The 72,089-nt window shown below is 44.7% G+C and overlaps 2 long non-coding RNA genes across 2 annotated transcripts; one reads left to right on the top strand and one right to left on the bottom strand.

Moving 5' to 3' along the window:
- Positions 1–22,820: 22,820 nt before the first annotated feature.
- Positions 22,821–24,390, top strand: LOC143484018 (uncharacterized). Its single transcript, XR_013122523.1, has 3 exons — positions 22,821–22,919; positions 23,003–24,111; positions 24,251–24,390. It is a non-coding gene; the product is annotated as an uncharacterized LOC143484018 (long non-coding RNA).
- An 11,965-nt stretch (positions 24,391–36,355) lies between these two features.
- Positions 36,356–57,651, bottom strand: LOC143484026 (uncharacterized). The gene is made up of 3 exons (XR_013122526.1): positions 57,591–57,651; positions 57,357–57,419; positions 36,356–36,813 (listed from the first exon to the last, which is right to left on the bottom strand). It is a non-coding gene; the product is annotated as an uncharacterized LOC143484026 (long non-coding RNA).
- Between the last annotated feature and the right edge of the window lie 14,438 nt (positions 57,652–72,089).

The raw sequence follows: 72,089 nt of genomic DNA, 5'->3' as shown, positions 1-72,089 counted from the left end.
CATTTTAGTACTTAAGTACAGTAATGAAGTAGTTCTACTTCGTTACTATACAACTCTGATAATTGTACATTGTTGTATATAACTCGTTTATTGTAATTGTTGTAAATAATATTATTGTAAATGTGGCCTGGGTGAGTAGGGAACTCGATGCTCTTTTGTTTGCAGTTTTTGTTTTTAGTTGGTTATTTTGAGCACGGTCGGTTCCGGTCGGTTCCTGAAGAAATATCCCTCCACTACTCCACTCCATCTTTGTTGTCACGGTGAGGCGGCCCCCTACTGGTCGCCTCCATCCATAGCAGCTGTTGTTGTTGTTTTGTGATGTTGTGTGCGTTCCTCAGGTGGGCGGAGCCCGTGATCTGTCTCACCTGAGTGTCGTTTGTTTGCCTATATATGCCTTGTCTTTGTACCAGTTGACCGCTGGTCATTATATCCTTAATTTGGAGGTTTTTGGTTTGCACACTTTCTATTAAACCATCCTTTTCCCCTGAGACTTGGCGTGATCGCTTCCATTTTAGTTGCTCACCCTGCCTGTCACAGTTGTGCTATTTCCCTTCGTTACTACAGAGAAAGAGAGAGAGAGAGAGAAAGACAGAACGAGGAAGAGAGTGAGCGAGCCACTCTTTCCCTCTGCCATCATAACGTCATCCCAGGGGTTGACGTCACCTTGTGCCTGGCCAAGGTTCCCCTAGGCCTGTGGCCGGCATCACATACACATTTACCCATGGCACATTTGCCCCTGCTGTGTGTGCTGCTGTGGGTTTTGCTACTGTCACAATCCTCTGTGCTCACTAGTGCCTCTTGCACTCATTTAAAAGTTGTTATTATTCACTGGCTGTAGTTTAGGTAACAAGGTAATAAAAATGTCAAAGTGACGTCTTAACAAACTAGACAAAGGTGAAAACTGGAAGAGAAGTGAAGGATCCTTAACTTTACTAAGGAAGGTAAAGGCCCTTATAGGCAGGGAATAATATGTCCAGCAATGGAAACAGGAAACATTTTTTTCTCAGAACAAGAAACATGAAGAGACATGACCGAACGATATACTTGAAAAAAAACACGGGTAGAACGCAAACAAAACAACCAGGAAACAGAAACAGAAACACAGAGTGACTGGGCAGCAAAAACGTACTCACAGAACACAGAAGTACTCACAGAACTGGGAACACAGAATAAGGATCACACTGGAATCAATGCAAGAACACAATCACCAGACAAGCAGGGAACAACACAGACCTCGAGCAGGGAACCGAAGTGACAGCTAGAGAGGGGGGCGTGGCCCTACGTGACAGTTCGATAATTCTGAGGTCAATAATTCAAATTGATTTATTTGAATTTCAAAAAACCTTTACCTTTGGCTGAGAGACATTTCTAATAGTCATGAAATTATACCAATCTGCTTTATAAATGCATCACCCGCTTAATAATTTGAATGATTTGAATAAATAATTGGAATAATTGACGTTTCAGCTTATGCAAAATGACCCAGTCTTTCTGTATGTATGAAAGACCTTCATCCTTTCACCCCAGTGGAGATCACGGCAGCATCTTCAACAGAGCCCACATACAACCATGATCTACTTATCTCTGATACTGATAATGAGAGCAGTAATCTGTAAGTCTCATGTAATGTCCTTGAAATAGAATTTTATTAATTTAATTATTTACATTTACATATTTTTGCTGTAAAGGTCAACTTATTTACATTTGTTTAAACAAGCAATTAAAATTGTATTGTATTTTTTTCTAGGTGTGAAATGTGATCTTGACCTAACTCAGCCAAGTTCATTGGTTATAAATCCAGGAGGATCTCTGACTATCAACTGTAAAGTATCAGGTTATTCAGTTACTGATGATAACTATGCGACAGGCTGGATACGGCAGCCTGCAGGGAAAACTCTGGAGTGGATCAATCACATTTGGGGGGGTGGGGACATTAGGCAAAAAGATTCTCTGAAAAGCAAGTTCAGTATTTCTAAAGATGCCTCCAGCAGCACAGTGACTCTACAGGGACAGAATCTGCAGCCTGAAGACACAGCTGTGTATTATTGTGTAAGGAGACCACACAGTACTAGATAAATGCATAATACCTTGACAAAAACACCCCACCCCCCACCACACACACACTTTTGTGAAGAAACAAGTTGAATAAATGTATCATAAGATCACTACAAAAGAGCCAACACCTTACAGGAAAAATGTCCTTAGATTTTTGTGACAGTATCTTAAATGTTGTGGTGTCACTGCATTCTTTATGCCGACCTTAAGACAAACTTTGCTTTGTTTTTTAAGGTACGTCTGTCACCTCTGCACATGCTCTGAATTTGAGGGATCGGTTATTTTTACCTTTTGTAACCACATCAAGCACAATATCAAACTCAATATAACCGTGTGTGTGTGTGTGTGTATGTGTGTGTGTGTGTGTGTGTGTATGTATGTATAAATGAATAAACTCATTTTGCTTCAACTTTTCAGAAACAGCTATGAATCCAATGATCACTTTGGTGAGTAGATGTATTTATGCATTTCATTTACATCCTCTGTAATATTTATTTGCCAGTATTCAAACATACATATAATGAACCTTGATGTTGCGGGTTGCAGGATCCAGACACTGACACAAGGGAGGTTCACCATCTCCAGAGATAAATCATACTCTCAATCACTACAAGGAAGGTTCACCATCTCCAGAGATAAATCATACTCTCAATCAGTACAAGGGAGCTTCACCATCTCCAGAGATAAATCATACTCTCAATCAGTACAAGGGAGGTTCACCATCTCCAGTGATAAATCATACTCTCAATCACCACAAGGGAGGTTCACCATCTCCAGAGATAAATCATACTCTCAATCAGTACAAGGGAGGTTCACCATCTCCAGAGATAAATCATACTCTCAATCAGTACAAGGGAGGTTCACCATCTCCAGTGATAAATCATACTCTCAATCAGTACAAAGGAGGTTCACCATCTCCAGTGATAAATCATACTCTCAATCACCACAAGGGAGGTTCACCATCTCCAGAGATAAATCATACTCTCAATCAGTACAAGGGAGGTTCACCATCTCCAGTGATAAATCATATTCAAAATCAGTACAAGGGAGGTTCACCATCTCCAGAGATAAATCATACTCTCAATTACTACAAGGGAGGTTCACCATCTCCAGAGATAACAGCAAGATGCAGGTGTATCTACACATGACCAGTCTGAAAACAGAAGACACTGCTGTGTATCACTGTGCTCGAACACCACAATGAAACAGAACACTGCAGATTAAGACAAAAACAGACCATATTGACATATTCCCACTTCACCAATTCATCAGACAAATCAAAGAACTTGAAATGAGAAATAAAATTTAGAATCAAGTAGAGAGAGAGCACTGAAAAGGTACAGAAAAAAATATTTAGACTCTTTTGTGGAGTGGCTTCATGTGCACATTTGCATAATTTGGGTTTTTAAAAAGAGGACAGTAGGAAGGTGAGAAACTTCAAGGAACACTCTGAAAATCTTCAGTTTTCACCAATCACCACTGTGGTTGACCTCACATTTAACAGTGATTCATGAGCTTAGTGGAAGGTAGTTGGAAATGCAGAAGACGGTAGAGATAGTTGTATACATCAGACAACCCCTCATCAATGTCAAATTGGACATTACCAGTGAATAAAACAATGGCATTTTATCCATTATGTACAGTACTAGCATATAATTTATTATAAATTCAATAATCTCATCATGAATTTGATTTACATTGGTATATTTCAGTGTTGTTGTAAGTAGGCTATCTATTGCTATATGTAGGTGCAGCTTCTTCTTCTTTTAACTTCTTGCATTGGAGTCAATGACGCGAGACTTCATTGAAGATTTTCAAAATTTACTAAATGAAACATTTCTCATATGACAAAGTACAAATTGTCTTGCGCTATATAGCTTAGCTCCGTGTGGTAACGGTCAAAGACTGTTGTGCTGTCACTCTAACGGCTACTGCAGCTTCATGCCTAAAAATGACGTTGTGCGTAAAATTAACGTTATTACTGTAGGCAAGACAATATTTAACAGACAACAATCAGTCTTATATTCAAACACTCAAACATTACAAATAAATAAATTATAAGAAACTATATTCTCTACATAATGGCTCCAACACTATATTCAGACATATTTTTTTACTTTGAGGATTAGGGTAATACAATGATTACCCTAGTTCCTCAGTGATTTTATCCTTGACTGAATATCCCTTTGGTCAGCTAGGGAAAGCTTATTATGCATTCATTTGTGTGTGTGTGTGTGTGTGTGTGTGTGTGTGTGTGTGTGTGTGTGTGTGTGTGTGTGTGTGTGTGACAGCAAAGTACTAAATCCAGTAGGCACTCCCTCTGTGCAGTAAGACTTCTTGTCCCATGCACATTCCTCATAAACATAGAGACTAAAACTATGATGGAATTTCTTTACAAACTTTTGTCTGCAAAACTGAGCGTGTTACAATAGTACAGTATGTGAGTTTAACATGAACGTTCTTACTCTGCATATGGAACAGTCTTTTTTACCTGTAGGGGGCAGTCTATGCAAACAAAACTACACATTTTCCTCAATAGATGGGGTCTCCATGGGAAACAATTTGTCATTCAAAGTAAATAAATATACTGTATAAATATACTATAACTGTTAACCAATGCTGTAAACATCAGATATCATATCACATCTTGTCATAATTAACTTCACAATTACAATTAACTTTAGAAACCCTGGCATGTGATTGAAAGTTCAGTGGTTCAAACTCCACTACCAGAAGTAACCATAGCTGCAATGTCATGGAGAAAGACGCCCAACTGCTCCCTGGGCACCACTACAGGTGTGTGACCACTGTACTGGCTATGTGTGTGTGCACTCTGGATGGGATAAATGCAGAAATGTAAAACTAGATCAGGTCTTGTCTGAGGGATTCTATGATTTCTCTTAAATAGCCTGGATCAGACAGACAATATTTAATCATCTTCACATGAACACACTATCAGCTACTCACAGTTACTCAGGCTGCTGTGACTTTCTGTCACATTATTCAGATCATCCTCAAAAATGAGCACTTTTAAATGTTGCTATTATGATCTACTCATCAGCTCATGACAAATACTCATATAAATGATAACAAATAGTTTGATTCCAACTACTGATTTATATTTACAAGGTTTTCATAACCGGCAGAGTTTTTGTCAGATCTCGTCTGAATCCAGCATCTCCCTGAATCCAGCATCTACCTACCTTAAGGTCTTAAGGTCTAGTGCTGATATTAAGAACATACCCAGTAGATACTCATTTCTTGACAAATGACTAATGATGAGTAGATTTTTTGCATCTGAAAAAAACAAAAGAAAAGACTTTTGGACTCTTTGGTGTGAAACACTGGTGGAGCCTTCCAGTAATGTGTTGTTCCTAAATTTGTTCTGTTCTTAAAAACAGTTCAGTAGTGTTCTGCTCTTAAAGCCTGTCCAGTAAAGTTCTGTTCTTAAAGCCTGTTTAGTAAAGTTCTGTTCTTAAGGTTTCTTCAGTAGTGTTTGATTCTTATGTGTTCTTACATATTCCCCAGAGGGGATATTTATAGCTTCTATGGGTGGGCTATGCAAAAAAAAAATGCTTCACCAATTTATAGCTACATTCACTTCAGTAGTTTACTGGTAAGTAAAAATTTATTCATGACAGGAGCTGTGATTTCAGTTCTTCAGAAATGGGTCTATTCAGATTACTGGAATGCATTGCTGTGTCAGTTTTCTTTCACTGTAAGTTTGACTCAATTGTCTCTTTATAAAATGTTCACATCTACTTGACATCTAATTTTTATGCTTGCTCTTATATTTCAGATTCTCTGAGTCAAACTCTGACAGAGTCTGAGCCAGTGGTTATCAAACCTGACAATGCTCATACACTGACCTGTACAGCCTCTGGGTTTAACTTTGGTATCTACTGGATGGCTTGGATCAGACAGGCACCTGGAAAAGGACTGGAATTTGTTTCAACTATTGAGTATGACAGTGATAACAAGTTTTACTCTAGTGCAGTTTATGGCCGGTTCACCACCTCAAGAGACAACAGCAAGAACCAGGTGTATCTGCACATGAGCAAACTGAAGACAGAAGACACTGCTGTGTATTACTGTGCTCGTGACGCACAGTGAAGCAAGAGATTGCAATGCTCAGCAAAAACCTGATCTTCACAAATAATCATTTAGTTAAAGCTGCTCTGAAAATGCCTTTACAGCACTATTACTTTATTTAAATGCTTTTAAAAATGCTGCGTTGCTTTGTGTTACTCACTCAAGTGTTAATATGTTTTAAAAATTCATTAGACATTTTATCACTGGTCAGCTAAACACTGTGTAATATGGGTGAACATATCAAAAACAGACATTTATAATTTTTTATATATTAAGGAACTGCCTTCAGGGTAGATGGAGGGCATATGCAAGTGAACATCCAAAAAACTTGGATGATTCTGAATCTAGAAGTTATGCAAGAGTTGTAACAGGCCAGCAAGGCTGTCTGGGTGGTCAAGGGTGAATATCCCCTAACAGACTGTGCTCCTGATGGACACTAAGTGTCATAGTGGGGAGGTCGGGCCACCACCAGAGGGCGTGTGCATCCACACACACACATGGCACACGTCCCCGAGCACCAAACCCAATCACTGCAGTATTGACACCTGTAGCCTGTCATGTTTGCCACCTTTTAAGCCCACAGGTCGTGCAGTCCAGTGCTGCACATTGTATGGAGACTATTCCTCAGGTCACTGGACTTGTTCCCTCCCTGTCGTCTTACTGTCGTCAGATACAAGGACTGGGTCTCGTATTAGAGTACTGATGCAGCCTATCCTGCTTCTGTTTCTCCTTTTGTTGAATATGGATAATAAAGAGTATGATATGCAGCCTTCGCCTCCTGCCGCCTCACTACCCCCGTCACACTGTTACGGTGACAGTCCCGGACCCTTCCCTGTGGGCGTGCCATTACGTTGTCTGCGTGTCGTTATGTCCATGTATGTATTTCCGTGGGTGTGGGTCGTTTGTGAGCGTGTTCGTTGTCGCACCTGTGCCTTGTCTCGAGATCACGAGGGTCTGTGTTAATCACCTATTTAATGTGCGTTCGCCGTCACGCCTCTTCCCCTGCACATCGCCACGAAGAGCAGGTGGAGATGCAGCAGGACCCCATATGTGCGCGCCTGCTGCATCAGGCTCAGGCGGCCGATAATGAAGCGGAGTGCTTTCGGCTGGCCGCAGAGAGAATGTGGAGCGAGAGGCGCAGCGCTTCGCTCCTGGCATACCCTGAGGAGGAGAGGAGAGAAGACTCCTTCTTTCAGGCTGCGTGGAGAGAGGGTCTCCGCGCAATGAGAAGGGAGTCCTCCCCCCTGGCAAGCTGTGAGGATGGCGATGAGGATCCGCTGGTGGTGTATGCGGGAATGGTGGCGGCAACCCCTCCCGAGCTCGAATCAGGGAGTGAGGATTCGGGAGAGGAAGAGACGGGCGACAGAGCTAGCTGTGTGCCGTCGGTGTACTCCGCCTCCACCGTGTACTACGGCGAGGAAGACATCAGCCCCCCGCCGTCTGAGTGTTCAGCGCCCACCGAGCACTCCTGTGAAGAGGAGGAGGAAGAAGTCAGTCCCCCCCCCCCCCCCCGTCCGTATACTCGGTCGGGAAGGAGGAGGAGGATGTCAGTCCTTCTCTATCCGTTTACTCGGCTCATACCGAGTATTACTGCGAGGGATATGAGAACGTCAGCCCCTCTCCCTCCGTTCACCTGCTCCCCTCCAAGCACAATGGCGAGAGCGACGAAGAGGATAGCGACGCTCAGTGCTCGGAGGGCACCGTGCAGTCCGCGCGGGAAGACCCTCGGGGCCCTTCAGAGGTGAGCGATATGGACTGCTCCCGCTGCCCGACCCCGGAGGAGCCCATGTCGCTTGGTCAGAGCGTTTCCAAGAATGAGGAGGAGATGGAGACGGTGAGGGGCGAGGCGACAGCATCCCCGGGAGCGCAGAGGGACCCTGGTATAGCCAGCGGTCTGAGGAGGGGGTTCAGCGTGCCCTTGGAGACGCCGCGGACCCCAGCCAGCGCGCGGCAGAAAGCCAGGACTCCGGTGGCGCCCAGAAGGAAGGCTGAAGCTCCCAGAGGGAAGCCACCGAGAGCACGGTTAGCGGGAGTCCCGAGCAGCACAACGCGCATGCGGAGGGACATCCCGAAGACCGGGGGAACTCCGCCGCCTGGACCGCCCGCTGCGTCTGCTACCCCAGGACAGACCGTGCCTCCGCTTGCGCTTTGGCAAGCAGCCGGAGCGATCCCATGGCTGCCAGTACCTGTCTGTTTGTCTGTCCCTTTGTTCTTCCCTTTTCCCTCTTGTGCCTTTCGTGTTTAATGTTCCCGTTTGCGTGTTTGTTGCTGTGCCATTGTTTAATGTATTTTCCCCTGTCTTCCCAGGGAAGGTGTTCTAGGGCTGTTCGTGGTGGTTCCCACCGTCGGGGGAGACGGCTCTCGGAGGCTCGTGATCCCGGCGGCTCCAGACCTGCCCGTTGGTGTAGGTTCGGGGCTTTCCAGCTGCGCGGGACGCTCCGGGAGTAGCGAGCCCCTGGCGGGGGGTTCTGTTACGGTAACTGTCCCGCACCCTTTCCTATGGGCGTGCTGCTACGTTGTCTGCGTGTCGTTATGTCCATGTATGTACTTCCATGGGTGTGTGTTGTTCGTGAGCATGTTCGTAGTCTCACCTGTGCCTTGTCTCGAGATCACGAGGGTCTGTGTTAATCACCTATTTAATGTGCGTTCGCGCAGTGTCTTGTGCTCATCTTTGTCTAAAGTTTTGTGCCTGTGTGAGAGTCTGTTAATTGTACTCGCCCTCCGCACGGAGCTTACCGTATTGTTTCTGTTTATTAAACGTTCTATGTTGCACCGTTTTTCACTCGTCGTTCCTCCTCCCTCAAGTGTAACAAAGAGGGTAACCTAGTCACTTTTTAAGGTGGATGAAAATGGTTTGGAGCAAGTATGGAATTCCCTACTCTTTTATTTTGTCACTGTTCAAAGTATTTTTGCTATATGGCAGGTCAGCCTGGGTAAATGTCCTCAGTGTTCAGCTCAAGGTCAGGTTTTTTTTTTTTTTTTTTTTTTTTTTTTTTGTAATTTTTGTGTTAACGGGCCGCCCAATGGAGGATGGGTTCCCTTTTGAGTCTTTGTCCTCCCAAGGTTTCTTCCTATTCCCCACCATCTAGGGAGTTTTTCCTTGCCACTGTCGCCTTGGCTTGCTCATTAGGGATTTGGACCCATATTGTCATGGGCTGGATTCCAATCAGTTTAAACACTCTCAAAAAAAACTCCAGGACACGGATAATTCTTTCCATGAAGTTTAGTGAGAATCTTGTGAAACTGTAACAATTACAACGAGACGTTTCAATCAGCATACACGTCAACATAGCATATGGATGAGCAGCATAGCATGACTACGTAACTAGTTATGCATAAAGATGCTAGCGAACACAGGGTATAACGTCTGCATACAAGCAATATATAGGTTGTACTCACAGACAATGCCTTAGCAAGGAGGGAGAGAAAGTTTGAGCTATGGCTGCAGGCAGGATGAACACACAACTGACCATGACAGGTGCATAACAAACGCTACTTCTTACTACCCAGAATACATCTCTGCTTTATCGTCATAGTAACGAAACAACTTAGTTACAAAATCAAACAACTTATCGCTGGGGCATAACACTCCCCGCCTGGGCACTCTAAGGCCCACACTAATGAGAAGATTCAGTCTGTGGGGAAAGAAGCAGAACTACTTCTGTAATAGGGCGTAAGAACGTTCTCTTAGTTCCATCCTTGATCACTTCCACGTCGATTTTCCGAACCAGCTTGTCCTCTCCTGGAAAGGTTCTCCTGACAATACCCATAGGCCACTGGTTTCTCTTCGCTTCAGCATCCTTCAAAAGCACTACATCCCCTTCTTGGAGACTCGGCCGTTTCTTTTGCCACTTATGTCTGAGCTGCAGCGTCTTAAGGTATTCCCGCCTCCACCTATACCAAAAGGAGTCTGCTAAACCTTGAACTCGCTTCCACTCCTCCCGAAAGAGAGCTGCGTCCTCCATGCTGGCCAGTGGTGGAGGGGGTGAAGTGCCTGTCTTGAGGGTTAGAAGCATCGCTGGGGTGAGAATTAGTGGCGACTCCGGATCTGATGACACTGGGACGAGAGGTCTCGCATTCATGATCGCTGCTACCTCTGCCATGAGGGTAGCCAAGACCTCGTGCGTCAAGGGAAACCTCTTCTGTTCGAGCAGCATGCAGTCCAGTATGCGACGGGCGATGCCAATCATTCGTTCCTAAGCCCCACCCATATGGGACGCGTGGGGTGGGTTGAAAACCCAGGTGAAATTTTGAGTCTCCAAGAATTTCTCCATGCTGTGGAAGTCTGGACTCTGTCTGTCCATGCTCAACTCTCGAGAAGCACCAACAAAGTTGGTTCCGCAGTCCGAGCGTATCTGCCTTGCAGGCCCCCTGATTGCAAAGAACCTCCTCAAAGCATTGATGAAGCTGCTGGAACTCATTGCTTCGATCAGTTCAATGTGAACTGCTCTTGAGCACATGCACGAGAACATCACGGCCCAGCGTTTGGAGTTGGCGGTTCCTCCTCTCGTGCGGCGTGCAACGATGTCCCACGGTCCAAAGACGTCCACACCTACGTAGGTGAAAGGGGGTGCAACTTGTAGGCATTCCGCTGGCAGAGTTGCCATCTGCTGGCATTCGGTCTTTCCTCTCAACTTCCTACAAGTGACGCATTTGTAGAGCATACTGCTGATGCGGCGTTTAGCACCTACCAGCCAGAACCCTGCCGCTCGGATGGCACCTTCGGTCATATGCCTCCCTTGGTGTTTCACCGCTTCATGATAATGCAACACAAGCAGGGTTGCAAGATGATGCTGGCCAGGTATGATAATAGGATGACACTCGCTCATGCCCAGTCTCGCTTGCTCGATCCAGCCTCCTACCCTGAGAAGTTGGTCTTGATCCAATGTGGGGTGCAGCTTCCACAGACTGCTGGAAGGTTGGATATTGGTTCCTGAACCAATGCAGGTCAGTTCTTCCGCATAGTACTCACTTTGGACACTCTTCACGATACACGCCTTGGCTCTCAGCAGCTCTTCTTCTGAAGGACGACAAATGTGCCACCCTCGGCATCCATCCTGGGCTGAACGAGCAAAGGAACGTGCCACATGAACGAGACGTGCTATGGCCATAAGAAGAGCTCCGAAGTCGGAAAAGCGTTCAAACCGCTGTGGGCGTATCACATTTCTAACGACGTGTGTGAAGCTTGTGAGCACTTGGGGTCGCACTTCTGAGTCAAGGTCAGGCTCAACCATCTCGTATGTCTCCTGAGAATCAGACAAGCATGAAGCTGCGCTATGAAGAAAGATTGGTCCCTTGAGCCAAGCTGTGCTGCTCAGTAAGGCCGGCGTTGTCGTTCTTGACCCGATGTCAGCTGGGTTGAGGTGCGTTGGGACGTACCTCCACTGACCAAAACAAGGAGATTGGCGGATACGCTGGACTCTGTTGTGCACGTAGACATAGAATCTCCTAGATTGGTTGTAAATGTAGCCTAGCACGACTTTGCTATCTGTGTAGTAGATGATGCTGTCGAACGTGATATCCATCTCCGCGACTATCATCTCAACAATCTCGACCGCAAGCACAGCGGCACAGAGCTCGAGTCTTGGAACGGTCGCTCCAGCTGGAGGAGCTAACTTCGCCTTCCTGAAGACGAATCCGATTCCACTCTGTCCTTGGTGACTCGTTATCCTGATGTAGGCCACAGCTGCTATTGCTTTTGTTGATGCGTCTGCAAAAACACAAAGTTCTCTACTCAACGCACCCGTAGTAGGTCTGCAGACCTTCTAAGTCCCGAAGCGACTGTTTCCATTCAGTCCACTCTACCTCTTTGTCTCTGGGGAGCGGCGCATCCCAGTCTCCTCCTTGCATGGTGAGTTCTCTAAGCATCAACCTCCCGTTGACTGTGATAGGTGCAAGGAACCCCAGAGGGTCATAAAGACTATTCACAGTCGAAAGCACTCCCCTGCGAGTGAACGGCTTCTGATCGTCCTCAATTCGGAACATAAAGGTGTCTGCGAGCATGTTCCAAAGCAATCCGAGACTGCGTTGGATGGGTGTGTCATCTGCAAAGAGACTGAGACTGTCTACTTCCTTAGAGCAATCTTCATGCGGAAATGCTTTGATGACTGCTGGTCTGTTCGATGCGATCTTATGCAGCCTGAGGTTGGATGCTGCGAGCATCTTCTGAGCCCGTCGAAGAACACTGATCGCTTCTTCTTCTCTGGCAAAAGATTTTAAGGCGTCGTCCACATAGAATTCACGTTCAACAAACCTTCTTGCGTCACTTCCATAATCGGCTTCCGCTTCCCTAGCTGCCCTCCTCAACCCGTACACTGCAACGGCAGGCGAGGGGCTATTGCCAAAGAGGTGAACTCGCATCCTGTAGTCCACGATGTCAGCGTTAGGGTTGTTATCCTTAAACCACAGGAAACGAAGAAAGTCTCGGTGGTCTTCCCGGACAATGAAGCAATGGAACATGTGTTCAATGTCAGCAGTGACCGCTACCTGTTCCTTCCTGAACCTCATGAGAACGCCCAGCAGGCTATTGTTGAGGTCGGGCCCTGTGAGCAGGACATTGTTGAGCGACACTCCTTCACTTGACGCGCTGCTGTCGAAGACCACACGGATCTTATCCGGCTTCCGCGGATGGTACACGCCAAACAAAGGCAGGTACCAGCACTCTTGTCCCGGCCTCAGTGGTGGAGCAACTTCTGCGTGTGCTTTCTTGAGCATCTTTTCCATAAACTTCAAGAAATCCACTTTCATTTGCGGCCGCTTCTCCAGTGAGCGCTGAAGTGAGATGAGGCGGTCAAGAGCCTGCTGTCTATTGTTAGGCAGCTGCCGTCTCGGAGTCCGGAAAGGTAGAGGCGCAACCCAACTATTTGAGCTGTCCTGATAGCATTCGGTCTCCATCAGCTCAAGGAACTCTAAATCCTCTCTGGACGGAGCAAGTCTATGATCGTCAGATGTTTGAGCAAAGACGGTCTGCCCCAGGCGGCCTCCAACTGATGAGCTTAAGCTACGCGCAAAGGTAGCCATTGAGTCACGCTGCTGAGAATGTCCCAGATGAAACTTCTCTTTCACACTGACCTTGTTACCGCATGGCTGAAGGTAACTTGTACGTCCATTCTCCAGGATAGCTGTCTTCCAACTCCTTACCTCCATCGATCTGTGCGCACCTCTAAGGCACACGTCACCGACAACAACCCAACCTAGGTCAAGCCTCTGGGCGAATGGTGCATCCCCTGGGCCACTTATCTGCTCGCGGACCTTATGCACCCGCAAGATGTCTCTGCCCAGCAACAAGAGTATCTTGGCCTCTGGGTCCAAAGGTGGTATCTTCTTGGCGATACGTTTAAGATGAGGATGATGATAGGCGGCGTCTGGCGTAGGAATTTCTGTACGGACATTGGGAATTTGGTTGCACTCGAGGAGCGTAGGCAGTGGAATACTCACTCCCTCACTCACTGATTCTACAGTGAAGCCTCGAGCTCTTCTCCCTTCCATCTCAGTCAGGCCTGCACACGTCGTGAGCGTGTACGAGAAAGAGCATGCAGATATCTGGAAGGTGTCAAAGAACTCTGACCGTACGAGTGATCGGTTACTCTGCTCATCCAGTATAGCGTACATTCTCTTGGCCTTCTCTTTGCATCCATTCGGGAACACGCTAACCAAACAAATCTTGGCACATGTTCTAGCACTCAAGCCTTCTCCACATACCTGCGTGCACGAAGACTTGACTTCTTGACTCTCTGCTTCATCTTGCTCCCCGCCGTCCGCTGTATAGGGGGTAGAAGACTTAGGCTTCTGAGTGAAGGGCTTAGGGTGCAGTGCTGAAGCATGAGTGATGCTCCCACACTCTGTGCATTCTACCTCCGCCTCACAATTCTTGGCGAGATGTTCTGTGGATGAGCAACAGCGAAAGCAGATGTAGTGATCTCTCAAGAGCTGTTTGCGTTCCTCAATGCTTTTCTCTCGGAAGCCCCTGCATTTCTTCAGAGGGTGCGGCTTCCTATGCAGAGGACAGAGTTTGTTTGGATCAATTCGCTCTCTGAGCTCAGACTTGGCTGTCGCTGAAACTTGCGTTTTCTGTGTGTACACAGACGTCTTTGTAGGCCTCTCCCAGTTGCCCTTCTTCTCAGTCGAAGCCTGCACGAAGAAGCTAAAACTTGGATCTGTGCGAGCCTTTGCTACCATGGAGATGAAATCCACTAGCGCAGAAAACGGTGGGAAACTGACCATGTTTTCACGCTTGTATTTCGTCCCGTAGTACAGCCATTTTTCCTGGAGGTTGTATGGGAGTTTCTCTATAATAGGCCTAATTCCCCTTGAAGTGTCCAAATAAAGCAAACCTGCTAAATATCCATCCTGCTTGGCGGCTTGTAGCTCCGCTAAAAGGTCGGCCAAATCCCTAAGCTTCTGGGGATCTTTCGCCGTGACCTTCGGAAAGCTTTCTAATTTGCTGAAGAGAGCCTGTTCAACGGCTTCAGGCGAACCGTACATCTCGTCAAGGCGCTCCCATGCCATACGCAGGCCAATTGGCGGACTCCCGATGTTAACCGTCCTAATCCTCCTTACCTGTTCTGCTGATTCCTTTCCTAGGTACTTTATCAGAAGGTCGAGCTCTTCTGCAGCGTGCAGCTCTAACTCACTGATAGCGTTTTGGAATGACCCCTTCCAGGCCCAGTAGTTCACGGGCTGGTCATCGTATTTGGTGAGACCTGAAGTCACCAGCTGGTTGCGGGCTAGATACCTAATGAAGTCTGCTGTAGTCGTAGAACGGTCGTGGCTAGCTCCGTATTGCGTCCTCTGGAATAGTGGATCAAACGGAATCGAAGGCTCTTTTTTGAAACGGCGTTGTGGAGAAGCTCCACAAAGCTGCGGTGCTGGAGCGGAGTAGAGAAACGGTTGGGGAGGTGCTCCGCTTGCATGCGAACCTTGACGCACCTGGTGTGCAGTAACAGCTTCAGAGGCGGCGGCTTGGTTCCCCATGAACACCCGCGTCGCCGAAGGCATAGCGTTGGCCATACCCGAGCAAGCAGAATGAGAAGAGGGTGAAACGGCATCGTATTCTGCTGCGGCGAATGCATCCTCCCTACGCGAGCTGGCTTGGTCGGCTACGAATGCGGCGGTGCGTTGGTCTTTAACAGCTTGATAGGGCACACTTTTAATCTCGCTTCGTACTTCAAACCCCATATCTTGCAAACCGGCTGCCAAAGTGTTCGCTTCTGCTATAGCAGCATCTTTCTCTTTCTCCTCGTTCAATGCTTCTAGGTTAGCTTGTATGCGTGCTTGCTCTACCTTAAGCTGGATTTCCCTTTCTGCATGTGCTGCTCTAGCTTGCGCCGCCTCGGCTTTAGCCTGTGCCATTGCCACAGCCATGCTCACCGTTGTTCTAGACGACTTAGTGGATGAGCGGCTGCTCGTTGAGCGTGCTGACTCAGACCGATCATCTCTAGCTTGTTTACTACTGTCGCTGCGTTGTGACATCCCGATGGTTGCGCTAATCGTTATCGAGAGGAGCGGGCTAACGTGAAGCTGTCTGGAAGCTGAAGGTTAGTCGCGTATTTCTGATACTAATTAGCTCCACGCTATGGCTATCCTCGCGTCCCTCGTAGCTGTATTGCTGTCTTTTCACTGTCATGGGCTGGATTCCAATCAGTTTAAACACTCTCAAAAAAAACTCCAGGACACGGATAATTCTTTCCATGAAGTTTAGTGAGAATCTTGTGAAACTGTAACAATTACAACGAGACGTTTCAATCAGCATACACGTCAACATAGCATATGGATGAGCAGCATAGCATGACTACGTAACTAGTTATGCATAAAGATGCTAGCGAACACAGGGTATAACTAGTCTGCATACAAGCAATATATAGGTTGTACTCACAGACAATGCCTTAGCAAGGAGGGAGAGAAAGTTTGAGCTATGGCTGCAGGCAGGATGAACACACAACTGACCATGACAGGTGCATAACAAACGCTACTTCTTACTACCCAGAATACATCTCTGCTTTATCGTCATATCGTAACGAAACAACTTAGTTACAAAATCAAACAACTTATCGCTGGGGCATAACACATATGATTGTTAAAACTTGTAAATCCTGTAAAGCGCTTTGTGACAACATATGTTGTGAAAAGCGCTATACAAATATATTTGATTTGATTTGATTTGATTCACTTCTGTTTATTCGAGATTTTGCTTGGTCTGCCACTTCAAGCCTTGACTTGAACTGTACCTGTCTTCTTCCATTTTCTCACAATGTTTCTCACACTGGAGACTGAAAGCTGAAATCTCTGACATAGCTTTCTGTATCCTTCCCCTAAACCATGACGGTGAACAATCTTTGTTTTCAGGTCATTTGAAAGTTGTTTTGAATCTCCCATGCTGTGACTCCTCAAGTAACATAATACAGGAAGATGATAAATCCTGCAGCTAACATCCAGAGTCATGCAACAGGCTTGGCTAGGATGTATTAACCAACCAACGACTATGATCTAATAATACTTACCCAATACTACTAAGAAGACAAGATAGATTTCACACACCCTATGCCCACACTAGTTGCTTGAACAGAACACAGCAGCAGCTACAATCTGATACTGGCTCGACAAGGATCCAGAAGCACAGCGCACTATGTTCATGGTCCATTGCCTCAACTGCCAAGTACTCAGACCACCAAACAAACCTGGACTGACCTTCAAAACAAAGTGACATGGACACACACAATACCTTGCAAGCTTTTCCTTGGGGTCATCAGGAAGGCACCTCCCTTCATTGGTGTTTCGATGAATTGAGCCCCCAACACCTCCAGAAGACTCATCAGTGGAGTCTGGCATCCCAGACCCACCCCCCTCCAAGCTCACAATGTAGCCCATCACAAAATTTACCCACAACCCTGCTACCCGACGGCTATCGGAAAAGCCAAGCGACAATCCTACCCATATCCCAACATCACACACACCAAACAATTTATCTCTTCAAGTACTATCCTTACCCCACCTAACCTCAGCCCTTCTTAGCCACACCCACTGACTAGATCTCTCAGCTACTGCTGACAACTCCTTTACCACTGCTCTCATCACACAGCCTCTAAATCTAAACTCAGCCAGTAGTGTTGTGGCAGACTTCGCCACAAAACCCCTAGCCCCTACCTCTACAGGTCTAATATGTGCCTGCCAGCCCGCTCTCTTACCTCAGCCACCAAATCTGCATACTTCAACCTTTTCCTTTCATATGCTGCATCAACTTCGTCTTCAAATGGAACAGTTAGCTCTATGAAATACACTATCCGCTTACTTTCAGAATACAACACAACATCTGGCCTCAAGTTTGTGACTACAATACACTCTGGAACCTGCAATTTACAGCCTACATCAACCAACTGTTTCCAATCTCTTGCATCAGCCCACTTACTGAACTGCACTGAAACACAGCACTGAAACAGCACTAACTAAAGTACTGAATGATCTCTTAATATCCTCTGATAAAGGACACATTTCGTTTCTCATACTGCTAGACCTCAGTGCTGCTTTTGACACCATTGATCATAATATTCTACTTAATAGACTGGAGACACTCATTGGCATAAGAGGTCAAGCACTCTCCTGGTTCAGGTCCTACCTGACAGATCGTTACCAATTTGTGCTAGTAAATAACGAATGCTCTGAGCATTCTAAAGTAAAGTATGGTGTCCCACAAGGATCTGTACTGGGCCCCATATTATTCTCATTATATGTGCTACCACTGGGCACTATCATTCGTAGGCATGGTATTAGCTTCCATTGCTACGCAGATGATACTCAGTTGTATATATCTTCTAATCCAGATGATACCACCACAACTCTCAAGATTGAGAACTGCGTCCAGGATATTAAAAACTGGATGGCGTCTAATTTTCTTAAACTAAATTCTGACAAGACTGAGGTACTGATTCTTGGGCCTAAAGCTGTTAGAAGCAATTGGGCTGATATTCCCCTTACCCTAGATGGTTTTTCAGTAACACCAAAATCTACTGCAAAAAGTTTAGGTGTCACTATTGATTCTGATCTTTCATTTGACACACATGTATGCAATGTCACTAAGGCTGCCTTTTTCCATTTACGTAATATTGCCAAGCTGAGACACTTACTTTCTTTAGCTGATGCAGAGAAGCTAGTTCATGCTTTTGTCTCGTCGAGATTGGACTACTGTAATAGTCTTCTAATTGGATGCTCTAAACAGTCCATAAAGAAGCTACAACTTGTACAAAATGCCGCAGCTAGAGTCCTAACCAAGGCTAGGAAATTCGATCATATTAGTCCCACTCTCGCTGCACTACACTGGCTGCCGATTAAACATCGCATTGAATTTAAAGTTCTCCTGTTAACCTATAAGGCGTTAAATGGTCTTGCCCCACAATATCTGAGTGAACTCATTGATTACTACAACCCATCTCGCCCTTTGCGCTCCCAAAATGCTGGATTTCTCGTAGTTCCAAAAATTAGTAAAACTACAGCCGGAGGCAGAGCTTTCTCTTTTAAAGCCCCTCAATTATGGAATAGCCTTCCAGCTCCAATCCGAGACTCTGACACAGTTCCAATCTTTAAATCTAGACTTAAGACTCACCTGTTTAGTCAAGCCTTCAGCTAAAATTCCCCTTGTAAGGTGTAGGGGCTTGGGGGCCCCCAGACGTTGAGATTTCTGGTGATCTGAGATGTTGATGCTGTCATCCAGCTGTGTCTTGGCATCACTCTATTTGTGACTATGACTTGACTGGAAAGCAATGTCTCAGTGAGCCCTCATGCCTGTGGTCACCTCTGAACCTCTCCCTTTAGTTATGCTGCTATAGATTAGTCTGCCGGAGCCACATGCTGATCACTGGCACGTGAGCTACGTACATTTAAATCAACGGTGGTTTAAATTCATGTCCACTCAGTCTGTATTATCTATCTTCTTGCATGGCTCTACCCAAGACGATTGGATACAGGCACCTGCAGGCACCTGGGGGATGGTCTGGCTGCCGGTGGATGTGCTGATACCGGGGTTCACCTGGGGAGTAACACTGCAGTCGGAGCCTACAATACCAGCATCACTGCTCCGACACGGAATGAAAGCCTGGCATTCATCAACAGACATTTACAGTGACAATATCAAAACCCAGAACTTTCAATTCTACCTTTTACCTAGTCTGATTGTGTGAATTATGTGTGACTTGTGTATTTGTGTGTTAACGGGCCGCCCAATGGAGGATGGGTTCCCTTTTGAGTCTTGGTTCTCCCGAGGTTTCTTCCTATTCCTCACCATCATAGGGAGTTTTTCCTCGCCACTGTCGCCTTTGGCTTGCTCATTAGGGTTCTGGACCCATAGTATTGTTAACCTTGTAAACCCTGTAAAGCTGCTTTGCGACAACTTGAGTTGTTAAAAGCGCTATACAAATAAACTTTGATTGATTGATTGATTGATTGACTTACCACCAACTTTTGAAGACTGTGCTGGCTCCTTGCTACGCTGCTCCTTACACACAAACCTAATTACTCTATTGGAACTTGCAACTGGCATGCCATTAACTTCCAACCGCTTCTTCTCAAGTGCAAGGGACGTTCGTATAACGTCCCTGTGACAAACTCACATTGCATGCCGACAGGATGTGCTTCAATGTACCACTTCCTGCACATAGCTTACAAGTTGGATCCTCACCTAACCACTGCCCAAGGATTCTTCAGAGAAGATGCAGAGGAGAAAAACAAACAATTTCCACCCTTAATTACCCTTTCTCATAATTGGAGTCACCTGTGTATGGAGGTCAAGGGTCACTGAACTTACCAAATCAAATTTGAGTTCCAATAAGTCATTTTAAAGCTTTTGAAATCATTAAAATGACAACAGTGCCCAAATTTATGCACCTGCCTATTTTTGTTTAGACAATTATTGCACACTTTCTGTAAATCATAAAAACTTCATTTCACTTCTCAAATATCACTGTGTTTGTCCCCTATATGATATATTTAACTGAATTTTTTTTATCCAAACATTCAATGATTTATAAAGGTGAATCAGGAAAATTAACAAGGGTGCCCAAACTTTCGCATCCCACTGTATTTCCTGTGTGTAGTAAGTGTAACACTGAACAAAAAAAGGCCTAAGTCATTATGATGAATGGAGAAGTGTTTTCCATTCATCATAGTGTTTTACATTGAGCACATCAATGTTCAACTGGTTCTTTTAAATGTCTATTCATATGATGGTTTGTGTGTGTCATCTGAGAACAAAATACCATTTTGAGAAGAGATAACATTGTTCTGAATGTAAAGTTTCATTTTGAAAGAGAACTGAGGGGTTTTGCCCATTGTGTGTGTTTTTTTTTTTATTTGTGTGTAGAGTTCTGAGAGTATGAGGCATGCTTTCAGACAATGTGTGTAAACAATCGAGAAAAACTGTAATAAGCAGACTGAACCAGGAAGGCGTAACAACGACAGGGAAAAGGTCAAAAATGTAGAATTTTCAAAACCAGCAAAGGTCAAAAATGTAGAATTTCCAAAACCAAAAATGCGAGAGCAAGAAAGCAGGAAGTAGACCACATAGATTCTCTGAAAAGCAAGTTCACTATATCATTAAGTTCAGAAAACTATTATTTGAGTGAATTATTTCAGTATTATTTCAATAGGTTCAGTAAAGATGACAACAGCATCACAGTGACTGTACAGGCAGATAATCTTCATACTGAAGATGCATCAGTGTACTGTACCTGTTACAAAGACACAGCCATGACACACTGGACTGTCTGTACAACACTTCAGACACAAGATTCTTAGACTTTATACAGATTCTAGGATCCTTTTGAAAATGTTACCTTGTGTTCCTTGTGGTGGAATGAACTTCCCTTGTGTGTCCGAACATCGGAGTCACTTGCTGTCTTCAGACGCCGACTGAAGACCCACCTCTTTCAAGTGCACTTTGCATAATTATGCTTTGTCTATTGTACTTTATCATCTCTTTCCTCAGGTATTGTGCATAATTGGGTTATAGGAATTGTTTACTGTCTTTTTCCTCAGGGGATGTGTATATTCAAGTATAATTGTTAGGTATCATTTGACTTTAGTCTAGTGGTTTTTCCAGCTTTAGAGTACCTTGTGTTCAGGACTATCTATTCTACCTTGGAGATTCCAAGCAACTACATAGCACTTTTGTAAGTCGCTCTGGATAAGAGCGTCTGCTAAATGCCATAAATGTAAATGTAAATGTGTAAAACAAATCAAAATAAGCTAAACCTTTAGTACACATTTGACATATTTGCACCCACACCCACACAAACTCTAGAGGGCAGTCCAGGCAGGCATAACTTCTCAGTAAGGATTACTGTATGTAACATGCATATTTGTGTCACGGAACAGCTCCGGACCCCTTCTTTTGGGTGTGTGTTTATGTCATCTGCATCTGATTATGTCTATGTTTGTATTTCAGTGGGTGTGGGTCGTTTGTGAGCGTGTTCATTGGTCTCACCTGTGGCTCGTCTCATGATCACGGGGGATTGTCTAGTCCATCTATTTAATGTGCGTTCACGCAATGTCCCATACTCGTCTTTGTCTAAAGCTCGTGCCTCTTTGTGTTTGAATGTAAAGAGTGCTGTGCACTATCCACGCTGGACTCTACTGTTTTGTTTATTAAACGTATAAGTTTCACCGCTACGTGCCTTGTCATGTCTGCCTCCTCCCACCGTAACAATTTGTAATGTTACACATGATTGTCCAGCATATATTGAATAGCTTTCTACTTTCATTGTTATTGGATTTTATTATTTTTCTTATAGGTGAGCATAGAAAGAGATTATTTAACGAATATATATACCGATAATTTACTTTTTTTCTTTCTCTTTCTGTTTTCATATTTTTGCAGGTGTGAGGGTTCAGACACTAACTGAGCACCTTTGCTGTCCTTAAACCTGAGCCTCACACGCTGACATTTATGCAGCCTCCTGGATCAGGACTGGAGTGGATATCCCACATTTATGACAGCAGTAGCATCAAATTTTATTCAACCCTTAAAGGAAGGTTCACAAACTCTAGAGACAAGAGCATATAATATCCACATGACTAGTCTGATGAGTGAAGACACATACTTAGAGTGTCTTAGAGACACAATAACAAAATCATGTTCTGTGTTATAAGAAATGTTCAAACATTCTACATTATTTCTGAGTTTGGCTGCAGTATTATCTTGAAAACATGTGGAGGGTCTAAATGAGATTCCCTGCTAGGTGATCACTAAGCAACTGCGTGGAGCTCCCAATCTGGACTCACTGAAGTCACAAGTTTCAGTTGCAGAACAAAGTGTTCAGGCAGAGCACTTTCAACCGTCCAATCAGATGCTGAGGAATGATGGTACTGAATATCTGCAGAGACCTGTCTGTTTCATGGTAGAAAAACAAATTATTGAATATGTTGCAGTGTTCCCACAGTGGTGAAAATATCAATAACAAATTCAATAACACATTAATTCAAGAGATTCATTAATATTTACCTTCATCCAAGGTTCTCCCTTGTTTTGACCTCTAAATGACATTGTAGATATAAATCCTCAACACACCTGCAGTTGTAATGTGCAGTGCAATGCAAATTTACATATATAATGAGTAATTTGTATTCTTGACCTGTGTCAGGGTTAAGCACACACCCCCTCATTAGGACACAGATATAAATGGCTTTACCTACTGAACCACTGGTATGTCTGATTTCTCTCGCTGAAGACATTGAGATTGTAGTGATGAATATGCTGCAGTATGGAATTCTTCTTGCTTTTGCTTCATGTGAGAAACCTCTAATCATAACATTTTAACAAGCACTTTTAATATTACATTTCTTTTGACATCTGTAATTTTCTGTTTTTCAGGTGTTTATGGTCAGTCGTTGACCTCCTCTGACTCTGTGGTGGGGAGACCAGGAGAGTCCACCACTCTGTCCTGTACTGTGTCGGGATTCTCAATGAGCAGCTACTGGATGCACTGGATCCGTCAGAAACCAGGAAAAGCACTGGAATGGATTGGGCTCATTGATGGTGGCACAGGCACTATATTTGCCCAGTCTCTCCAGGGCCAGTTCTCCATCACTAAAGACACCAGTAAAAACATGCTGTACCTGCAGGTGAAGAGTCTGAAAACTGAAGACACGGCTGTTTATTACTGTGCACGAGAGTCACTGTGACACAACAAGCCAATGAACTGTTCAAAAACCACTAAACCATGAACTAGTGGAGTTACTGAGGCAACTGTTTGACATTTAGTTTGTCAGAGTCAAAAGTGTATTATCTGTAGTCAAGAATCCTGAAAAGCCTAGTAGTATGCAGTATATTCTTTAAAAATATATTTTACCATATTTTGTGGCGACTTAAAAGTTCTCATAAACTGAGCTGTATAGCAGTTAACTTATATGTTGGCTAGCCTGAGTCAGGCAGGCATCTAATAACAGAATTGGTGTGTGTGTGTGACAGATGTTTACAACAACACCAAGAAAATTCCACTGTATACATTCCAAGAGACAAGCGTAAAACGTAGGAAACTTGATGCTGTATGTCATGTCACTCAAGATAATGCAGTGTATTAATGTGTAAAGCAATCAAATGTGATGGGTTATGGTAAAAAGATGTTCACAGATGTAAAATCCTGCCACACTACTCACTGAAGCATATTCACTGCATGTCCCCAGCGTCAGATCAGCTCACTCACATTCATTTTTGTTATGAAAAAGAGAAACATCACACACATATTCAGCCATATTTTGCCACGATGTGAATACACTGGCCTCATACTTGCATGTCAAAAAGCACAACAGGAAGTTTCTACATGGAATATGTAAATTCAGGCTCCTCCATCTTTACATGGTCATACATTGTATAAAGCTGTACCAGCATATATAGCACAGGACTTACTCTTTAGCTTTAGACTAAAATGGGGCAAATGGGGCTTGTGAGCATTCTTTGTTTCGTCATGTGGGCCATACAAAGTAATTACTAATGACAATACTATTCAGAAAATTAGAATATGCAGATTATTTAGTATAACCAAGTCAGTTTTACTGGGACTTGTCCTTCTGTGTTTTTCCTTATTTGTTATGCTGTCTGTTGTATCGTTTGTATTAATAGGTCTTAATTGTCAAGAAATCAGCATGGAGCAGTCTCCATCTCAGGTCAAGAGACCTGGACAGGGTGTGAAGATATCCTGCCAGATATCTGGATATGACATGACTGAATACTTCATGCACTGGATACGGCAGAAACCAGGGAGAGCACTGGAGTGGATTGGATTTGTCAACTCTGGCAGTACTGATGAGCCCACGTATGCCGACTCCATGAGAGGACAGTTCATTTTGTCTGAAGACGTCTCCACAAGCACGCAGTTCTTAGAGGCCAAGAGTCTGACAGCAGAGGACACTGCTGTTTATTACTGTGCTCGACAGACACAGTGACTGTAGTTGGTGAAGCAGCTGTACTAAAACCAAAGTGAAAGTCATATTCACACAGTGAAGCTACAGCTGAAAATGTGACTGTGGTGTAGCACCATTCTCCACTGATCATGTACAGCAGGGCAGCTTCAGACATCAGCATGTCCTCTCTACAAATGAGAAAATCTTTCACTGTCACAAAATGTCATGAGGAACATCATGTGCACCGTCATGAGAGTGAGCATCTTGATCTGAGCATTCATTTGTCTGAATCCTTGTACCTTGAATAGCCCAAGTTAAAATCAACCTGGATTAACTGGTTAAACCATTTTAATAGGACTGTTAATTGGACTGTGACTGTCAGTCTGCTCTGTTTACATCATCACAGCCTGTGTCAAATAGCAGTGACATCGAGCCATACCTGTGCATGTAAATGGAGGTATTGCACTGTTACAGCCCTGCGTGGTTTGTGTTGTTATTTATATTGTTGTTGCTGTTTCTGTTTTTTCCGTCTGCTCCGCTATCGTCTTTTTTATTCCGCCACTCATTCTCATCACTACTACTTCACCACGCCTTGCCCCCAGATTCCTCATCGATTGGTGGACTGGTCGTGATGTGCACCCCAACGTGGGATAAAAACCGCATAGACCAGGCAGTATAGGAAAGATGTGGGGGATTAGAGAGAAAGAAAGAGAGAGAGAGAGAGCGATAGATAGCGTGTTTGTGTGATGTGGTGATATTGTGGGTGTTCTGTAAATTTGATTGAATTCATGTGTACCGATTTGTTATGGTTTGTGATTGAATGATTCTGGTTTGCCCCATTTTTGGATTGGTTGCTTGGATAATTGTCAGACATGTATAAAGTATTAGACAGAGGTGGGACCAAGTCAGTGTTTTGCAAGTCTCAAGTAAGGCCAAGTCTTTATCCTCAAGTCCCGAGTCAAGTCTCAAGCAAAGACAGTCAACTCAAGTCAAGTCTCGAGTCAAGACAAGCAACCGTCAAGTCAAGTCCCAAGTCTGAAACTTGGAATTTCAAGTCCTTTCGAGTCTTTTTTTTTTTTTACAGGCACCAACGCTTTACGAATGCTACACTGATGCGTTTCTTTACTCGTTTTGTTGGTGTCCGCCAGCCAAAAGATGACAGATCATTTACATTTTATCTTCTCTTAATTACATAAATGTACTTAAACAAGAATGTTTCGTTACATCATTTCACACGAAAATAGCAAGCTTCATCGTAAGCGAGATGCTGTCATTACGAATGGTTATTCTAAACATTTGGATAAAATGTTTAAATATAGACTAATAAAAGGTTAGGGTTATTTTTTCATTGTTTTCTGTTATTGTGGGGTCACGGTGTAGGCTACTATTGTTACCTGGAGATTCAGTGGGGTCACATATTCTAATGGCTGCCGTCAGAATTGGTGACCCCAGTTAAAAAGGCTCACCTGTACATCCCATTCATGATTTCTTTGTTGGCTGCAATGGTGAGGGGATGGTAATTATTTATGTATGTAAATTAATTACATTTATGTATGATAAATGTAAATATAAACATCTGTCATATTTTGGCTCGTGGACACCAACAAAACGAGTAAAGAAAGTGCATCAGCGTAGTTTACGTAGCATTCGTAAAGCGTTTGTGCCTCTGAACAGAAACTGTGAAATAGCTCCCCCTGTGGTCACAAAACTCGACGGTCACAGAATCTGGTGTAACGCCGGTCTGCGTCAGAAGGACGGAAATGAAATTAATGGGGTGCACTTTATAAATATTAATATGCGTTTTAAAATTTAGATTTGGGGTAAAAAAAAATCAAGTCTTTGCAAGTAAACAGGTTCAAGTCCAATTCAAGTCCCAAGTTATTGGTGTAAAAGTCCAAGTCAAGTCTAAGTCTCTGAATATTTTTTCAAGTAAAGTCAAAAGTCTTAATATTAATGACTCGAATCTGACTCGAGTCCAAGTCATGTGACTCGAGTCCCCACCTCTGGTGTGAGCTATACTTCAAGTACCATTCTCACCTGTCCGAATCGAAGAGGGTTGCGTACGTGATCACACGTTTGACCGGCAAAGCGTTGGAATGGGCAGCGGCGCTCCTGAACAGCGAATCACCACTCCTTTCCACCTACGCCGGTTTCATCGCCGAACTCAAGGAGGTTTTCCACCACCCAAGACAGGGAAGGGCGTGTGGACAGAGCCTCCTCAGGATGCGGCAGGGCGGGTGGCCGGTATCAGAATACGCGCTAGAGTTCCGGACCCTGGTTGCCAGCACCGGATGGGGCGATGCTGCTCTAGTGGACGTGTTTGTGGCCAGCCTTAAGCCGGAGTTGCGGGCCGAGCTGGCGTGCCGCCAGGAGGGCCAGTCCTTTAATCAGCTGGTTGGGCTGGCGGTGACCTACGACCGCTTGCTGCAGGAGAAGCGTCCGGTGTCCGGTTTCATGCCCAGCACACCCCCAGCACCCGCGCCTAAGGAACGAGAAGCCCCTGAGCCGATGCAGCTGGGAGAGACGACCGCAGCCAGAGAGACCACTCGCCCGGGCGGTGGCAGAGCTCGGGTGAGTAATTCCTTGACCGGCAGTTTGCTCTCCATTTCTGCATCGGTTTCTTATAAGGGTTGCTCTGTGGGGGTTTTCGCCCTAGTAGATTCCGGAGCGTCGGGCAACATAATGGAGCGGAGTTTGGCGGAGCGACTGCAGGTTCCCTTGAGAGAGTTGGAGATCCCGAGGCATGTGCAGGCGCTGGACGGCCGGCCGGTGGGCGAGGGCACCATACGTTATCGCACCTCTCCCATCCGCCTCACCATACAAGGTCATACTGAACACATATCGTTCCACGTGCTGTCTAACCTGCGCTACCCAGTCACCCTAGGTCTCCCGTGGTTGCGTTTACACAATCCCCTCATTCGTTGGTCGTCAGGACGTATTTTACGGTGGTTCACCTCACCCAGAGGTGCGCATCGTCGCGCCCCCACACGTCTCATGACCACTAGTATAGAGAGCCCTAAGGTAGCCTCCCTCCAAGCGATCCCTGGGCAATACCGCCATCTGGCGGAGGTGTTCAGCGCCACCAGAGCAGCTCAGCTTCCTCCACATCGCCCGTGGGACTGCACCATCACCCTCAAGGAAGGTACCACTACACCCAAGGGCAGAGTCTACCCACTCTCTCAGGAGGAAGAGAAAGTCATGGGTCAGTACGTCAAGGAGGCTTTGGCGCAGGGCTACATCACTCCGTCCACCTCGCCTGCCTCAGCCAGCGTCTTCTTTGTGAAGAAGAAGGACGGTGGGCTGAGGCCGTGCGTGGATTATCGAGGGCTCAATTCCATCCTGGTGAATTACTCCTACCCGCTTCCGCTCATGCCATCGGCACTGGAGCAGTTGAGGGCAGCGAGGGTATTCACCAAGCTTGATCTACGCAGCGCCTATAACCTCATCCGCATCCGTGAGGGGGATGAGTGGAAAACGGCGTTTAGTACGTCCACGGGACACTACGAATACCTGGTCTTGACTTCGCTTGGCTTCGTGCGGCTTGGCTTCGGCGCCGTCGTTTTTCCAGGCGTTTATAAACGAGGTCCTTAGGGAGTATCTGAACAGATGCGTCGTCGCTTATATCGATGACATCCTCATCTATTCGCCATCCCTGGACCAACATGTGCCTGACGTACGCGCTGTCCTGGGCACTCTCTTGCGCATCGGAGGTGAGCTTCCTAGGCTACATCATTAGGCCGGGCTCCGTGCACATGCAACCTGGCAAGGTGGAGGCTCTGAAGGGATGGAAGGCGCCTCACACACGGCGCGAGCTCCAGCGTTTCCTGGGCTTCGCGAACTTCTACAGGCGATTCATCCATTCATACAGCCGTATAGCAAAGCCTCTCACCAATCTGCTATGCGGGGGATACAAGAGGCTGCAGTGGTCTGCCGAGGCAGAGAAGGCGTTCGAGACGTTGAAGAAAGCGTTTGCTTCCGCTCCCGTATTACACCAGCCTGACCCGAGTAAGCCATTCATAGTGGAGGTGGATGCCTCAGATGCGGGAGTGGGAGCCGTACTATTGCAGCGCTTTAAGAAGCACAGTTCACCCAAACCACTCGCCTTCTTCTCCAAGAAGTTAAGCCTGGCAGAACAGAACTATGGGGTAGGTGACCGCGAGTTACTAGCCATGAAGTTAGCCTTAGAGGAGTGGAGGCATTGGCTAGAGGGAGCGAAACACCCGTTCACTGTCATCACAGATCACAAGAACCTGGAGTATCTCAAGACGACAAAGAGAATGAACGCGCGGCAGGCACGCTGGTCTCTGTTTTTCTCCAGGTTTCGCTTCCAGGTCACCTACCGCCCCGGTGCCAAGAATGGACGATGCCCTCTCCCAATCGTTCCCAGAGAGTCGGGAGTCCACGGAGGAGGAGCCGATCCTCTCGGCCGACTGCTTCCTAAACGCAGTGGATTGAGAGATTGACAGAGCCATCAGCGCCGCGAATCCCCATCCGCGGTGCCCTCCTCACCGTAAGTTTGTTCCGCCGGCTCAGTGCACACCTCTCATCAGCTGGGCACACACCTCTCTGGGCACAGGTCACCCCGGATCCACTCGGACTTCTCAGGTGCTGGGAGCGCGCTACTGGTGGCCCGGGATGCACAGAGACGTTTTGCAGCACATCGCCTCCTGCCCGGAGTGTGCCCGAAGCAAGGTGCCACGCACGCCTCCGGCAGGTAAGCTGCTTCCCCTCTCTGTGCCTAACCAGCCCTGGACTCACATTGCTGTCGATTTTGTTACAGACCTATTTCCGTCGGAGGGAAAAACCGTCATACTCACCATCATAGACCGGTTCTCCAAAATGGTACGGTTTGTAGCTCTGCCCGGGTTGCCCACGGCTTGGGAGACGGCAGAGGTACTGTTCAGAGAGGTGTTCCGCCAGTTTGGTTTACCGGAGGACATCGTCTCCGACAGAGGTCCTCAGTTCACGTCAAGGGTGTGGAGAGAGTTCCTGGCGAAGCTCAGTGTCACCGTCAGCCTTACATCCGGGTACCACCCGCAAGCAAACGGACAGGTGGAACGTGCTAAACGTGCTAAGAGCTGGGGAGATTCCTAAGGGCGTTCTGTAGCGAATACCCCGATACCTGGTGTTCTCTGCTCACCTGGGCGGAGTACGCACAAAACTCCTTAGTACAGGCAAGCACCGGAAAGACGCCGTTTGAGTGTGTGCTAGGTAGACAGTGTTGTGATTTTGGGTTTTTTGCTTAGCAATAGCACATGCTTTGTTTATTCTTTTAACATAATACAGAAGTGAAATGTAACCACTGTTTAATGTAGAAGTAAAATGTAACCACTGTTTAAGATGTGTCCGAGCTGTGAACCCTGGGAGAGGATGTTGTGAAACGACACTGTAGAGTGAGATCTAAAAAGCAGAAGGCGTAGGCCTGATTGTGCCGACGTTGGGGAAATATGAATTTACAGCATCTTCATGAATGGTGGCCTCTTGCCGGCCTATCAGTCCATAGACAGGAACCATATGTCCATGTTGGGATTGCAGAGAAGAAAGAGAAGTATTGTATGCTTGAACAACAACACCATGTAAGGTATAGAAGAAGATCTGAGCGTTTGGGGCGGAGAAATCGTATATAAAGACGGCATGCACAAACACTTGTTGGGTCTCTCTGATGTAAGTGTTAGGATGTGAGATCCCCAGAGATATCTCTGTTTTAATAAAGGCCTTTTTGTTATTGCTATACTTTTGGTATGGTGGTTCCTGCTATCTCCTTCCCATCAAACGAACACGCTGGGCTAAAGTGGTAGGTAGAAGTTTAAAGCCCTCAACAACAGCCACCCTTGTATCCCTGGAACCCTGCCGTGTCAGACCAGCCCGTGGTGGAGGACTGGTGTAGGCAAAGCGACCGTGTGTGGGCAGACACACATAGCAAGCTGCGAGCGGCTGTGAAGCGATTCAAGGCTAAGGCGGATCGCCGAAGGAGTGAGGCTCCTGCCTACGAGGTGGGTGACAAGGTGTGGGTGTCTACCGGCGACGGTCAGCTGGGACCCAGGGGTAAGCTGGCGGACCGCTACACGGGTCCCTACGTCATCCAGCAGCGCGTTAACCCGGTGACGGATCGGTTGAGCCTGCCGGGGAACCGCAGGATCTCGAGGTCCTTCCACGTCTCAGCTCTAAAGCCGGTCCGAAGGGGGCCTCTGAGTGAAGAAGCTGGGTCCAGTCCGCCCCCCCCCCTTGCAGATGGGTGACGGTCCTGCATAAATAGTGCGGAGGCTGCTGGATTCAAGGCGAACCTGCAGTACCTGGTCGACTGGGAGGGCTACGGTCTGGAGGAGCGGTCGTGGGTTCCGGCTTCCCGGGTGCTGAACCCCTCCTTGATCGCCTCCTTCCATCGGGAGCATCCGTGTCGTCCGGCTCCTCGCCGCCCGGGTCGTCCGAGGAAGCTTCGGCTGAAGGGGTCCTTGGGGGGGGGGGGGGGGGGGGGGGGGGGGGGCTCTGTTACGGTGGGTCAGCCCAGACGCCGCCAGAGGACGCACACACACACACCTTCCTCTACCCACATGCCCACTCTAACGCTGCACACACCTCCTCACGCACGGTCACACCCTCGCTCCCAATCGCCCGAGTATTGACACCTGTTACTAATCAGCCTCGGGCTCTTTATATTCCAACAGGTCGCGCCGTCCAGTGCTGCGCATACTGCTTGCACCCCTCGCCTTGCAACGTGAGAGTCTCCCGTCGCCTCGCTGGTCTCTGCTCTACACTTCGTTCCTGCCTTTCTTACTTTCGTTAAACCTGCTGTTTTGTACTGCCTAGTGGCCTGAGTTCTTCTGTTTTGTAATGGAGAATAAAACCCTCGATTCTCAACCTCTGCCTCCTGCTGCCTTCAACCCCACGTTACAGCTTACTGTTGCTAAAACACAATTTAGCGTGACATAGCCTTTATGATTGCTAGCTAATGTTAAGTGAATACTGCAGCACGTCATGAACATAATTAGATTAGTTAGCTAGCTAAGACCGCTAACCTAACTAGTGCTTACCAGAGGTGGGACCAAGTCAGTGTTTTGCAAGTCTCAAGTAAGTCCAAGTCTTTATACCTCAAGTCCCGAGTCAAGTCTCAAGCAAAGACACTCAAGTCAAGTCAAGTCTCGAGTCAAGACAGGCAATAGTCAAGTCAAGTCCCAAGTCTGAAACTTGGAATTTCAAGTCCTTTCGAGTCTTTTTTTTTTTTTTTTACCAATGTTGCAGGTATATTTTTAATGTAAATAATAGACATGCGTTCTTTTTTTAATCTGTATTCTCCTCAAATCTTGATAAAACATGTGCAACTGAAAACACGAAGTATAAAAAAAAATTTAAATTACACCTCTTTATTGCACAGTTCAATTTGTTAAACTTAGCTGCAAAAATATTCATACTTTAAACTACAATTTTCCAGAAATAAATATTCTGTGAAAAAGTCATAAGTAGAACTCCATGTTCAAATAAAAAAGTGCTGATATTTTCACAGTACAATACAAAGAACCATAACAGCATTTTCCCTCTCTTCTCTTATCTGGTTTCTTGGAGAACATGTGTGTCCATGTGTGAGTGACACAAGACAAACAAATATAAGAACTGAACAATTAACAGGAATCTGCAACTTTAGACATTTCAGTAAACTATTCTGCATTGCATTTGCTGGCCAAAAGTCTGTATGTCATTTGTGCACGATGAATGATGTCCCCATAGCTGAAAACTCGCTCCACTTTTGTCAATATATTTTTTTCTCGACGTAGATGTCTTCAAATACACAATCCATGCTGAGATAGAACTGGATATTATGATGGTGACAGAGAGAGGCTCTCTTCCCTGAGTTCAGAGAACCCAGGGTTGCCAACTCTCACGCATTGAGCTTGAGACACACGCATTTGACCGTCTTCACACGCTCTCACGCCACACATCCGATTTCTCACGCCGGAAAAAAATCTAGTTTATTTACCTCTGATCCACATCAATGATTCAATGAGTTACTAGTTCGCTCTGGCACCAACCACTGGCGATCGATCGATCGCGATATAATACTTAATTTGTGTCCATTTTACACTCCGCCCGGTAAAAATTTACGTTCGCAGCTCATGCACACACACACGTACAGAGTGTGGAAAAGCAGAGGACTGGTCTGCGTCAGAAGGACGGAAATGAAATTAATGGGGCGCACTTTATAAATATTAATATGCGTTTTAAAATTTAGATTTGGGGTAAAAAAAAAATCAAGTCTTTGCAAGTAAACAGGTTCAAGTCCAATTCAAGTCCCAAATTATTGGTGTAAAAGTCCAAGTCAAGTCTAAGTCTCTGAATATTTTTTCAAGTCAAGTCAAAAGTCTTAATATTAATGACTCGAGTCTGACTCGAGTCCAAGTCATGTGACTCGAGTCCCCACCTCTGGTGCTTACTGATAGCTCAAGCTGGTGTGTCTTCTGTGTGTTATATTTGTAACTTACCTTGATGTGTTTCTTCAAGTTCGAAGGTGAATTTTTGAAGGCCAATATTTCCCACTTTTTAGGAGTAGGCACTTCATCCTATAAGAATTTTCTTTCACTCCGGTAAACGAAAACATTGTCTCTAGGTAGGGCCAGGGGTGGTCTACTTACCCTCACCGCCACGATCCCTCGATGTTGGAGGTGTGGAAAGCCAATTTAAGTAGCCTACATTAAAACACCAACAAGTTTATGTAATACACTTATTCTTCTGCTCTTACCAAACACGATACTGTAAGAGAATTAATGTCTGTGATCCTCAGACAGAACACTCTGACATTCAATTCACTCCCTTATCTGTGTGTCTGCTCCTCAGTTAGAACCCCTCTCTCTCTCTCTCTCTCTCTCTCTCTCTCCCTCTGTCTGTCTCTCTCTCTGTCTTCCTCTCTGTACTTTTCCACTACTCCTAGATCCAGTCTGCTGTGCCTCCTCTCCTGATAAGGAGAACACCAATCATACATGTTTGAATGTTTTTTGTTTTTTTAATGTTTTTTGTATAGATAAAAATAATATATTTGTTATTCTTACCCAATTGTGTTAAGACACATCTTCTTCGTTCTGTATTTAGCTACATGTATTATCATTAAACTTTGTAACTCTTTCCTGACACCCTTGTGTTGTGAATCTGTTTTCCCAGCACTGGGCTACAGAACTGAGGTCTGTACAAATTTATAACCTATAATCCTATAATACCATCTCTTTTATTGTGATAAAAAGCGAATTATTTCGAATAATTTCAAGTATATGTGTATTTGTATAAATATGTAAATTAGGCTGAAGGTGCTGGAAAATACTGCAAATGGACCTTTAAAGTGTCATACAAGTGCATGAATTGCACGCACAAAAATTGAGTGGTGCACGACCTTGTGCGGAGCCACCATGATTGCATCATTTTTGCCGCGCTGACCCTTGCGCAAGTCACGATGCATCATGTATACCTAGCTTACAAAGCTCACGTGTTCAGTGAAGGCAGCAGCAGAGATGGGACGTGACCGGAGAATGAGCAGTTTTCTCATGAGACAGCCTGATCGCTTGACCTGGTGACAGCACCATCTACCGCTCTGGCAGTGTTGATAATATGGGTTTAATTCCTAGCTAACATGTTTATAATTGTAACGAGTAACTATACAGCATGTAAAAAATGTATCGGAGCAGGGCTGGACTGGTAATCTGGATATAGGACGAAAGCGGCCCCACCCTTTCTCTTCGTGGTCCGCTTTAGTAATTTTTTTAATTATTTTTTTTTGTTGTCGTACCCCACATACATAAATGACAATGAGGGGCCAGTCTAAACCAAAAATGCCAGGGCATTTGTCCCAGTCCAGCCTTGTATCAGAGTAAAAGTATTAAACTAATGGAAAATATGTAGTGAAGTAAAAGTGGAAGTAGAAGAAAAAAATAATACTCCAGTAAAATACAGATACAGCATTTTAGTACTTAAGTACAGTAATGAAGTAGTTCTACTTTGTTACTATACAACTCTGATAATTGTACATTGTTGTATATAACTCGTTTATTGTAATTGTTGTAAATAATATTATTGTAAATGTGGCCTGGGTGAGTAGGGAACTCGATGCTCTTTTGTTTGCAGTTTTTGTTTTTAGTTGGTTATTTTGAGCACGGTCGGTTCCGGTCGGTTCCTGAAGAAATATCCCTCCACTACTCCACTCCATCGTTGTTGTCACGGTGAGGCGGCCCCCTACTGGTCGCCTCCATCCACAGCGGCTGTTGTTGTTGTTGTTGTTTTGTGATGTTGTGTGCGTCCCTCAGGTGGGCGGAGCCCGTGATGTCTCACCTGAGGGTAGTTTGTTTGCCTATATATGCCTTGTCTTTGTACCAGTTGACCGCTGGTCATTATATCCTTAATTTGGAGGTTTTTGGTTTGCACACTTTCTATAAAACCATCCTTTTCCCCTGAGACTTGGCGTGATCGCTTCCATTTTAGTTGCTCACCCTGCCTGTCACAGTTGTGCTATTTCCCTTCGTTACTACAGAGAGAGAGAGAGAGAGAGAGAGAGAGAGAGAGAAAGACAGAACGAGGAAGAGAGTGAGCGAGTGACTCTTTTCCTCTGCCATCATAACGTCATCCCAGGGGTTGACGTCACCTTGTGCCTGGCCAAGGTTCCCCTAGGTCTGTGGCCGGCATCACATACACATTTACCCATGGCACATTTGCCCCTGCTGTGTGTGCTGCTGTGGGTTTTGCTACTGTCACAATCCTCTGTGCTCACTAGTGCCTCTTGCACTCATTTAAAAGTTGTTATTATTCACTGGCTGTAGTTTAGGCCCTAGAACTAAACAAGGTAATAAAAATGTCAAAGTGATGTCTTAACAAACTAGACAAAGGTGAAAACTGGAAGAGAAGTGAAGGATTATTAATGCTATGACAGGGGGACTCAGACACTCAGCATGTGTTTACTGGGATTTAACTTTACTAAGGAAGGTAAATACCCTTATAGGTAGGGAATAATATGTCCAGCAATGGGGAAAAAAGGTGGGAACAGGGGCGGAGCCAGTGGTCAGTAGGCCTATGAGCACATATTGGAACAAGGGTGGAAGCTAGAGGCATGTCACTTGAATGGGTAACATCTAAAAATTATGTAAATTTTTAAAAGTGTATGTCTAATGCATGTATATCAGAATCAGAATCACCTTTATTGTCATTATAATTTGCATTAAAATGAAATTTGATTCTACTCCAAGGTTCTTGCCAGGACAATAAATACACACACAACATAAAACATAAAACGATAAGTTAGGTCCCCATGGTATTGGGGACCTGTCACGGTGGGGTTGGCCGGGTCGCTGCCAGAGGGCGCAGGCCACAGCTCGCACTGCCTCACAGCGCACGCCCCCGAGCACCAAACCACTCCCTCGGTCCCAGTCACCACATTACTGACACCTGTCAGTAATTATGTTGTGCACCTTTTATACCTCGCAGGTCGTCGGTCCAGTGCTGCACATTGCCCCGTTGGAGCTCTACACTGGACCTCTCTGGCATCTCTAGTAGCTTGACCCTTGTTTGTATTATAGAAGCTTTTCTGTTTGAATATTGAGTAGAATGGATAATAAAGACCATTCTGTGCAACCCTCGCCTTCGGCCGCCTCTGTTCCCGCGTCACAGGACGTGTGACATTTAGTAATCTAAATGACTAATGTACATTTTCTGACTTTCAGATACAACAGAAGGAAATTTTTCTTTGACTTCATTGTACAGAAATCTGCTTTAAAAGGGTAAAACACATTACATTTACATCCAGACAGTATATGACATATTAAAATACATTGATAAATTATATATATCTTGTCTTTTTAATACACTTATTTACAGCAATTAATTCATTAAATAAATCTAATAATCTCAAATATGAATATCATGTCAAGCAGTTTTTCTGTGTCCTTTCCTCCTTGTTGTTAGTGTAGTGTCCACCATGGTTTGCTGTGCTGCATGGGGATGCTCCAATGGATCCGAGAAAGGAGCAAAAATGTATGATTTCCCACTGATACTGAGAGGAGAAAAAATGGTTGGCTCAACTCAGCAGGAGCAATCTTACCCTCACTAAAGATTAGAATAGCAAAAAAATATGTGAGGTAATCATCAAACACTGCATTTGCACTTTTCACAATAAACACACTATTGGAAAGCTTAATGCCTGATTTATTCAAATACAAAACAGTGAACAAAAAAAATCTAAGACTCCAGACAGTCTCGGGTGCAGGGTGAGGGTGCTATCTAGTTGCAGGCTCCATTGAATCCCCTATGGTTCTTTGGCTTAAAGAGAGAGAGGAGAAAAATACAGGAGAAAATGATTATTATGAGTATTGATGTGATATGAATTTGAACTTGTTGCACATCCTTGGTTGTTTTTTATATGTGTAATGAGTGTATACGTATCCAGTAAGTGTTCTCTAATACTGTGTATTCACCCACTATGGGATATGTATATGGATAGACAAAACTGAGTTGTCATGTGTGAGGAGTAAACTCACATCACTCTGCAGGCACATTTTGAGGCAGACCAGTTCATCAAAATCTAACTGTGTTAGCCAGCAGCATGCTAACAAGCATGCTAAGAGGGTTAGCCATCGGGGTGGTAACCATGTTGGCCATCGGGGTGGTAACCATTGTTGTGATTTTCATCTTAATCCCTTCATAGTTTGTTTACATTACAGTATAGAATCAACAGCTTATCATAATTTATATATTTTGACAAGTCAAAGTATTAATCAAATCTCTAATATTAATCACTATATGTTTTGCTTACATTATATTATTGATCAAGTTGTTTATTAGTAAGAATGTCGGTATAAGCGCTTGTGTGCCTTCCAATACTCTATGCGTTTGCAGTAGGCTAAAATGGGATATGTGTAAGAGGAGGCTCACTGTGACCTTATGTGGTAAGGCCAGGTAGTAAGACCTCGCTTCCAGAATAGAGACAGCTGTAGGTTAAACTATGGAATGTGCAGTTCCTATGTTTAGGAAGGAAAGCATATATAATGGTGAAAGAGAGCAGACAGCTTCAGAGCTGCACAAGGGGTGACATGATTAGGTAATGTGAGCTCTCCAGAGATCTCTGTATTAATTAATAGGCCTATGTATATTTTTTAATAAAAGGCTAAAGACAAGACTGGTAATGTTTTCTTTTGCAATCAACGAACACGCTGCGCTAAGGTAAGAAGGTTAAGCGCAACATTTTGGTGAGCCCCGACGTGATTGCAAAATAATTTGGAACTTTTTTCTTTTCATCTAATGACTGACAGTTTGACCGTGCCGGCACAACAATAGTGGTAAAGCAGAACCTGTTAAAACAAATCTGCAAAATTTGAATTGCAACTAAATTGTGGTGAACTGACAGTACTTGGATGATTCTAAATTAAATCCAGTCTTGTCTGAAAAGGTAAAAGTATAAGTATACTATGGAAAATGGGTTTGAGTCCCATAAAGGTGATTCTAGGGTTGAAGTCCCTACCGGCAAAATAAAAGCTAACAAGTTTTTGTGTAATAATGAAAACTAACAAGTTTTTATTTAAGGTTTATTCCGTGGTGTGGCGACCGATCCGTTCCTTTGACGAGAGGAACGAGACCTACGCAAGTTTGAGTCTTGCTAGCTAGGTATTGATATTAACCTTTGGATCTTGAGGAGTCCATAAATTAATTATTATTTCGACAAAGCAAAAAGCCGGATAATGCACCTGAATTGATTGAGGATGGTAAAACCTCACGGTGTCAGAACGGAACTCTCGTTCTATATTTAGAACTTCCGGGTGAGTATCTGTTTTTATCAACGTATGTAACTGGTGAGGAAAATGCAAGTTTTATAAATGGTTTTAAGTAGAATTTAATGTTGGTTTTAAGGGTATGGAATACCTTAGTGGAGCAGATGAGTGTGACTAGTAAAGTGATTTATACTATTGTCACGTAGGGCAACGCCCCCTCTCGTAGCTGTCACTCTGGGTTCCCTTGTGTCTGTGTTTCCGTGCCTGTTTCTCTCGCCCCGCTCGTTTGTCTTTGTGATTCCTTGTTTATTACCACGCCCTCGTTATTACCGTCACCTGCCCCTCGTTTTATGTCATTGTATTTAAGTCCCAGTATTCCCCTAGTCTGGTTATCGGTGGTTTTGTTGTCTGCTCAGTATAGTTGTGCTTTCGTGTTTCTCTGTTCAAGCCTGTTGCCCGTAAGTGCTCGTGTTCGCTGCCCTGTTGATCTGTGTTTGTTCTGAGTTTTGCCCGTGTTTTGTTTGAGAGTTTTGTTCAGTGCCTAGTCCCGTGTTCAGTATGTCACTCCGTGTTTCTCGGACTCCCTTTCTGGTTTGACCTCTGCATTCCTTTTCGACTCTGAGTTTGGTATTCCCTTTATTAAATCTCGCTCTCCTCAGCGTTTGTGTCCGTCTCCTCGCTCCGTTGCTTATGCAACGTTACATAACCACCGATCCTTCAAGGACACAGCGAGAGAGCGAGACTCTGGTGAGTTCAAACACTGTGAATGGATGTCGGCTGGTTTAATCCAGTTCGACTCTCCGGTATTTCAGTGCGAACAAACCAGAGACAGGAATACCCCTGGCGCTGCGGGTACAAGGAAGTCTCGTCGCCGACCAAAGAAAGCGCAGTCTCTTTCTACTGGCTTTCGCGACGAGACTCCATCTGAGCGCTGTGTGTCTGCCCGGTTTTGCGAACACGACAGGGAAAAACCTCCTGTAGTGCGAGCAGCGGGCAGACGGTCTGAGCGCACAGACAAGTTTTCGCTTAACCCTCGGTTGACTCTCTCTGACCACCGTGAGCTCCCGGCGCCTCAAGGGAGGCGGAGCCGCAGCAGAGAGAGCAACCGAGGAGCTTGTGTGTCTGTGTGTTCTGCCAGGCTCACCCAGGACCCTGAGGAGGAGGACCCACCGCCTCTGATCCTGCCGGCTACTCCACATGACAACCCCAAGTATTTTTTGGGGGGGAGTACGAGCCACGTCAGTATGGCGGTCCCGCCCCCCGATGACGTCAGTATAGCGGTCCCGCCCCCCGATGACGTCAGTATGGCGGTCCCGCCCCCCGATGACGTCAGTATGGCGGTCCCGCCCCCCGATGACGTCAGTATGGCGGTCCCGCCCCCCGATGACGTCAGTGCGGCGACTCCGCCCCCCGAGGACGTCAGTGCGGCGACTCCGCCCCCCGAGGACGTCAGTGCGGCGACTCCGCCCCCTGAGGACGTCATGTCACCTCTGCGGCCGGTTCCCGCGATCCTGAGGAGGTCACCCACGCCAGTTCCCGTTCCCGCTGCCCGTAGGCAGTCCACGCCTGTTCCTGTCCCCGCTGCCCGTAGGCAGTCCACGCCTGTTCCTGTCCCCGCTGCCCGTCAGCAGTCCACGCCGGTTCCTGTCCCCGCGACCCTGGAGAGGTCGTCCACGCCGGTTCCTGTCCCTGCGACCCAGGAGAGGTCGTCCACGCCGGTTCCTGTCCCCGCTGCCCGTAGGCAGTCCGTGCCTGTTCCTGTCCCCGCGACCCAGGAGAGGTCGTCCACGCCGGTTCCTGTCCCCGCGACCCAGGAGAGGTCGTCCACGCCGGTTCCTGTCCCCGCGACCCAGGAGAGGTCGTCCACGCCGGCTCCTGTTCCCGCTGCCTGCCTGCCGGCTCCTGTTCCCGCTGCCTGCCTGCCGGCTCCTGTTCCCGCTGCCTGCCTGCCGGCTCCTGTTCCCGCTGCCCGCCAGCCGGCTCCTGTTCCCGCTGCCCGCCAGCGGACCCTGCCGGTTCCCGCTGCCCGCCGCCCGGCCGCGCCTGTGCCCGCTGCCCGCCGCCCGGCCGCGCCTGTGCCCGCTGCCCGCCGCCCGGCCGCGCCTGTGACCCCAGAGACTGTGCTGCCCTCTATTGGGCCTGGACTTTTTGTGTCCCCTGCTCTGCCCTGTACTCCTGTCTCATTGCCCATGTTCCCCTTACTCCCATGTTCTGTCCCTGGATTTGTGTTGGTCCCAGTCCCTGTGTGTGTACCTGTTCGTGTCCTTGTGCCCGTCCCTGTGTCTGTGTCTGGTCGGTCCCTCCAGGTCCCTGTCCCTGTGTCTGTTCCCCAAGTAATCGCCCACTTTGTTCCTGTCCCAGTCTCGGTTGTTCAAGCCGTGTTTGCCTCAGTGTTTACCTCTGCCCTGTCCCCTGGCCCCGCTCCAGTGTCTGTCCCCGGTCCTGTCCTGTCCAGCCCTGCTCCTGTGCCTCGCCCTGGCCCTGTCCGGTCTCCCTGTATCCCATGTCATGCCGTGTCCCCGTCCAGCTCTAGGCCAGTCTCCGCGTCTCCTGTCTTTGTCCCTGCTATGCCCCAGGTCCCATGTCCTGTCCCTCTGGTCCGTCCCGTGTCTGCTGTCCCTTGCCGTGTGCCGTAGTTCCCTGTCCTGTCCTAGTCGGTGTCCCTGTCCTGTCTGCCCTTGCGTGCCCCGGAGTGGCACGCTTTGAGGGGGGGTTCTGTCACGTAGGGCAACGCCCCCTCTCGTAGCTGTCACTCTGGGTTCCCTTGTGTCTGTGTTTCCGTGCCTGTTTCTCTCGCCCCGCTCGTTTGTCTTTGTGATTCCTTGTTTATTACCACGCCCTCGTTATTACCGTCACCTGCCCCTCGTTTTATGTCATTGTATTTAAGTCCCAGTATTCCCCTAGTCTGGTTATCGGTGGTTTTGTTGTCTGCTCAGTATAGTTGTGCTTTCGTGTTTCTCTGTTCAAGCCTGTTGCCCGTAAGTGCTCGTGTTCGCTGCCCTGTTGATCTGTGTTTGTTCTGAGTTTTGCCCGTGTTTTGTTTGAGAGTTTTGTTCAGTGCCTAGTCCCGTGTTCAGTATGTCACTCCGTGTTTCTCGTTCGGACTCCCTTTCTGGTTTGACCTCTGCATTCCTTTTCGACTCTGAGTTTGGTATTCCCTTTATTAAATCTCGCTCTCCTCAGCGTTTGTGTCCGTCTCCTCGCTCCGTTGCTTATGCAACGTTACAACTATTGAAGAATATCATAAGCAGTGTGATATTTGAAGGGCTGGCTGTTATGTGACAGTATGGGTGACCAACACAGAATCGTGTGTCCTCAGATGTAATTAATTATAAAACATTTAGAGTCTCGTATGTCATATGTGACCCATCCCTCATTCGTATTTAATTTATTCAGGTTTCCCCTTTGGTTTGGTCCTGCATATATTTAGTATCAGCTGTACCTTGTGTCTTTGGCGATTACGTTGAGTATTCATTTGCATAGTAAGTAAGGTGTGCTGTGAGTCATTTTGTATAATTAAGTCTATTGCATCTGTTTCTGTTCCATGCATTGTTTGCATATTGTATATAAGTTCTCCTTGTGTCTGGTCGGTAAAGCTTAGTGATCGTGCGTGGATATTTTCTCGTCCTGAGATTACTTGTGTTTTACTTCCGAGTTAAATTTCTCAATTTTGCACCCTCCCCTAGTCTCAGACTATACTTTGTAGGTTCATATATTGTCATTGTTTGAGTGTTGAATACGTTACAGGCCAACCCTTAGTCTAAGACTACACTTTAGGGATCATAAAACAAGTCCTGTTGTTAATAAGTTCGTGTGTCATTTATTGTGTTGAATAAGTTGGGTTCGCTATGCTGACGGTCTTTTTATACTTTAAATGGTTGCTGGGTTTGTCCTGTTAATGACAGTTGTTTCTCTATATCCCATATATATATTGGCTATAGTCATCGGATAAATTTCTTCCTTCGTTGTTTAACAAATAGCATAGTATGTGCTTTGTCTGAGGTGTTCTAGTTTTTATTGTAAGTGGGTGTATTTAATTTCCTCATAAGTTCTTATATCTTAACGCTAGGTTATGTCATTTAGTATTGAAATCAGGATTGTTTGTACACAGTATGGGTTTTGTCTCTCCTCTGTATTTAGTAACTAAGTAATCAATCTTAGTTGAACGTCTAGAGAAATGCCTCAGCGTGCACCTGTTGCGTGGGGACAGTGTGCCTAGACAAGCAGACAAGCGAGCAAAAAGTAAAATTTCATTCGTGTATTTGCCTCCGCCTCTTAACCAAGAATTGTTACATCGCCGCAAAATAGACCAACTGGCTAAAGTGCACACGTTTAACTCGCAAAATGATCAAACGCTGAGAAGATTTAGCTCTGTGACACATGTACAAATACTGTTTGCTGGGGGTTGTTCATAACCAACTAGAATGAGCGGGGTCTGCACAACAGATATTCAGGAAGATACACCACAGCCACCGTATGAGTTAAACTCGGTAATGCCCACTAACTAAGTTATCCAGGAATTAATGTAAAAACAGGAATCGTACAAATAGATAAAATCGACGAAGTGGAGTTTAAAACGCGCTAGTTACCCTTGACACGACTGGATATTAGTATTTAAGGCTAAAAAGGGGAACGCATGCCGTGGGGTGAAGGGTAAACTGCGTTTTAAAAGAGACTTGGATGGAGTAGTTATAAATAGCATACACACCGGGGTAAGTAAAGCGAGTATGTGAGGTGGAAATGTCAGTGAAACGGTGAGGTATTTGGATAGCTAAAACTGGACAAGCTGACAGCAGCTAGAGAGCTTTGTTCTGGCAGACTTGTGGTGTTAAGTATTATAATAATAAAGATAAATACTTGAAATCGTTTATACTGAGGGCCTTAAAATGATAATCTAGGAAAGTAGCTTTTTGAATAATAATCAAGGTTTCTATGTTTTTCTAATGTTGGAATAGATCTGTATGTTGTCAGTTTAATATGAGAAACCTGATGCCAGTTAAAGTGACTAGGAAATGTTTAATAATAATAATAATAATAATACTTTGTATTGGTATAGCACCTTTCAAACATACATGTAACTCAAAGTGTTTTATAAAATAGACAAAAAGTAAAATGTTAAAGGAAATTAAAGATAAAAGAAATCAAACATAATAAAAGAATGTAATAGAGTGACAAATTATAAAATAATATTGCAATAAAGAAAGTAAGATGGCAATTAGAATAAAGTTGGAGTTTCTTAATTTTAAAAAAGCAGATCTAAACAGGAAGATGTTGAAACTCTTCTTGAAGCTGTGCCGAGATAAAATGTCTCTGAGCAAGCTGTTGCACTCTAAAAGATCTCAGAGCACAGGGGATCTGCCCCAGAGACCTCAATATGTCCCCTAAGTGTATTATTTTATGCAGTAGTATTAACAGTATGGGTTTAACCTAAATTTTAGAGGAAGGGGTTTTGGGAAGGGGCAAGGAAGGTCACAGTGATCCTGGCAACTTCGTTGTGGCAGGTGGGGTGGATGTTCTCTTTGTGTTCAGGAGAGTCATTGGGCGAAAGAGAGTCCCCACAGAACCGTAGGATGAAGGAGGGCCAGAGGTCAGAGGTCCAGCACCAAACCCTTCTGCAGTACCAGGGCAATGGCGGGGCCCTGATGAGAACTTGGACAGCAAAGCTACGGCAAACCCTATGTTGTCCCTCACTGGCGGTACTCAAAGACTATCATTTCTGGCTGGAGAATATCAAAGTCTGCACAGAACTGTTCAAATGACTGTACAATGTGGCCAGCAGGCCACTGAACACAGGTTCCTGAGATCAAAGACTGCACCTGTTAACCTGTGGAAGAGACATTACAAATGCACTGTTTACAGACAGCAGACACCTGATGTCCACAGACTGGCCTCCACGGTTGCTATCTACAGGGGTTTCCTGAAGTCTCACTCATGAGCCGCGAGGGGCGTCCACTCCCAGTTCATTTCCTGGAAGCCAGATCACTTTGATTGAACCTTTGTCCTGCCACCCGACCCAGTTTATGTTATTTTGTCTTATGACATAGGAGGGGATCCAATTCATGGGAGGAATTTGAAGAACAGCTACAGGATCAGGTAAACTAGGTTATGTACTGGGGCCTGAGGGGGCGGCAACCCTGCAAAGCTGAGACATGCGCAACAGTGCTGGTAGATAATGGGAGATTCAGCCACTCCACACATCTAATTAGCTTCATACCTTGGTCACATGGGTAAGGAGTAGGTAAACATGATAAGGAAACCAGTACAACAAGGCATCGGGTAACAACTAACTTTCTGAATGTGAGCTAATTTAAATCTTGTAATAACTAGTGTATTAAAATAACTTCATTTGACTAGTATTTTCTATCACAAAGAAAGACTTATTTTATTTTAAATTTAATTTATGAAAGTTTAATTTAATTTATTAAACAAAAACAGACATTGGCATAGGCTGTGGACTTAGCAAATTACTGATTAAAACTTATTACTCTTTTTAGAAGTTTCTGAAATACATTCCTGAATGATATTTCAGTAAAGGGGGAGATACACCTGTTAGACAACACCATGCACACAGCATAAATCAGAGGTTGTACGTACAGAGTGACAAGATAACAAAAGGGGGTAAGCTTAGAGACAGAGGCAAATAGGAGCACATTAGATGGTTTGCAAGGCAGACCACAGGACTTAGAGCTATGTAAAGTACAGGAAAATTGACCCCAGTGAAAAAAATTAAGAAATAGAGTACTTAAATAAAATTTTTATTATTAAAATAAAATAGCATTGCTGAGTAAATATGGTAAGAAATAAGTAAGTCTGGAAAGGACAAAATGGGAAACGAATTTTATAGAATCAATTGATCAAACCAGTGTTAACTGAGGCACACAGGGTAGCACGTGGGTAGAAATAAATGAAGAAATATTTTGGTTAACTGATGGCACCTATACTGACGTAATAGCAGTCTGGACAGAGTAATGTGATATTTGAAACATGCATAACAGCTGTCATGCTTTAAGGAAAGGTCTAAGCAGGCTCCCTGGACCAAAGGAGCTAAGATAGGATATGATAATTCTTTGTTAATCACTCAGTGGGGAAATTTGCATTGTTACAGCAGCAGAGAATTGTGTAAGGAAATACACATATGTGAGGTTCTGTACAAAATGCAATGAAAATAGGAGATGAAGTTCAGATTGGCTACATGGGTATGGAAATACCAATACGGGGATTAAGCTATTTGTTAGTGGCTGAGGATAAATTCTCAGGTTGGGTAGAAGCATTTCCACCAGGGCAGATGACTCGAGGTCAGTCTGCAGAATGTTGATAAAAATTACTGGATACTGCACCATTGTATACTAAATTAAGTATGCTCAGATAATGGGATGCACTTTACCAGCTAGGAGCTAAAATTTGTGGAACAAAATTTGGGTTTGAGACACAAATGTGGGTTGGTTTATCATTCTCAATCTCAGGCTAAAATGGAGATTATAAATGGTAAGTATAATGGTAAAGGTAAAGGAAAAGGTATGTGCACAAAGGTATTTATATGGTTGGCCAGAAGATCTTCAGTGAATTTTGTTGCAGGATTCACTTCGTTTGAGCTCATGACAGTGAGAAGTTTTCGGGGGTCCCCCAATGCGCTTGCGAAACCTGACAGGTACACTCGGGGTCGTACAAGGAAGGTTACAGTGAACTAAAAAAAGTAATTTGTGAAGCTTATTCTGTCCAGGTACAAGGAGAGGAGTCAGAACCAACGGACCTGTCACCAAATGGGTCCTGCTTAAGGTCATCAAAAGAAAGTGGTCAGAGCCCAGGTGGACCAGTTCATGCAAGGTCACTAAAGAGAACATCACACTCTGTCCGATTGAAGGGCAAAGGAGAAACGTGGTACCACCTCACCCGGTGCTGAGCATCAGAACCAGCGCGCAGAGATACGGAGCTCTCAAACGACAGGTCAAAATAACACCTGAGAGCGGAGGTACATCCAGGTAGTCCACCCTGACCTCCTTCGTGGGATAAGAAGATAATCTTGCCTCCAACAGGGCAGAAGAATAGATGATGATGCAGTAAAAGTTTTGTGATGTATTTGGATGTTCAGTAATATTGTCTAATGTTGTTTTACAGGCCTTGTGTAACATTGTTTTTTGTCTATATGTTTTTGTATTATCATTGAAAGTAGTAGCATTGTGATTGTTAGTATTTAACAACCTGTTAAAGGACCTTACAGGGGACTGCCCCCTGTGCATATGGATCCATGGTGGGTCAAGGCCAATATTGTTGTAATAGTAGCTGCATAACTGAGATCCCTTGGAGAGTTTCACATAAAGCTTTAGGAGTTGATAATCATACTACCGGCCGGCTGGGACGGCCATTTAGCAATAATAAAGTTCAAAGGTAAGCATTATTTTTCAGAGAGACGCACATCGTACCAAGAACCTAGTTATTCTATCAATAGAATTGGGATGTTTTCATCTGGAGTACTAGCACATCTCTAGTATAGGTTGTGTACCGTATATCTAGTAATAGGAGTGGGCCAATTGGGTTAAGACCCCTTAGGCCTAATTAGGATAAACATAGTATGGTTTAGACCTGCCCCAACACTGGGACCATCACTGGAAAATACGTCAGAAATTAAGATATAAGGCATTCATGGATCAGATTATACTAAATGGACACGACAGCAGATAATTGAATTGACTGTCTTATTATGTCTGTGTTAACTTCTGTGGGAATACTTTTGACTTATGATTACAGGTAAATGTTGTATTCCAATGTAGAAGAAGCTTAGTGGGAAGCTTAATCAGCAGTAAGATTGAGAAGCAGGAACCACAAAGATGTTTGGGTATGATGTCATAGTTGGAGTCAGAAGATGAAAAGGTAGTTTTGGATTAACTTAAAGTTTGATCTATTTAGAGATCAAAAAGGGGGAATTGTTGTGATTTTCATCTTAATCCCTTCATAGTTTGTTTACATTACAGTATAGAATCAACAGCTTATCATAATTTATATATTTTGACAAGTCAAAGTATTAATCAAATCTCTAATATTAATCACTATATGTTTTGCTTACATTATATTATTGATCAAGTTGTTTATTAGTAAGAATGTCGGTATAAGCGCTTGTGTGCCTTCCAATACTCTATGCGTTTGCAGTAGGCTAAAATGGGATATGTGTAAGAGGAGGCTCACTGTGACCTTATGTGGTAAGGCCAGGTAGTAAGACCTCGCTTCCAGAATAGAGACAGCTGTAGGTTAAACTATGGAATGTGCAGTTCCTATGTTTAGGAAGGAAAGCATATATAATGGTGAAAGAGAGCAGACAGCTTCAGAGCTGCACAAGGGGTGACATGATTAGGTAATGTGAGCTCTCCAGAGATCTCTGTATTAATTAATAGGCCTATGTATATTTTTTAATAAAAGGCTAAAGACAAGACTGGTAATGTTTTCTTTTGCAATCAACGAACACGCTGCGCTAAGGTAAGAAGGTTAAGCGCAACACCATGTTGGCCATCGGGGTGGTAACCATGTTGGCCATCGGGATGCTAACCATGTTAGCCGCCGAGGCATTAACGGTGAAAGAAGACGAGGAACACCGCCACAGCCCAAAACGCTGCTAATTGGGGACTCAGTCATCAGAGATGTATGGAGCAACAGTATTAAGGCCTTTTGCTTTCCTCGTGTTACTGTCTGTGAAGTGATACCCATGATTCCACGCATATTGCATGACCATCCAGCTACGGAAAGACTGATTGTACATGTCGGCTCTAGCGATGTTTACAAACAACAGTCTGAGATACTGAAACAGGATTTTAACCATCTGCTCGACATTCTGGAGTTTTCCCGGTGTGAAGTGTTCATTTCTGGACCGATACCAACTGCACGTCGAGGCAGTGGTCACTTTACCAGACTGCTGGCTCTAAACAGCTGGCTCACTACAGCCTGTGCACATCGGAAGGTAAACTTCATTGACAATTTCAACATTTTTTGGAGGCGTCCTGAGCTTTTTAAACCTGATCAGCTTCACCCTAACAGGGCTGGGACTCAAATGCTTGTGGATAATCTAATGTATGGAATCACTCACATGCGGAATCTGCACCCAACCGCCAGCAGTAACGTCAGTAATGTCAGTCAAAGGAGCCCACCATCTCCTGTCAGAGAATCTGTCCACAGTCTCAGAGGTAAACTCCAGGAGATTGAAGAGGTTCTGCAACACTACAGTCTGCTGTCTTGCAGGAACTCACCCACTTCTCCTGCACACTCAGTGAATTCTCAGGTCTGACACACTGGAACCCATGCTCCTAGTCAGTGCTACATTCCAGTTATTTTAAATAGCCGGTGGCATGGCTCTCAGAATCGAAATAAAAATGTAATCAGAAGAAAACACAAGGGTACAAAACATTGTAACAAACAAAATTTGATCCCAGTGAAATGCACAAGTGATGTAAGCGATGCTGATCAAACACATCAAGTCTTCAAAGTCTCCTTACTAAACGTCCGCTCACTCACAAACAAGTCTTTTATAATAGCTAAATTAATTGAAGATTACTGTCTGGACTTTCTTTTTCTAACAGAGACTTGGCTTGATAGCAATGGAGCAATAGTGCTAAATGAAGCTTCACCTCCCGACTTTAACTATTTTAATGTCTCCAGGGTAAATAAAAGAGGTGGTGGTGTTGCATGTTTTTACCATAAAGCATTCCGATGTAAGCAGATCTCATTAGGGGAACATCCTACGTTTGAATATCTGGCAGTACAACTCAACAGTACTTATTCAGTTCTTTTGATTGTTATCTATCATCCTCCCAGACTACATGCAGATTTTCTTGAAGATTTTGAAGAAATGCTTTCAAGGATTTTAATTGATTTTGATTATGTTTTAATTGCTGGGGATTTTAATATTCACATGGATATATCCACAAATCCAATCACTTCAGAATTCATGAGGATGCTTAACTCTTTTGATCTCATACTACTTATTACCAATAAGTCCCTACTTATTACCAAGATGGTGGCGCGTGAACAACGCGAGGCTCAGCGTCTCTCCAGAATCTGCTTCTTAACGGTTCTTTACCTATTTTTCACTGGATTATTCATCCAGAACTGCTCGGCGTTACTGTCCTACAACAGACTCGAGCTTCTGGACATCAAAAATCAAATCGCCGACAGTTTTAAAGCCGATCTCCAACTCATTCCAGAGATCTCAAGAACACCGGAGGCTGCACACTCTTCCCGGCCGGGCGGAAGTGCACGCAGGCGGCGCCGAGAACGTAAACAAAGGCGGGGTAAGCGTGGAGGGCTACGAGCTAAGCTAAAGCTAACTCCACACCGGCTGCCGTTACCCAGCATTTTCCTCGCTAATGTCCGTTCTCTGGCTAATAAAATGGACGAATTACGACTCTCCATCAACAATAATAGACGGATTATGGACTCAAACGCCATGTTTTTCACCGAAACATGGTTAAACAACAGCTGCCCAGACAACGCTATTGAGTTAGCAGGACGGCGTGTACACCGAGCCGACAGGACAGCAGATGACTCCGGGAAGACCAGAGGTGGAGGTTTGTGCATTTATATAAATAAAGCTTGGTGCACGGACTCTGCTACTACCGAGAGACATTGCTCACCGAATGCAGAGTTTATTATGGTCAAATGTAGACCTTATTATCTCCCAAGAGAACTCACTTCAATCATCCTCATTGCTGTTTATGTCCCCCCGGATGCTAATGCTAAGCTGGCTATGAAAGAACTTTATTCAGCCATTAGTAAACATCAAACAAAATATCCCGAGGCTGCTTTTATTGTTGCTGGAGACTTCAACCACTCCAACTTAAAAACAGTTCTCCCCAGATTCCACCAACATGTCTCCTGCCACACCAGAGGGGACAAAACTTTGGATCATGTTTATTCCAACCTGGCTGGAGCATACAAAGCGACACCCCTCCCCCACATTGGACAATCTGACCATCTCTCCATTTTCCTCACACCTCGGTATTCACCACTCATCCAACGTGTGAAACCCACTGTGAGGACAATTAAAGTTTGGCCAGAGGGGACAGATGCCGTGCTTCAGGACCGATTCAGGAACACCGATTGGAATACATTCACTCATACAGACTTGGATCAGTACGCCTCATCTGTACTGGACCACATCTCCACCACTATAGACAGTGTCACCACCCAGAAACAGATCACCATGTACCCCAACCAAAAGCCCTGGATGAACAGGGATGTTCGTCTCCGGCTGAAGGCCCGCAACATCGCCTTCAGGTCAGGGGATGCACAGGCCTACAGTATAGCCAGGGCTGAGCTAAAGAGGGGCATCAAAAAGGCCAAACAACAATACAAGGAAAAGGTAGAAGAACACTTCTCCAACTCTGACCCCCGACGTATGTGGCAAGGTCTTCAGACAATCACTGATTACCGGACCATCAACACCTCCCCTCCCTCCTCTGATGTCCCTTTCCTTGACGAGCTTAACAATTTCTATGCTCGCTTTGAGAGAGGGAATACAACAACACCTTCAACCAGGGCATATGTGTCTGCAGATCACCAACCCCTCACTCTTTTTCCCACCGATGTAGGAGCGGCGCTGGGCAGGATTAAAGTACACAAGGCTGCGGGTCCTGATGGCATCCCTGGACGTGTTCTCAGAGCGTGTTCTGGAGAGCTGGCAGGAGTGCTGACGGATATATTCAACCTGTCCTTAGCTCATGCTGTGGTACCGAACTGCTTCAAAACCACCTCCATCGTCCCGATACCCAAAACCTCCAACCCAACAAGACTCAATGACTACCGCCCGGTAGCCCTCACCCCCATCATCACCAAGTGCTTCGAGCGGCTGGTCCTAGCACACCTCAAGTCTTGTCTACCACTCACACTAGACCCCCACCAATTTGCATACCATCAGAACAGAAGCACAGAGGATGCAGTCTCCATAGCACTGCATTCTGTCCTCTCACACCTGGACAATAAAAACACCTTCGTCAGAATGCTGTTCTTAGACTTTAGTTCAGCTTTCAACACAGTCATCCCTTCAAAACTCCTCACAAAACTCACAGACTTGGGCATCAGTTCCCACACCTGCAACTGGCTACTGGACTTCCTAATCAACCGACCCCAACATGTCCGGTTGGACAACCACTGTTCATCCACCATCATCATAAACACTGGTGTACCACAAGGCTGTGTGTTGAGCCCCTTCCTGTACTCCCTCTTCACCTATGACTGCAAACCTGTCGATGCTTCCAACGTCATCATTAAGTTTGCAGATGACACCACGGTGATCGGCCTCATCAAAGACAACGATGAGACTGCCTACAGGGAGGAGGTGGATCGTCTGGCTGAGTGGTGCGACACCAACAACCTCAAGCTGAACACTGAGAAAACCAAAGAGCTCATCGTGGACTTCAGAAGGAATGCTGACCCACATCCACCCATCCACATCAAGGGGATGGCTGTAGAGCGTGTGAACAGCTTCAAGTTCCTTGGCGTCCACATCTCCGAGGATCTCACTTGGATGACCAGCTGCTCCAAGCTGGTTAAAAAAGCCCACCAGCGCCTCTTTTTTCTGAGGACTTTGAAAAAGAACCACCTGGCCTCAGACATCCTGGTGAACTTTTACCGCTGCACCATTGAGAGCATCCTGACCAACTGCATCACAGTATGGTACGGGTGCTGCTCTGCCACAGACCGGAAGGCGCTGCAAAGGGTGGTGAAAGTCGCCCAGCGCATCATTGGAGCACCACTTCCTGGCATAGAAGACATCTACAGGAAACGGTGTATGAAAAGGGCTCGGAAAATAATCAAGGATCCTAGCCACCCAGCACACAAACTTTTTAACCTCATGCCCTCTGGGAGGCGTTACAGGAGCCTCAGGACTAAGACCACCAGGTACCGGAACAGTTTTTTTCCAAAAGCTGTCACACTCCTGAACTCTGCCTCCTGAATTCAACAGTAAAACTGGTCTGAACCCCAACAGATATATTAAACACCACCGAACACTTTAAACATCACTACCAGTTCCCCGTTGTATATAATATACATATATACATATATATATATATATCATATTTATATATACACACATATGTCCACCATAGTATATTGACTGTATAATATATATATTTAATAATCTGTATATTACTGTAATAACCTATACTACCTCAATAATCTGTATATTACATTTATCTGTAAATCATCTGTATAGTACATTCGTAATCTGTATATTAACCCATATCCTGTATATATATATACATTTCTATTTCTATTTTTAACATATTTATATTCTGAATAAGCACTTCTGGATGGATGCAAACTACATTTCGTTGCTTTGTACTTGTGACATATGCAATGACAATAAAGTTGAATCTATCTATCTATCTATCTATCTCATACAGCATGTATCAGGCCCAACTCATAAGCATGGCCACATTTTAGATTTGGTCATTTCTAAATGTATAGAGGTTAATAATACTGAAATTACTGATGTTGCAATCTCTGACCATTTTGGTGTATTTTTCAACATGTCATTATCTACTAGAACACTCAGTGAAAAGCGCACAATAACCAAGCGTTATCTCAGTGCTGGCAGTGCCGTGGCCTTCACAGACATGATACAGTCCCTCCCTCCTCTCCCAGAAAATGGGAATGAGCTAGTTGAAACATTCACACACAGAGTTAGGAACTGTATTGATGCTGTGGCACCAAAGGTAACTAAAATAATCTCTGGTAAAATTAAGATGCCCTGGAGAAACACTCCATCTATTGTAAACTTTAGGCAAGATTGTAGGCAGGCTGAGAGACGTTGGCGAAAGTCAAAATTGCAAGTACATTTTGATATTTATAAAACAACATTGCAGAATTACAACAGTGAAGTGAAATTAGCAAGGAAAAACTATTTCTCTACCTTAATCAATTCATCCAATAATAACTCATCTGTCTTGTTCAGAAGCATAGATCAGCTAGTAAACCCCACCTCCTGTGGCTTCCCTGAGACTGTTTCAGTTGAAAAATGTGAGGAGTTTGCTATATTTTTTAGGGACAAGATTACTAGTATAAGGCAGAACATAGCAACAAGCACTAATAGACCATCAACCCTTATATCAGTTACTCAGCCTAACTTTAATATGTCTTATTTCCAAGAAGTTGACATGGTAACACTACTTGATGTGATTTCATCACTAAAATCCTCTACTTGTGAACTGGACCCTTTACCAACAAGCTTTTTCAAGCAGGTTCTGAGCTCATTAGCAAATGAAGTTCTAGCGATTGTTAATCAGTCTCTGCAATTGGGAGAATTCCCTAAAATTTTTAAAACTGCAACAGTTAAACCACTATTAAAGAACAGAAATCTTGATTCCACAATTATCAATAATTATCAACCTATATCTAACCTTTCCTTTCTTAGCAAAATCATTGAAAAAGTAGTGTCAATCCAGTTGAATGACTATGTCAAAGTAAATCAAATAAATGACACTTTTCAATCTGGTTTCAGAGCTCTCCACAGCACTGAAACAGCCCTAGTTAAGGTAGTAAATGACTTGAGATTGAATAAGGATGCAGGCAAACTCTCAGTCCTTTTTCTGCTAGATTTAAGCGCCGCTTTTGACACCGTTGATCATGAAATACTTCTGGATCGACTACAGAGCTGGGTAGGCCTTAGTGGCTTAGTCTTAGACTGGTTTAGATCGTACCTAACTGGGCGTGATTACTATGTAGCATTAGGTACCTCTTCCTCCACACGTCAAAAAATAACTTGTGGCGTCCCCCAAGGATCAATTCTTGGGCCGTTACTATTCAACCTATATATGCTTCCATTACCACACATCATTAATAAACATGGTATTAGTTATCATCAATATGCAGATGACACTCAACTTTATATTTCGCTAGAACCTAAAGCCCTAAAATCAATTTGCTCACTGTTTGACTGCATAGATGATATACAGACATGGATGTCTGACAATTTTCTGCAGTTAAATAAACAGAAGACAGAGGTTCTTGATCTTGGCAGTGATTCACAAAGGAATGATGTCCAGACTTATTTAAATCAAATGAATCTGAAAGCCAGACAATGTGTTAAGAACCTGGGCGTCACCTTTGATAATGAGCTCAGCTTCAAATCACACATCATGACTACATGCAAGACAGCTTACTTTCATCTTCGAAACATCGCTAAGGTCCGAGATATGCTCTCTCCTGCTGACAGTGAAAAACTTGTCCATGCATTTATCACATCAAGGCTAGATTATTGTAACGCTGTTCTATCTGCTCTTCCAAAGAGCTCTATTTCGCACTTACAGCGAGTTCAGAACGCGGCTGCAAGGGTTCTGACCCGCAGGAGAAAGAGAGATCATATTACACCTGCACTCCACTCACTGCACTGGTTACCTGTCAGCTTTAGAATAGATTTTAAGGTTCTAGTCATGGTTTTTAAATGTCTTCATGGTCTTGCCCCTCTTTACCTAAGTGAAATGATGGTTAGATATGTTCCAGTCAGGTCTCTCAGGTCTTCAAACAGTAATCTACTGGTGATTCCTAAAAGCCGATTAAAGATTGGCGAGGGTGCTTTTAGTCACTATGGCCCAAAGCTCTGGAATTCTCTTCCTGAAGAGCTCAGAGGCATTTCATCCCTGCATAGTTTTAAGAGCAGTCTCAAAACATTCCTGTTTAGATCCGCTTTTAGTTAAGAAACTCTATCTTAATAGTTTTATCTTATTTACTTTACTTTTTATTATCTTACTTACTTCACTTTTTACTTTTTATGTTATTTTAATATTTTTATCTTTAATTTTTTTTAACATTTTTTTCTGTCTTTTTGTCTTTGTCTTATCTCCTTTTAATGTTTCTTTTATTTATACTGTAAAGCACTTTGAGTTACATGTATGTATGAAAGGTGCTATACAAATAAAGATTATTATATTATTATTATTATTAAAACCAAACAGGGCAAGACTAGGCTGAGAGCAGATGCTGTTCCCACCATTTTTGTGCATTGCCCCGCACTCAGAAAGAGGAAGCCCCCTGCACTACGATGCACCACTGGACCTGTAAAGACAGGGCCCATAGCTGCTGATCACAGCTATAGTGTTAGAGGTGACACAGGTATAATAAATACGAAATGAAATGTGCCATATTTTGTCAATTGTGATTTTTACACCCCAATCGAAATTTGTCCTCCGCCTTTAACCCATCTGTGCAATCAGAACACACACACACACACACACTAGTGATTACTAGGGGGCTGTGGATCACATGTGCCCAGAGCGGTGGGCAGCCCTAGCCCGGTGCCCGGGGAGCAGTTGGGGTTAGGTGCCTTGCTCAAGGGCACCTCAGTCATGGCCTGTCTGGGAATCAAACCCACGACCCTCCAGTCACAAGACCAGTTCCCTAACCGCCAGGCCATGATGTATGAACTCCTAATAATTATATTATTTCTTTAATTGATAGAATATTTAAAACTAGGGATGCACCGAAATGAAAATTCTTAGCCGAAACCGAAAACCGAAAATTAGGAAACCAAGGCCGAAAGCCGAAAACCGAAACACCGAAATAGCCTACATTATGCCAATTATTAGTAACATTGGATTTATGGCTAACCTCACTAAAATCAAGGCATTGCTATTCAAAGTATAAATCAACTACAAAATTTGATTTGAAAATATTTATTTAGCACTGACATTACAGTAATGCATATTATAAAATAAAATTAGTGGTGGGCCGTTAACGGCGATAACGCTGACAACGGCCAACCACTAATTAAATTTAACTCGCTTGCAGACCGTTTTTATTTGAGAGGATAAATATATGTATTTTATATGAGTTAAATTTAACTATAACTGACTGGCCTGAAAGATAAAAATAAATTCTCTCATAAAAAACGTGACGTGAGTTGCAACAACATTAAACAGCTCAGGTAAACATGCTTCTGAGAAATGTCGTCTGCTCGGCAAAACATAACGTGGCTCAATGTGCTCTATTAGCCTACGAAATCCCTACAACAGAGAACGGCTGATCGTCTAAGGCAACGAGTTCCATAATTTTTGGTGTAATGTCTTTTGCCTCGGCGCCATTACTGGAAAACTTTTTTGCTAGCTTTATCCAAATAAGTGCGTGCAGGTGGCGATTTTTGCTTGCGTCATCACTGCACATTGTTTTGGCCGTGTTGTTTCGGTGATGAAAGTATTTCGGCCGAAAACTGAAAATGCACATTTAAGCCATTTCGGCCGAAAATTTTCGGTGGCCGAATTTTCGGTGCATACCTATTTAAAACTTAATCACACTAAATAGTTTGGCTTTTATATCCAGCAGTTTATATGCTGTTATATCCAGCAAAAACTGAGGAAATAAGGGATGAGGATACAGAGAGAAGGGGAAGTGAGATTGAACAAAGAGAGAACATGGCTAGTGAGGAGAGACAGGGAGAGCTAATACAACCCAGTGAGCCAGCAGCCAGTCAGCATAACCATCAGCCAGAAGCCAGCCAATCAGAGCTATTGAAAAAATTAAAACAGTTAAGAAGAAACAGTTAAAAGATGGTCATCTTGGAAGCAAGAGCCAATCCAGAAAGGTGAAAAACAACTCCAGTAGCCAAGCTTCAAAATCCAGCAACCCCCAAACAGCTCCAAATGTGCCATTAAGCCCATTAGTCACTCCAACAGAAACATTTGGACTAATCATTGCTCCTACAAGTGCTCCAGCCCCCAGCCAACATCACTACTCCTACACTCCTACAGCCAACATACGGCAGTGTAATAAACATTAATTCCTTACTGCTATTTGAAACTTACTGTCACGTTGAGGACCCCGGCCCCTCCCTTTTGGGCGTGTGTATACGTAGTCCACGTGCTTTGTCTGCGTCTGTGGAACTCCGTGGTTGTGGCGATGTTGTGTGATAATGTGTCTCACCTGTGAATCGTCTCGTAATCACGTGGGGCTAATGTGGTTTGTCTATTTAATGTGCGCTCACGCAGTGTCCTGTGCTCGTTGTTGTGTAAGTCTACACGTTGTGTGTGTGTTATCTATTCAGTGTTGAAATTAAAAGTGACGTAAGTCGAAAACAAGGATTCTGTGTCTCGTCCTTCGCCGACCCACGAACGTCACACTTACCTTGTTGTGTTTTCAATCTCATGGTCAGCACCCAATTATCCCACAGCAGGCAACTAATATACACTAACAAGATAAATTAAATACAACATAAATAATACAATAATAGAATACAAGTCTAGTATGGTTACATATGATTACATATATCATACTGTAATATAACATTTTAGTATGTTGTATTCCTCTTTAGTATTGCAAGATTCATTGATCAAAACTGCCACCCTAGTTTCAACTTACCTTGTGTTTTCAGTCTCTCTTGATGACCCTCCCTCTTTCTTTGCCTTCAATCCAAAGTCTGCTGAGCATAATACAGATAATAGTCAACAGAATAACAAAACCTACAAACACTTGATCTATAAATTACACTGTTGTGTACTATTTAGAAGTCTTAAATATGCATTCTAATCAATATCAGCAGTGATGTATCACAAGAATGGCTCTCCTCCTTATTGTGCGTTATCTTAACGTTAGCTGGTACTCCAAAATGAATATCCTCATTTCACCTCCTCGACCCAACACACTCTACAATCACACTCAAATGTTATATTTAACCAATACTTAGCTACCCTGCAAAAACACATAAATGGCATTAATAGAGGAATTTACAATTAATAGGCTGTCGGTCGTTAATGTGAAATCTCGCTAACCGTATTCCCGTTGTCTTAGCATAGATTTAGTTCCCTAAATCTGCTTATTAAGAGGTGGATAATTCACTAAAATACTTTAATTCACATTTTAATGCACATGTTAATTTGATTCTGATGTCCTTATAATACACAATCTGATTTTTTAAGCGTACTAACCTGTAAAAGTGTATCACATATGGTCCACTGCTCCAGTTTGACTGCGCTGCTCGTATTTGCTGCTAACTTCCGGGAACTATTGACAGGCTCCACGATCCGCCATTGCTGTAAAAAAACTGGTCCATTGGAGTGTCTCTGTGGCCTCTGTGGTGGCCTCTGTGGTGTGAAACACTGGGGGAGCCTGTGATGTAATGGTTGTTGGATGATTAGAGTGGTCAGTGTATCACGTGACTGCATAGTGACAGAACAGCACACAGCTTGTTCGGCAGACCTGTAAAAGAGCTCAATAAAGACAGAGGGAAAATGGCAGAGTGGTGAAAAACATGTAAGGAGAAAGAAGGTACATGCAGAGAGTTGGCGTTTTTCGCGCTGCGGAGGTACACACAGACCATGTCAGTGTCCAGCATTTGGCAAGGAATGTCAGAAGTGTGGCATAAATAATCATTTTGCAGACAACGAAAACGACAGAAAAAGGTACACTGTGTTGACGAGGACGACAGGTCAAGTGAAGCGTCGAGTGAACTCTTCGTAGGAACAGTCTCAAGTAAAGGACAAGAAGAGGAATGGACTGCTACGTACACAGTAAATGGAACAGACATCATCTTTAAACTGGACACCGGAGCATAGGCCATTGTTCTATCTGAAACAGAACTGGCTGTTAGATATTGAACCAGTTGTGAACACCAAAGACAAGGTGAAATTGAAATCTTACAGCGGGGAAGCTATACCCACACTGGGTACCTGCACCTTCGTGATGAGTATAAAAGGTGAGCGATTTGATGTGCCATTCATGATTGTTAAAGGCACTAAGCCTCCCATCATTGGACTGAAAACATGTAAGACGTTAGGTCTGGTAAAGCGTGTAAATGAAGTAAAGGCTGAAAATAATGTTCAGAGACAAACGAATGTAGAAGATGCTTACACAGATTTTTTTTTCAGGGAATAGGAAAACAGTCACACACAGAATTGAGCTAGAAAAACCCAATAGACCAGTCATACATACTACTCGAAAGGTACCATTAGCTCTTAGAGAAAAACTGAAGGCAGAGCTGCAAAGGCTGGAGACCTTAGACATAATAAAGGGAGTGGAAGATCCCACTGAATGGGTTCACTCACTGGTAATTATTGAGAAAAAAATGGCTCACTAAGGTTGTGAATAGACCCAAAAGAACTGAACAGATATGTGAAGCGGGATCACTATCAATTGCCAACAAGAGGAGAAATCTTTGGTGATATAGCAGGTGCTAGATATTTCTCAAAATTGAATGCTTCTGCAGGGTTTTGGCAGATCCCATTACATAAAGAAAGTGTTAGACTATGTAATACCTTTTGGCAGGTATTCCTTTAAGAGGTTACCCTTTGGTCTTGTTTCTTCTCCAGAGGTGTTTCACAGAACTGTTCAGCAAATCTTTGAAAACATCCCAGGCACTAAAGTGTACATAGATGATGTATTGATTTGCGGACGGACAATTGAAGAGCACGATCAGAGACTGAGAATGGCACTGGACACAGCCAAAGCTACTGGCCTGAAACTAAATGCAGATAAGTGCCAGTACAGACAAACAGAGATTACCTTCCTATGTGAAAGATTAACACAAGAGGGTGTTCAAATAGATCAGAGCAAAGTGGCTGCCATAAAGAACATGACCCTACCAACAAACAAAGAAGGTGTTCAACAATTTTTAGGCATGGTGAACTATGTAGGCAAGTTCATACCAGATTTGGCAAGTCACACAAGCCAGCTGAGAAGCACCTTGTGTAAAACCACAGAGTGGAGCTGGAATAGTAAACATCAAAAAGAGTTTGAAGAGCGGAGAAGTCAAATAATGAAGGCTCCAGTACTAAAATACTTTGATGAAAGTCGACATACCAAGATCTCAGCAGATGCATCTAAGGCGGGTATTGGCGCAGTGTTGTTGCAGCAATATGGCAACAGGTGGCGCCCAATAGCATATGCTTCGAGAGCATTAACAGCTTCAGAGTGCAATTAAGCACAGATAGAAAAAGAAGCATCAGCCATTGCATATGGATGTGAAAATTTTCATGTATTCATATATGGCAGAAGAGTTTAGGCTGAGACAGATCACAAACCTCTGGTAACCATAGCAAAGAAAGGATTGGCTAATACACCACTGAGGCTGCAAAGACTATTCCTGAAAATGCAAAAATATGACCTGCAGCTCGAATACAAACCTGGAAAAGAACTGCTGGTCACTGACATGTTGTCACATGCTTATGACAGCACACTAGAGGTACAAAGCTATGAGCAGGATGAGACCATTCATGTTAATCTGGTTAAAAGGAGCTGTCCAGTCTCTGATGAGATGTGGACTGTAATTCTTGAGCTACAGCTCAAGATGAGACATTATAACAAGTCACCCCTATTGCAGAAGCGCCCCCTAGTGGGAATCTCCGAACAAAAGCGCTTAAATCAAAATTTCCTATCCCATCTACATGCCTACCGAGTTTCAGCCGTCTACGTGCAGCCCATCGCGAGATATCCGGCTTTGAAGTTGACCACAAAAGTGCACCCCGCGAGGGGGTCTCCCGACATATCCGTTTACAAAACATATTTATGTTGTGAAATGTCTTAATGTTTTGTCACCTAAAAATCGTTTACTAATAAGGCTTTAATTTAAGACCTTAACAGCGTAGATCCGTTGTGGTTAAGTACCTTAAAAAGCTTGCTCACCTCACTGCAAAATTTTCCGAAATCCGCTTCCTGAATGAGACACTCCGACAAATCTGCCCCCTAAGCATCACAGAAGCGTTTTTAACGCTGATTTGACCCCTCATTACAAAGCTGCAGCGGTTCTGCTTTGATTTGAGTGGTTTTTATTGGTCTAAAGTGGGGTAGTGACTTTGAATGACAGGTTTTACAACCTCTCCCCCGGCGAGGTGCGAAGGGGAGGGGGGGAGGGTGAACCAATAAGCCCACAGAGACAAGCTGGAGCCTCAGAAGTGATTGAAAGCTGTTCTAACCAATAGTTTACTTCCTTCAGAAGCTAACCAGCCCTCATATGACATGATTGGTCAAGTATATTTTTTAATTGAGCCCTCGGAAACTGGCGCTTCATTTCCAATTTCGGGCCGCTAGCATAGCAACATAAGCTAACCCTTTGCTAACCTAAGCTAAGCTCCCCAGAACACACTGTTCGGCGAAACTGAAGCAGCCATGGATTATTTTATCGTTTTTATGCGGATTGTGGATACTTTTGAACATAAACGGATTACTTTGTGTGGAATATATGGGCAATTTTCGGAATTTTCGCCAACCCGGAAGTGAGACGGTACACCGGCTACGACGCGATTCTACGTACTGTGAGTAACAATGGATAATTTTTCATAAGCGATATTATACAAAATATATATTCTAATACTAAACATTAACTAAGCGTTAGGTTATAAACAGTTTTGGAGCTTTTGAGTGCTGGAGTACTCTGTATCGTGTCGGATGCTACCGGAGTTGGCTACGGTAACCTAGCTTATGTTGTCGGACTATATTGGACATAAATATGATATCATAACGTCCATATTTGGACATGGAATTTGTTCATTGGAATTTTCTGGTCTTTCTGTAATATGTGCAGCGTTGTTGTTTGAAATAGCTCATCGGTTTCGTGTATGGAGTTTGTTAGGATGTTAGCTTGGTTGGCTAAGGGTGTGTACCGGGTGTGGCACATACTTAGCACATTTGGACAGGGTGTGGTGAACTTGACATTCCTTGGAACAAAGTGGAATTACTTTGCAATGCTTGCATGGATTTGCTTCATTTTTTCTGTGTTGTTAGAAAAGACCCTAGCGAAACTTTTTGGAATTGGAATAACTATGTGAATATACATTCCAGTCATGTTCAAGTTCAAGTCAAAATTTTTGACATTCCTGGCATATTAGCATTTGTAATAGAGGCTCTAAAATAAACCAAACTATGTGAATATGATATTGAAGTGAGTCAGTATGTTCCCCCAACTGTCTACTTCAGTTTGAGCCATGAATGATAAATTTCCTATATGTACAACTTGAGATATCTAGTGTTGAAGTGTACTAGTACCATTCGCTCAAAGATGGCTGCCAACCAATGTCAAGTGTTAAAGGGGGCCCCAATGCACCATAGGGTTAAGGCAATTACGCAGGGATGGTCGGTGCATTTGGTCCCTGCCCCATACTTGCATTACTGAGACGAGTTGTCGGTGTTAGATGGAATTTTATTCAAGGGTTCGAGGATAGTAATCCCAAAGGTCCTGCAACACAACATGTTGTTAAAAATACATGAGGGACACCTTGGCATACAGAAATCCAAGAGACGGGCCAAAGCAGCATTATACTGGCCAGACATGAGTCAAGACATAGAGAGAATCGTAAGATCTTGTGAAACCTGTCAGAAATATAGGGCCAAACAGTGTAAAGAGCCAGTGTGGGTTCAAGACATTGAGGTGAGGAGAACAAGCAGAACCATCAAAGCGATTGATAGAGCAAATATAAGTGAAAAAAAGAGTAAAAGAGAGTAAATGAATAAATAAATGGTTTATTTATAAATATAATAAATGGTATTATTTATTTTGGAATAGAGTGGTGTGTCATTTGTTTGAGAAAAAAAGAATTTGTGTTTTGGGTTAATGGAAACAAATTGATTGTTTGGAAACTCACATCTGTAGTTTGTGTAAACAGAAGTAATTTCTTATTAAAGTTACAGATTGTAGTGTAAAACAATGTTTTTGACAGGAGAGATGTGATGTAATGGTTGTTGGATGATTAGAGTAGTCAGCATATCACATGCTGACCACTCTAATTATACTGCGCGGGCCGCGGACGAACAACTCAAAGTAAGACTGCATCTGGGCAGACTTAGATCGATATTTTGTGCTTGGCGAATGTGAATGCTTGTTTACATCTGTTCTTATGCTTATGTTCATGTTAAACCGTATTCTGTTTAAAGCTTGTTCGGTTATTTGTACTAATTCATTTACTTCATACATTTACATTTACAGCATTTGGCAGATGCCCTTATCCAGAGCGACTTACATTTTTATCTTATGTTTATACAAGTGAGCAATTGAGGGTTAAGGGTGCTCAGGGGCACCTCAGTCATGGCCTCAGGTCTGGGAATTGAACCTGCGACCCTCCGGTCACAAGACCAGTTCTCTAACCGCCAGGCCATGACTGAGATGCCCCTGAGCAAGGCCCTTAACCCTCAATTGCTCACTTGTATAAACATGAGATAAAAATGTAAGTTTAGTACCAAATATGTTGTGTTCGTGGCTGTAGTGGAGAGCTCGGTTTAGTTTTCGCGCCGTCGAGTTTCTCTTTGTCTAAAAGATCTCCTCCCCCATACGCATGTACACACGCATGCGCACCCACGCACTCAAATACACACACACACATACACACACGCACCCCCACACACATCTAACACACCCACACCTACACCCACACACACACACACACACACAAGCCTACCCTGTTGCCCCCTTTGTGTGCTATGCTTTATTATTATGCTTTGTGATAAATAAATGTTTTTATGTTTAAATGCTGTCGTTTGAGTCGTTGTTTCCCTGTTACAACCTGAAGCCAGAACTATTATTTGAACTGTAACCTTCAGATTTATAGTTTGTTTATCAAACAAATTGGGCTATGGGAGTTGACCACAATTAGTGGAGACCTTAGTTAAATTGAGTTTATAGAAAACTAGGTAAATTTAACACTGTCTGAACTTCCACCATTTTGTAGGTAATTTTATGAGACTGATTACTAAATAAATTTGGCCAGCACCTACACCTGTAACAGAGCTCAGTAAAGAAAACGTGTTACTTGTTCAATCCATTGTGAGTAGCTTTATTAATATCAAACACCAAACACAGCAGAGCCTTCCAGTAATGTGTTGTTCCTAAATCTGTTCTGTTCTTAAAGCCTGTTCAATGGTGTTCTGCTCTTAAATCTTGTTCAGTAGTGTTATGATCTTAAAAACTGTTCAGTAGTGTTCTGCTCTTAAAGCATGTCCAGTAATGTTCTGTTCTTAAAGCCTGTTTAGTAAAGTTCTATTCTTATGGGTTATTCAGTAGTGTTTCTAATTCTAATTCAGTAGTGTTACGATTCTAATGTGTTCTTACATATTCCCCAGAGGGGCTACTTATAGCTTTTATGGGTGGGCTATGCAAAAAAAAAACCTAAAAAACTTTGCTTCACCAATTTATACAGCTACATTCACTTGTTTACTGGCAAGTAAAAATTTATTCATGACAGGAGCTGTCATTTCAGGTCTTTAGAAATGGGTCTATTCAGATTGCTGGAATCCATTGCTGTGTCAGTTTTCTTTCACTGTAAGTTTGACTCAATTGTATCTTTACAAAATGTTCATATGTACTTGACATCTAATATCTGTGCTTGCTCTTATATTTCAGATTCTCTGAGTCAAACTCTGACAGAGTCTGAGCCAGTGGTTATCAAACCTGACAATGCTCATACACTGACCTGTACAGCCTCTGGGATTAACTTTCCTGGCTCATGGATGTCTTGGATCAGACAGGCACCTGGAAAAGGACTGGAAACTGTTTCAATTATTGATGAAGACAGTGCTATCAAGTTTTGCTCTAGTGCAGTTAATGGACGTTTCACCACCTCAAGAGACAACAAGAAGAACCAAGTGTATCTGCACATGAGCAAACTGAAGACAGAAGACACTTCTGTGTATTACTGTGCTCATGTTGCCCACAGTAAAGCAGGAGGTAGCGATGCTGAACAAAAACCTGATCTTGACAAATTATTTTTAAAATGCTAAAATAAGTTAGTGTAAAATATAATTGGAATATAAATTCATTTAGTGGGAGAAATCTTATGGCACTGTGTACTGTACTATGCGCAGAGAATATAACACTAAGGGAAAGGATCTGTTATGATTTAACTGTGCAGGCGTGACGCAGGTGCAGGATTTGCATTATACTGCAGAAGCGGCGGGCCCAGCTCATAAATCGCGTTATTAAACATATTAAACATTGATGGATCTCCAAACAAAAGCGATAAATTCAAAATTTCCTATTCCATCTACATGCCTACAGAGTTTTAGCCATCTACAAGCAGCCGATCGCGAGAAATCCGGCTTTGAATTTGATTATGAAAGCGCCTCACGCACGGGGGTCTCCAAAAATTATATATATCTTGTCTTTTTAATACACTTATTTACAGCAATTAATTCATTAAATAAATATCTAATAATCTCAAATATGAATATCATGTCAAGCAGTTTTTCTGTGTCCTTTCCTCCGTGTTGTTTGTGTAGTGTCCACCATGGTTTGCTGTGCTGCATGGGGATGTTCCAATCGATCAGAGAAAGGAGCAAAAATGTATGATTTCCCCACTGATACTATAATACACGAGAGGGAGTGCTATAACGTGTAATATTGGCACTGCTGTGCTGCGGTCGTAGGCACGAGGCCGCAGGCCGAGTGCCGTAGATCAGTGATTGTGTCGCTGATTCACAGTAGTCGGTGATTGTGTAAGGCACCTCTTCCAGAAGACCATTTCTTCTGGACCTGCGTATTCCCACCCCACCTCCACCCCCCACACATACAAACACACACACGCAGGCATGTTACCCAAAAAAAGAGAGTAGTGACTGAAATCTCTTCTGGTAAGATGTCCTAAATGTCCTATTTTTGTTTGTTTTATGGCTGTTGTGTTTTTGGAAGAGACACACTGTAAAAAGTACTATCTTGATAAGTTAAAATTGCTCAAGATTATTATTCTCTAACAAGTAGCTGGGTTTTTTGTAGAAATTTATGTAAAAATATTTAGTTTTTCAAAAAACAAAAACTACTGAAAATAAGGTTAAAAAAAATCAGTGCCATTTTGAATAATCAATATGCCACTTATATGCCACTATAATTCAAATATTATGTTTGTGTCAATTTCACATTATTTCAACCTTTCACTAATCAAATCTCAAACATATGGTCCTGAGATGAGCAGACTTCTTGCAAGAGAGCTTGCAGTCTCATGAGGCAGCCAAAGGTGTGTATTGAAAGCACACCACAGCTGACACATGCCTCTTTTACATAACAATGGAGGTAAGAAGGGCTTATCACACCTACCAACTCCTGTCGTTTGACATGAGTTGGAAGTGAAAGGTATTTCTGTCAAAAGCAGGGGGCTTGGGAGTTGCAGGTATTTCTGTCTAAAGCAGGGGGCTTGGTAGTTCTAGTGTTAAGGGAATTTGTGATTTACTGTCTGTGACCCTCACACAGAACACTCTGACATTCAGTTCACTCCCTTATCTGTGTGTCTGCTCTTCAGTTAGAACCTCTGTCTCTCTCTGTCTGTCTCTCTCCCTCTCTCTCTCTCTCTCTCTCCCCCTGTACTTTTCCACTACCCATAGATCCAGTCTACTGTGCCTCCTCTCCTGATAAGGAGAACACCAGTCATACATTTTTTTATTACGTTTTATTATTCTTACCCAATTGTGTTAAGACACATCTTCATTCTGTATTTAACTACATGTATTATCATTAAACTTTGGAACTCTTTCCTGACACCCGTGTGTTGTGAATGGAACTCAACACTACAACGGGGAAACAAGGGCAACAAAGAATATCAGAAGCACGAAATAAAAACACTGTCACGTATGGCTACGCCCCCTCTCCTAGCTGTCACTCTGGGTTCCCTCGTGTCTGTGTTCCCTGCCTGTTTATCCCGCCCTGCTCGTTGTCTCCGTGATTCCTCGTTTGTTACCACGCCCCCGTGTCATTGTTATCACCTGTTCCTTGTTTCAGTTCTATGTATATAACTCCCGTTATAGACCCGGACTGGTTATCCGACGACGAATATGGTATTCCCTTGAATAAATCTCGCTCTCCTCAGCGTTTGTGTCCGCCTCCTCGCTCCGTAGCGCGAGCTACGTTACATAACCACGGATCTTACGAGGACACAGCGAGGGAGCGAGACTCCGGTGAGTTTAGTCGCTGTAACGAGTTGTTGGCTGCTTCCGTGCAGTTTGACTCTCATGTGTTACAGCGCGAACGAACCGGAGACAGGAATACCCCTGGCGCTGTGGGAACAAGGACGTCTCGTCGCAAGCAGAGGAAAGCGCAGTCACTTTCGGTTTCGACTGGCTTTCGCGACGAGACTCCTGTCGAGCGCTCTGTGTCTGCCCGGCTTGGTGAACACTACAGGCAGGAGCAACCTGTAGAGCAAGTCGCGGGCAGACGGAATGAGCGCACAGACGAGCGTTGGCTTAACCCTCGGTTTGCTCTCCATGACCACTGCGAGCTCCCGACGCCTCGAGGGAGGCAGAGCCGTCGCAGAGAGAGCAACCGAGAGGCTTCTGTGTCTGTGTGTTCTTCCAGGCTCGCCCAGGACCCCAAGGAAGAGGACCTCCCTCCGCTGACCACAGAAGCCACTCCCCGAAGGCTCCCCAAGAATTTTTTGGGGGGGAGTAGTGGCCACGTCAGTATGGCGGTCCCGCCCCCCGGTGACGTCAGTATGGCGTTCCCGCCCCCCGAGGACGTCTCGTCCACGCTGGTTCCTGTCCCCGCGACTCGGAGGAGGTCATCCACGCCGGTGCCTGTCCCCGCTGCCCGTCGGCAGTCCACGCCGGTTCCTGTCCCCGCTGCCCTTCGGCAGTCCACGCCGGTTCCTGTTCCCGCTGCCCATCGGCAGTCCACGCCGGTTCCTGTCCCCGCTGCCCGTCGGCAGTCCACGCCGGTTCCTGTCCACGCGACCCAGGAGAGGTCGTCCACGCCGGTTCCTGTCCCCGCGACCCAGGAGAGGTCGTCCACGCCGGCTCCCGTTCCCGCTGCCCGCCAGTGGACGCTGCCTGTTCCCGCTGCCTGTCTGCCGGCTCCTGTTCCCGCTGCCTGTGCCCGCTGCCTGCCAGCCAGGCCTGTCCCCCAAGAGACTGTGCTGCCCACATGTGGGCTTGGACTCAATGTGTTGCCAATGTGTCCGCCCTGTGTTCCTGCCTCTACGCCCATGTTCCCCTTGCTCCCGTGTCCTGTCCCTGGTTTTGTATTGGTTCCTGTCCCTGTGGTTGTATCTGTTCGTGTACATGTACCTATCCCTGTGTCTGTTTCCGGTGGTGTCCTCTCTGTCCCGGTTCCCGTGTCTGTTCCCCAAGTCACGACCCACTTCGTTCCTGTCCCAGTCTCCGTCATCCAAGCCGTGTTTGCCTCAGTGTACGCCTCTGCCCTGTCCCCTGGCCCCACTCCCGTGTCTGTCCCCAGTCCTGTCCTGTCCAGCCCTGCTCCTGTACCTCGCCCTGGCCCTGTCCGGTCTCCCTGTGTCCCATGTCATGCCGTGTCCCAGTCCAGCTCTGGGCCAGTCTCCACGTCTCCTGTCTTTGTCCCTGCCATGCCCCAGGTCCCGTGTCCTGTCCCTCTGGTCCGTCCTGTGTCTGCTGTCCCTGTCCCTTGCTGTGGACCGTGGTTCCCTGTCCAGTCCTAGTCCGTTTCCCTGTCCTGCCTGCCCTTGCGTGCCCCGGAGTGGCACGCTTTGAGGGGGAGTACTGTCACGTATGGCTACGCCCCCTGTCCTAGCTGTCACTCTGGGTTCCCTCGTGTCTGTGTTCCCTGCCTGTTTATCCCGCCCTGCTCGTTGTCTCCGTGATTCCTCGTTTGTTACCACGCCCCCGTGTCATTGTTATCACCTGTTCCTTGTTTCAGTTCTATGTATATAACTCCCGTTATAGACCCGGACTGGTTATCTGACGATGAATATGGTATTCCCTTGAATAAATCTCGCTCTCCTCAGCGTTTGTGTCCGCCTCCTCGCTCCATAGCGGGAGCTACGTTACAAACACAAAGAACCAGAAAGCAGGTAATGCAGCACAAACAGAAATAACAACAAAAAACAGTAACACGTCAAGCCGGGAAAGCATGGAGAAACACACGTGGGGAAATGACTAATCAAAACAGAGCAAAATATCAAACAAGTTAATAAGAAGCACAAGAGACTGAAATACTCACAATAACTGACAACAAGGAATACAGAACACAGTCTCTTTGTCAGGGCTGGCTCAGATGCGGCTCCTCCAGTCACCACAGGGGGGAGTTCACTAGGCGGAGTCAGCGTAATCAGCAGTGATCTGTCACACCTGTCCTCCCTCCTACTTTTTTCACGCACAGACTAATGGGCAGATGAAGCGAACAAACCAGGACCTGGAACAGACGCTCAGGTGTCTGGGATCAACCAATCCCTCCTCCTGGTCTGATCACCTCCTCTGGGTGGAGTACACCCTTAACACGCTGTGGCACTCGGCCCAAGGGTTGTCGCCTTTTGAATGTCTCTATGGTTACGCTCCGCCCATGTTTGCTGACCAGGAGGAGGAGGTGGCGTTTCCAGGGACCCATGCCTTGGTGCGGCGATGCCGGCTAGCCTGGTGAAGGGCCTGCAAAGCCCTGCTGTTGGCTTCTGCCAAATACCGCCACAGTGCTGATAAACACCATCTCCCAGCCGTCTTTCCGTCCCAGACAGAGGTTTTGGCTGTCTGCCCAGTACTTGCCGGTCAGTGGTCATGTCATGGCTGGCTTGGATGCGGCTCCTCCGGTCAGCACAGGGGGGAGTTCACGAGTCGACATTAGGCGGAGTCAGCGTAATCAGCAGTGAGCTGCCACACCAGTCCTCCATCCTACTTAGGGAGGTGAGTTGTGACAGATCACTGCTGAATCGTTTTGGTCTCATGCCATTGCACTTTCAGCCTACCTCTCGCTTTATGTCCCATCGTTGCATTGCTAGGTGTCTCACCAGCTATCTCTCTCACTCTCTTTCTTGTTCCTCTGTCACTTATTCGAGTCACTATCTCCTGCACTGCTCCCTGGCCCTTCTCAAGTGTTCCTCCTCCTGTTACAGTCCTATCCGTTCTACTTTTGTTTGGGAAGGGTTTTTTGTTCTTTGCGGCATTTGCCAGCCAGCCTGTTACTTCCCCTGGCATATTTAGTTTGTTTTATTTGCGTTGAGTTTTCCTCATGTTTTGAGTTTGCTTTTGGTATTATCTCCCATGTTTTTACGGTCAAGTTTATTTTGTTACGCGATGAGTTTTCAGTGTCATTTTGTGTTTCTTTATTGTCTCCCATGCTTGTACAGTCGAGTTTATTTTTGTTACGCTTTGATTTTACTTTGCGTCTTTTGTGTTTGGTGTTTGTCACCGCTGGTGTCTGTCTCTTCTCTCGCTGATTGGTGACTCGTCATTTAGTTATTGTAACTATCGAAGGAGGAGGCACGACGATCGACGTTGCAGTGAGAACATATACTTTAATACACAAAAACATGTGAAGTCCAGAGCGAATACGCAAGCACACAGAAACACGATCACTCACGCAGGCATGGACTCAAGACAAAGACGAGCACAAGACATTGCGCGAACGCACATTAAATAGGTGATAAACACAGACCCTCGTGATCACAAGACAAGGCACAGGTGAAACTACGAACACGCTCACAGACGACACACACCCACAAAACTACAAACATGGACATAACGGCACGCAGACAACATAGCGACACGCCCACAAGGAGGGGTCTGGAGCAGTCACCGTGACAGTTATCAGCTCGAGCTGGCACTTAATGCCACCTCTTTCTGTTTTCACGTGGTGTGTGCATTCGCGTATCCACCTGAAGCAGTCAATAAGAAAGTGCTCCAGAACAAGTGAAGCTGGACCATCAAAGTGCCCTGAAATGCGAAGGCACGCTTTTACGTGCCTGGACATAGTGAGTGAGGGAGTGACAGGGGGCATGTGTGTGAGGCAGTGACGTGTTTGAGGGAGTGACAGGGGGCATGTGAGTGAGGGAGTGACGTGTGTGAGGGAGTGACAGCGGGCATGTGAGTGAGGGAGTGACGTGTGTGAGGGAGTGACGTGAGGGAGTGACAGGGGGCATGTGAGTGAGGGAGTGACGTGTGTGAGGGAGTGACAGGGGGCATGTGAGTGAGGGAGTGACAGGGGACATGTGTGTGAGGCAGTGATGTGTGTGAGGGAGTGACAGGGGGCACGTGTGTGAGGGTGTAACAGGGGGCATGTTGTGTGTGAGGGAGTGGTCATCTCCCATGCCCACTGAGCCTGGCTCACTGTAACAAATGTGCAATATATTAATGTCCAAGGCCCATTGAGCAAGTAAAATGCAACATTTACAAGGAAAAACTCCTACAGAGCGTAAAGAAAAAACTTAGAGGAACCAAGACTAAAATGGTCACCTCATCCTGCATCCAGTTGATACCAGACAGCACAACAAGTACAACATTAGCAACAAAGAATGATATAAGCAATAGAAGTTCAACAGAAAAATAAAAGAACCACTTTCACACATGTTGAAATTCACCCAGTAGAAATCACCATCGCAATGTTCTCCAATCAGTCCCACCAGGATTTCGCGGGCCTTTTTTGTGATTGTTGCGGGCTAAAATGTTTGATGTTGCGGGTGTTTTTCAAAAAAATTGCGATGGAAGTTGCGGTGTGTTTTTGCTTTTTTGTGAGTACATTACAATAGTGAGTAAATGTTGTATGGTTTCCTCTATTTAGTAGTCCATTTTAATTATCTATTTACCTATTTATTCAGGGTTGCCAACTTTTCAAGATCGCTTGGAGTGAGATTTGAACCTGGAGGGGGTGGCGAACATTAATTGTTGACGGGGGGGGAGCGGGGTTAGCGAACGTAAGTTGTTACCGGGCGGCCTGTAAAATGGACACAAATTAAGCATTATATCGAGATCGATCGCCAGTGGTTGGCGCCAGAGCGAACTAGTAACTCATAGATATGGATCAGAGATAAATAAACTTTATCTCTGACTTTAAACTTTATCTCAGTTTAAAGTTTAAACTTATAAACTTTATCTCAGACCCTCGCCGCTTGTGTGCGATGCAGTGACCTTGCGGGCTGCATTGTGGGGAATGTAGTGTTTGTGCGTGCAAAACACCATCGGGCGGCTGTGGCCTGCGGGCCGGTTCTAATAGTA

The sequence above is a fragment of the Brachyhypopomus gauderio genome, chromosome 2 (assembly GCF_052324685.1).
Source record: "Brachyhypopomus gauderio isolate BG-103 chromosome 2, BGAUD_0.2, whole genome shotgun sequence".
In the NCBI taxonomy this organism is placed as follows: domain Eukaryota; kingdom Metazoa; phylum Chordata; class Actinopteri; order Gymnotiformes; family Hypopomidae; genus Brachyhypopomus; species Brachyhypopomus gauderio.
Note: the sequence above shows the minus strand (reverse complement) of the source record. Positions and strands in the feature narration are given on the sequence as shown.